This window comes from Salvelinus namaycush, chromosome 26, assembly GCF_016432855.1.
Source record: "Salvelinus namaycush isolate Seneca chromosome 26, SaNama_1.0, whole genome shotgun sequence".
Taxonomy (NCBI): domain Eukaryota; kingdom Metazoa; phylum Chordata; class Actinopteri; order Salmoniformes; family Salmonidae; genus Salvelinus; species Salvelinus namaycush.
This window is the reverse complement of record NC_052332.1, coordinates 10,776,369-10,848,457: the sequence shown is the minus strand read 5'-3', so window position 1 is coordinate 10,848,457 and position 72,089 is coordinate 10,776,369. Positions and strand designations below refer to the sequence as shown.

The window sequence follows — 72,089 nt, the reverse complement described above, 5'->3', positions numbered from 1 at the left end:
CAGGGGAAGGCGTATGCAGTGCATGTCGACCAATAGAATACATGCAAATTAATAAACCGACCCTGGAACAGATTGCCTTATTTCAGATTTCTCACTTGCTGACAGGAAAATTGCTCCAACTCGAGTTCTGTTTTACTCACAGATATAATTCAAACGGTTTTAGAAACTAGAGAGTGTTTTCTATCCAATAGTAATAATAATATGCATATTGTACGAGCAAGAATTGAGTACGAGGCAGTTTAATTTGGGAACGAATTTTTTACAAAGTGAAAACAGCACCCCCTATTGAGAAAAGGTTTTAATGACCATTGCCCAGTTGTTTGTGTTAGAGATGTGAGAATACAAAAATCTAAGCCTTGTGTCATGACAAATAGGAACTTTAAAAACTTCAGTGAACAGGCTTTTTTACACAATCTTTATTTTAGTGAGCTTGATTATATTTCAGCTTTCGTCGGAACCTGATTTAGCTTTGAGCCTTTTTGCAGATGTCTTCAATACTAGTGTGGATAATCGTGCTCCCTTTAAAAAATGAAGGGTTAAAGGTAGATTGAGTTCCTGGTACACTCCGGAATTATCAGAAGTCATTCATAAAAGAGATAAGGCTTGGGTCAAGGCCAGAAACACAGGCTTAGGCTCGGACTGGCAAGCTTTTAAGCAACTGAGGAATTATTGTGTAAATGACTGGCTAACTCTGATTATTAAGTACCGGTAACTGCGCTTTCAGATTGTAATGGGAACCCGGCTAAATTCTGGAAAACTGTAAAATCCCTGAATAGTTCTACTTCCCCCTCTCTGCCACAACAAATTAATTCAGAGAACAACAAAATATGCCATCATTTAATCACCATTTTATTTGGGCTATCTCTTTGAAAATAACTTCTAAGCCTATTCACAATGATATTGGGCTGGATGCTGATAGCCAGTGCTTTTCTTTTTGTTTATTTACAGAAAAAGAACTCCTGGATGCTTTGCTAGCAAATAGACAACAATAAAATCTATAGGAGCTGGAGCTGACCCATTTGGATCCTGGTCTGCTTAAAGTGCGCAGCGACCATCAATGTTGGTTCAATAACCCACCGTTTTTATTTAACATTGTTATCAGGAAATATTCCAAAAGTCTGGAAATCAGCTATTGTGCTGCCACTCCATAAGGACGGGGATAGTAGAGATCTTAATCATTATCGCCCCATTTCAATGCTTCCTTGTCTAGCTAAGATTCTTGAATCCTTGGTAAATGTACAAAGTTGCTATTTTTTTATCGGAGAAAGGAATTTTGAACGTAAACCAATCAGGGTTTAGGCCTGGCGTAGCATTATGACAGCAACCACTTTAACTGTTAATGATCTTGTCAACAGCTTTTGATACTGTTGGTCATGCTCTTTTATTGACTAAGTTGATAGGCCTCGATAAGCCTGAGCTCTGACGCCTGTTCATGGTTTCATGATTATCTTAGTGACAGAACACAGGCCATCGAGATTGACGCGGTTTAGTCTGAATTTCTTGAAGTGCATAAAGGTGTACTACAGGGGTCGGTTTTGGGACCTGTTCTCTATTTATATAAACATCATACGTCAATCTGTTAAAAATGGTATCGATATGCGGATGATAGTATTATGTATGTTATTGCCCTGACTGTTGGTCCGGCTGTGTCTAAACTACAGTCAGGTTTTTATAGCTATGCAGGAATCACTTGCTGATTGAAAACTTGTGCTTAATATGGGCAAGACAATATTCATGTTGTTTTTAAATTCTCGTAAGAACGTTTCAAATGACTTACATGTTCACTCATTAGATGGTTCTCCGATTGAACGTTTTCCCGCGTATAAATACTGAGGCACTTGTATTTATATGGGTTTGACGTTTAAAAAACATATAGATGAGCTGGTTAAGAAGCTAAGATTTAAAGTTGGCTTTTTCTACAGAAACAGATCGTGCCTTTCTCTAAGAGGTAGGAAGCAGATTATTCAGTCAACCTTTTGATCTGTTCTTGATTATGGTGATATTATTTGTCAAAGTGCAGCTGACACTACTGTTAAACCTTTAGATGCCATCTCCCATAGTGCCTTTAGTTTTGTTACAGGTGACAGTTTTGATACCCATCACTGTATCCTGTATCAAAAGGTTGGCTGGACTTCACTAAAGACCTGTAGATCTCTACATTACTCCCAGGTGAAGCTGGTTGAGAGAATGCCAAGAGTGTGCAAAGCTGTCATCAAGGCAAAGGGCGGCTACTTTGAAGAATCTCAAATGTTTTGTTTAACACTTTTTTTGGTTACTACTTATGTGCTATTTCATAGTTTTGATGTCTTCATTATTATTCTACAATGTAGAAAGGGGTAGAAACATAGAAAAACCCTTGAATGAGTAGGTGTGTCCAAACTTTTGACTGGTACTGTATACTGAACAAAAATATAAATGTAACATAAAATCATTTCAAAGATTTTACTGAGTAGCCATTTGATTAACTGTTTAGCAGTCTAATAGCTTGTGTGTAGAAGCTGTTAAGGAGCCTTTTGGACCTAGACTTGGAACTCCGGTAATGCTTGCTGTGTGGTAGCAGAGAGAGCAGTCTGTGACTAGGGTGGCTGGAGTCTTTGAAAATGTTTTGGGCCTTCCTCTGACACCGCCTGGTATAGAGGTCCTGGATGGCAGGAAGCTTGGTCCCAGTGATGTACTGTGCTGTACGCACTACCCTCTGTAGCGCCTTGTGGTTGGATGCTGAGCAGTTGCCATACCAAGCAGTGATGCAACCAGTCAGGATGCTGAAGATGGCGCAGTTGTAGAACTTTTTGAAGATCTGAGGACCCATGCCAAATCTTTTCAGTCTCCTGAAGGGGAATAGGCATTGTCGTGCCCTCTTCATGACTCTTGGTGTGTTTGGACCATGATAGTTTGTTATTGATGTGGACACCAAGGAACTTGAAGCTCTCGATCCGCTCCACTACAGCCCTGTCAATGTGAATGGGTAGTCATTTAGGCAGGTTGCCTTGGCATTCTTAGGCACAGGGACTATGGTGGTCTGCTTGAAACATGTAGGTATTACAGACTCGGTCAGTGAGAGGTTGAAAATGTCAGTGAAGACACTTGCCAGTTGGTCTGCGCAGGCACTGAGTACGTATCCTGGTAACCCTTTGTAATCTGTAATAGTTTGCAAGCCCTGCCACATCCGAAGAGCGTCAGAGCTGGTGTAGTAGGATTCAATCTTAGTCCTTTATTGACGCTTTGCCTGTTTGATGGTTCGTTGGAGGATATAGCGGGATTTCTTATAAGCATCCGGATTAGTGCCCGCTCCTTGAGTGGCAGCTGTAGCTCAGTATGGATGTTGCCTCTAATCCATGGCTTCTGATTGAGATATGTACTGTACGTATGGTCACTGTGGTGACTACGTCGTCGATGCACTTATTGATGAAGCCGGTGACTGATGTCGTATACTCCTCAAAGCCATTGGATGAATCCCGGAACATATTCTAGCAAAACAGTCCTATATTATGTATCATTTGTAGTTCTAGATTGCATTATAGAGGGCACATTTGTAAAAGAGACTTAGGTCTCAATATGTCTTCCCTGTCAAAATAAAGGTTAAATAAATATTGTGGGGGGGGGGGGGGCAGAGGAAAGATACTGTCATTCATTTTTATTTACAGTAAAAACCACTGGAGATGTGAAATATGTAAAGGGTGCAGACAGGATGACACTATGACACACACACATACACAGAGAGAGAGAGACATAATGTCCTAGTGATGCATGGCACAGTCCCGTACACACCTATTTAATAACTACTCTGCAAACACCTGCAGACATGCGCACACTGTTGTGCCCTGCAGACAGAAGGATGACTGATGGGTGAGCTAATTGTTAGTTGAAGCAGACTGTTTTGAGGAATCAAGTGCCACCATCATCACATGCTACAGCAGGAGATATAATTTTCTAGTAGTCTTTTTCTGCTAACCGGCACAGCCAGAGAGCTAGTCTGGTCCTCTCAAGGTTTTATCCTTTTAGGGAGTTTTTACTTGCCACTGTGCTGCTACTTGCTCTTAGTGGGTCTAGGCCAATAAAGCATTTTCTGACCCAAAAATTTATAAATGAATACAATTTGATTAATTGATGTATTGATTGATTGCAGAGAGCGAGCAGCCGGTGAAAGAGTGCTTCCTGGCTGTGCTATCATCTCACGGGGAGGAGGGCTGTGTGTTCGGGGCGGACGGAATGCCGGTTAGACTGTCCCACATCTTCTCCTTCTTCAACAACTCACACATGGAGGGAAAGATCAAACTGTTCTTCATCCAGGTCAGTACCATCATCATCACACCCACAACAATGTGGTCAGTCATTCAATCAGTCAGTGATAATAATCAATAGTAATCATCTTTCTCTCTCTCTCTCTCTAGGCGTGTCGTGGGGGTGAGCTGGATGATGGGGTGACAGTGGAGACGGATTCAGCAGGAAGTGACATCATTGAGGACACCTTGTCTCAATACCTGTCCATCCCCATGGATACGGCAGTTATGTACGCCACCGCACCAGGTTACGGGGCATTCATGCACCCTCTGGGGGCCGTCTTCCTCCAGACATTCTGCATCCTATTGGAGGAGGAAGGGGGTGGTGCCCTGGAACTGACACGCCTTCTGACACGCCTTTCCCATCGTGTGGCCTTCTGCTTCGAGGCCAAAGGTCGTCTGCTGGGGGGGAAAAAGGAAATGCCTTGCTTCGTATCACGACTGACCAGAGAGGTGTTCCCATTTGCCGAGCCCGGAAGGAGGGCGTAGCCAATGGATTTTCTGCCTCAACATTCGTCAACCCAGAGTACAACAGACCTCACAAACATTATATAAGCTAAACCCAAAGCCTTTGTTAGATCTGAAGAGAACCGTCTCTCCCGGATTGTTAGGCTTGACTCTTGCTCTGTCAGCTAGTACGGTTGACTTTGAGTGTTGTTGGTCAGAGGGTTGTGAGTTCGTGCCTAGGTTGGGAGGGAATTTCCACTCTGTTACATTTCTGTGCATGAAATAAAAATAACATTGTGATGTTCAGATATGTGGATGCAGGAACAGATCGGGAGGTATTGATGGTTTCACCATAGAGTAGATTATCATGGCCCCTTTCCTCTACAAACTAATGTGTCTTAAAATTTCCTAGAGAAAGAAAGGTATACTACACATTTGAGTCTTGTTTCTTTCATTAAAATGGCTACCTATCACTTAGCTTCTGCTGCTATGCTCTTATTTGAAACAATTTAATGTAAGTCGTGTGCTAAAAACTACCTTGAGGAAATTGTCTGATATATATTTTAATTCATTGACTGATATGTTCAAGGTATTTTTGTTGTACAGTATTGTAACTAAGACAAATTAGTTTATTTCTGAGTTATGGCTCTGACTGGGCTGATACAGGGTGTAAGTTGAAGATGCAGCCAAATTTGAGTACCTCTGCTGTAGAGGAATGAGGAACAACAGCCCATGTACACTAAGATTAAACCCACTTATGTGTAGGTGGGCAGGTGAGGAAGACATACTGAGCTGTTGGAAGGACTGGGGGCATTTCCCAACACAGACAGGTAAGAATGGGACAGAGGAACACATATGAGTGCCTGTCACGCTACACACAACCTGATATACTGTTACATACTGTACTTACCACAGAAACACAACACACTGATAAACAACCACATAAAAACCTACCACATACCAGGGATGGCGTAAATTCTATTTCAATTCTGAAAGTACATTGTGATGGCAGGAAGCCTAGTGGTTAAGAGCATTGGGCTGTGACCGAAAGGTTGCCGATGAAAAATCTGTCTGTGCCCTTGAGCAAGGTAGTTATCCCTAATTGCTCCTGTAGGTCGATCTGGATAAGTGTCTGCTAAAATTTCCAATGCTTTTCAATTAGGAACATGGTTTGATTTCGGAGTTGACAAATTTAAATGGAATCGACCCCAACCCTGCCACACATTATTGCTTCATTGCTGATAAAACTGTGCTTCTGAGCTATTGCTTTTCTCTAAAGATTAATTTACAGTAAGCGGCGTTCCTTCAGGAAGCAGATCAGACACCGAACTGAAACAGTTTAATAGAGCAAACATGTCACAACACATAACCAGTTTACCCAGGGATGGTACAGGGACACCAAAACTGGTCCGTGCGCACACATACCCAAATTATGCTAAGCCCTGCTTAGATTGTTAGACGATCATATATTATGAAATTAGTCCGATAGTTTCTGCAACATATTGGGTGTTTCTGGAGCACACCCAGTTACTGCACTTTGTAGTTTGTTTATTGTAGCAATAAGGGTTGAGTTAAGGAAACATGTTCTTGGACAAAGACCATATCTAAAACGTGTTACTTCTGCTGGTCAAACATTTAATGTTTGTTAAGAAACAACTAGCTTCAATGATGAGATCCATTGAAGTTGCCTTGAGTTCATGTCAAAGACCATCCTACCAAAGGCAAAGACCACACAGGAACAGAAACACACAGATACGGACAAAGACACGTTTCAGAAATAAGTAGATGTTTATTATCAACAAAGACTCAGTCATACAGGAGAGGGGGGATTTATAAAAGAATAGGGGAGAGAGGGAGAACAGATCTGCACTCATTACTACCAAAGACAGAAATTATTACTTTGATCTATTTTTCTTTTAAAAGATGTGCCTTTACATTTTTTGTATTTCATACAAGTAACAAATTGGACAAATTCATCAAAAAAAGGTAATATTCTACAATACCATTTGACTAAAAATATGCTTGGTTTCACAAAGACAAGTTAAAAAGAGGTGGTCAAATATTGACCAATAATTGTTTTCTTTTCATACTAATAAAACCAGTTCTACTATCTAGAAAAGGTTAAAAAACTTTATTTACAAACAACAAAAAGAGGCAAAAAAAATAAGAGTAGGAAAAAGTTGATCTAAATCCGAAGGCAACAGGGGCCATTGGTTATTGCAGGCTTTTTCCCAGCCCAGCACATGATTCAACTAACCAACTAATCATGATCTTCATTTAAACCACTATTTGAATTGGGTGTATTGCTGCTCTGGAGCTAAAACCCTCAAGGGGTTGTTCACCCCTGCCCAGAGTAGAGTACTCTGCTATCCACTGATACAGGGTCAGATAGTTTTTCATCCCACCCATGAATATGGGATCAGGGGGTAGTGTAATGCTTACGGTTAGGGGAAATTTGATCCTAGATCAGTGGTTAGGGGTAGTGTTATGCTTAAGGTTAGGACTGGGCATAGCACAATTTTATCCTAGATCTGTGGTTAGCGTCTTTGGGTTTCAATGATTATTTCTGGTGACGAGGGAGAGAGGCTGGGACTGGAGCATGGCATGATGGGAGCTCATCGTTGATTGGTGGATGGAGGTGGTAGGGGCTAAGCCAGAGGCGAAGGGGATTGGTCCAGTAAGGAGCGACGGAGTCTGGTTACTGGATGAGCTCATGTGGGGAGAAAAGGGGTGATGAGAGGAAGAGGATTGAGATGAAGTGGTCTTAGTGGTGAGGGGCAGGTGTGTGTGAGTGAACAAGTGTGGGTGTGTATGAGACTGGATGTGGGTGTAAGTCTGACCGTGTGTCTCCCTGTGCGAGTGTGGGCGGGGGGGTTTGGTGGTGAGGGAGAGGGGCTGGACCTGCTCGGGATGTGTGTGCTCAGAGTGAGAGTGTGTGTGTTCAGTGTGTGTGGGTGCGGGAGCGGCAGGGGAGGCCAGAGCAGTGGTGGGCGTGGCTGGAGAGTCCAGGGAGGAGGCGGGACTAGCCTGGGACAGGTGTGTGTGTGTCAGGTGTGTGTGAGAAACACTGGGCCTCTCCTGAGTTCCATACGACACACATGACTTCTTGGGCTGTGGAGAGAAGTGCTCTGGAGAGACAAAATAAAACACTGATCAGTCATTGCTGTAAGTTTCCAGTAATGTCAAAAAATATAGTTTGGTCACTTCATGCTCTCATAATTTTCTGGTCTTGGAGTCCACTTACCCTCTGGAGCAGCAGACTGGGTGTGTGTTATTTGGCCATCTGGAGCAGTCTCTGGCCTGCCATCTCTCTTCCTCTTCTTTCTCTTCCCCTGCACACAAACAACCAATCACATCACACCCTCCATCTCAAAGCAACCAATCAAATCACTACTAAATGTTTACTATCGTACTTACGTAGTTGTCTCTAGCTGACCATCCAGGGTAGAGTTGGGAGTGTAGCTGTCTCTCTTTGCGGGCCATATCGTAGTATTTTGACTGCTCCTCACGAGATAGAGAGTGCCACTGTAGACACACACACAAAGGGTTAACACATACTCCCTTCTGGAGCATAGGCCATCGACAACAGTTTTCAGTATGAACACACCCATTGTATAATCCTCCAAAGAAAGACAGTGTGCAAGCACACTTACCCTGCGTCCCAGTATCTGGTTGATGGCAGCGCTCTCCTTCAGCGTGCACTCTGCCACCACCTTGGGTCTCTGCTCCTTCATGTACAGCATAAAGGCATTCAGAGGCTTCTTCACATGGGGCTTCTTCTCCTCCTCTTTCTCTCTGTCCCCCATGGATACGCCACACCTACACACACCAGACAGAGACAGTCAGTGAGTTAGCAAGAGGTGTTAACGTGTGTGATAGAAAGATGTGTGTGTATGCGTACCCGTGACGGTTGCCGTCTCTTGGTTCCTGTTTGATCGCCGTGGAAACGATGGCAGGGTGAGGGACAGACGTCTGCAGGGACGGGACCATGTGGGGCGAGAAACGACTGGCCACCAAGCTGTCAATCACACACACAGGTCCATAAAGCATAAATACCATTTGAAATGACATGATTGTATTTATTACAGCAGAGGTTCTCAAAGTGGGTCCACGCAGGTACTGCAAAGTGGGTCCGGGGCAAGAGCTCAAAATATAATAAATATTTTTTTATGCATATTACTAATATCCGATGAAACAAATTTTGACCAAGGGATTCGTGTAATAAGTTGAGGGATCAATACAATATTTTAGTCTTCAGTTGATGTTAACAACCCTGGGCAACATGAACCAGGGAGGCTCACCGGAGGATATTGGTATCCACAGTACTCCACCAATTACCCATTATCCAACTCAATACTTCTTGTATTTAACTTAAGCTTTAATAAAAAAGGCTACGTTGTCTCTCTGCGTTATGGCAAATTGTGTAGAATTCTAGGATATTAGCTTTAATGCAGCAACAACATAAATCTCTGCCACATGACAAATTGTGTAGAATTGCAGAAAATTAGCTTGAACACTGCAACATTTTCTCACCGATGCCAAAAGGCAGGCCTTTAAAAATGTTCTTTCCCAGGGCCCGACACTTGGTTCGTCCGGCCACGCACTGCCAAAGTCATCGTAAAAATTATTCTATGCTATTTTTATCTCACTCAAGTCGTTATAAATTATGAGGGGGTCCCTGACAAATGTTCCACTTCAAAAGGGGTCCAGGCCACAAACAGTTTGAGAGCCCTTGCTTTACAGATATAAGTCCAGTCTCTATAGTACTAAGACTCCAGAGCAGTTATACATGGATGTGTGTGAGTGATTAGGTGAGCTGTACCTGGACATAGAAGAGTTCATGGCGAGAGCTGCAGGGTAGGATGGTCTAAACCCCCCCGCTGGAATACCGTACATAGACTGGCCCGGCCTGGAGACAAAGAGAGAGAGGGGAAACAGTGTCACTTGTGTTGCAATATCATTCGTTCGGCTAGAAATTGTTAGCAAAATAAACTAAACCATCATTGTATCCATCACAAGATGGTGAATGTGAGTGTGTGACTCACAGCCAGCCCAAGGGATGTGTCATGTGTCCCATGCCTCCAGGAGAGAGAGGATAGTAGGGGGAGAGCTCTGCTGGGTGGGGTGTGCGGGGAAGACCTGGAGGGTGGAGAAGGACAGTGGAGAAAGAGCAACACACATATACATACACACACAGTTAAAGTCGGAAGTTTACATACCTCAGCCAAATACATTTAAACTCAGTTCTCACAATTCCTGACATTTAATTCTAGTAAAAATGCCCTGTCGTAGGTTAGTTAGGATCACCACTTTATTTTAAGAATGTGAAATGTCAGAATAATAGTAGAGAGAATGATACATTTCAGCTTTTATTTCTTTCATCACATTCCAGTGGGTCAGAAGTTTACATACACTCAATTAGTATTTGGTATCATTGCCTTTAAATTGTTTAACCTGTTTTGGAGACTGGTTTTTGTTCGGAATTTCAGATGACTGACGTGCCCAAAGTAAACTGCCTGTTCATCAGGCCCGGAAGCTAGGATATGCATATAGTTGGTAGCATTAGATAGAAAACCATCTGAAGTTTCTAAAACTGTTCAAATGTCTGAGTATAACAGAACTGGTATGGCATGCGAAAACCCCAGGAAAATCCATCCGGAAATAAAAACTGTTGAGGTCACAGTGCATTTCAGTGCTTGCCTATGGGAAATACAAATAGATAACACCCATATTGCAGTCCCTATGGCTTCCACTAGATGTCAGTCTTTAGAAGGGGTTTCAGGTTTGTTTTTTGAAAAATGAACAAGTAGTTGGAAGAACTACAAGGTGTCTCATAAGAAAAGTGGTCTTGTTGGAGCGTGAAAGAGGTGAGCGCTCTTCGTTATTTATCTTCCCTATTCAACATACTATTCTCCATCTCAAATATTATCGTTTATTTTAGATAGAGTACCAGAGGATTCATTAGAAACATCATTTGGACAAACTTTACTGGTAATTTTTTGGATTAGTTTGTATGCATGTTGAACGAGTGGATTACTGAGATCATTGGCGCCAAATAAAGACTTTTTTGGATATAAAGGACTTTATCGAACAAAACGACCATTCATTGTGTAGCTGGGACCCTTGGGAATGCAAACAGAGGAAGATCTTCAAAAGGTAAGTGATTTATTTAACCACTATTTGTGATTTTGTGACGCCTGTGCTGGTTGAAAAAGTATTTGTGTGGGGCGCTGTCCTCAGATAATCGATGGTAAGCTTTCACAGTAAAGCCTTTTTGAAATCTGACAATGCAGTTGGATTAACAAGAAGTTAAGCTTTTAAATGATGTATGACACCTTGTATTTTCATGAATGTTTAATATTACGATTTTTGTATTTTGAATTTCGCGCTCTGCAATTTCACCGGATGTTGTCGTAGGTGTCCCGCTAGCGGTTCATGCGGCAAAAAAGGTTAACTTGGGTCAAACATTTCAGGTAGCCTTCCACAAGCTCCCCACAGGAGGACTCCTTGCTCGCACACGCTTTTTCAGTTCTGCCCACAAATTTTCTAATGGGATTGAGGTCAGGGCTTTCTGATGGCCACTCCAATACCTTGACTTTGTTGTCCTTAACACATTTTGCCACAACTTTGGAAGTATGCTTGGGGTCATTGTCCACTTGGCAGACCCATTTGCGACCAAGCTTTAACTTCCTGACTGATGTCTTGAGATGTTGCTTCAATATATCCACATCATTTTCCTACCTCATGAAGCCATCTATTTTGTGAAGTGCACCAGTCCCTCCTGCAGCAAAGCACCCCACAACATGATGCTGCCACCCCCGTGCTTCACGGTTGGTGTTCTTCGGCTTGCAAGACTCCCACCCCCTTTTTCCTCAAAACATAACGATGGTCATTATGGCCAAACAGTTCTATTTTTGTTTCATCAGACCAGAGGACATTTCTCCAAAAAGGACATTGTCCCCATGTTCAGTTGCAAACAGTAGTCTGGCTTTTTATGGCGGTTTTGGAGCAGTGGCTTCTTCCTTGCTGAGCGGTATGTCGATATAGGACTCGTTGTACTGTGGATATAGATACTTTTGTACACGTTTCCTCCAGCATCTTCACAAAGTCCTTTGCTGTTGTTCTGGGATTGATTTGCACTTCTCGCACCAAAGTACGTTCATCTCTAGGAGACAGAACGCGTCTCCTTCCTGAGCGGTATGACAGCTGCGTGGTCCCATGGTGTTTATACTTGCGTACTATTGTTTGTACAGATGAACGTGGTACCTTCAGGCATTTGGAAATTGCTCCTAAGGATGAACCAGACTTGTGGAGGTCTACAACTTTTTTCCTGGGGTCTTGGCTGATTTATTTTGATTTTCCCATGATGTCAAGCAAAGAGGCACTGAGTTTGAAGGTAGGCCTTAAAATACATCCCAGGTACACCTCCAATTGACTCAAATTATGTCAATTAGCCTATCAGAAACTTCTAAAGCCATGACATCATTTTGTGGAATGTTCCAAGCTGTTTAAAGGCACAGTCAACTTAGTGTATGTAAACTTCTGACACACTGGGATTGTGATACATTGAATTATAAGTGAAATAATCTGTCTGTAAACAAATGGAAAAATTACTTGTTCTGCACAAAGTAGATGTTCTAACCGACTTGCCAAAACTATAGTTTGTCAACAAGAAATTTGTGGAGTGGTTGAAAAACGAGTTAATGAATCCAACCGAAGTGTATTGAAACTTCCGACTTCAACTGTGTGTGTTTGTGTGTACACACACACACACACACACACATATTTATATATATAAATACACATCCATTGTTACAGAGAAACTAGCGAGAGGGATGAGGAGGTTCCATACCTGTGTCAGGTGAGAGGTGAGGGGGTGTCCGCGGGGGGAAGGGGTCTGGACTGTAGGACAGGAGGGGAGAGAAGGGGGGCAGGTGACCGTGCTGCACCACTGGTACCTTATTGGACTAGAGAGGAGATAGCGAGAGGGATGAGAGCAAGAGATTAGGAACAGTGGAAAGTTCATACTGTGTCTCGTCACAAGGCGTAACAGTTTCTCCCCTAGGTGGAATTTTCACTACATTGCACATGCATATCGGGATATTATTTTATTTATTTATAGTTTTGACAATATCAAAATATTATTTGCCTTATTTGCTTGTTCTCCATCTTTTTAAATAGGGATCCACATTTTTTTACAGCACTTATTTACATGACTGACCAAAACTTGTTTTCTCATGACTCTCGTCCCTCTGCAGCAGACATACAGTGAGCAATATGTTTGGAACATCGAATCACAATAAATCAGTATCGTGAGAATCGCAATAGATTTTGTATTGACACCTAAGTACTGTGATAATATCGTAGCATCCGGTCCCTGGCAATTCCCAGCCCTACTGTACAATGCCTTAAAATCTACACATGAGCCTAAGGCCTAGGGTTGTTTCTGGGTAGGGCCTCTCCCAGTCTGACTATCAATGACATGGGATCAGTTCTCCATGGCAGAGCAGGTCTATGCTCAGATACACAACACACAGGCTCATACTCACTGGAATACAATCCCACTCATCTCATACACACTCACTCCACCGGTCTTAAAGACACCACCCCCCCCACCCCCCACCCCAAGGTGTGAAAGTCCTGTGTCTCCGGGCGGATTAACACTATTCAGCTTGAACATTCCAGTGTCTGTCTGCAGCGAGTTTGAGGGAGGTCAGGAGGGTGTGTGTAAGCCTGGAGAGGGTGAAGGAGGTCAGGAGTCAGGTCACCTGAGTGCTTTGTGTGTATGTGTGTGTGTGGGGGGGAGCACTCTAGGAGACAATCTAAATGGCTTATACTAGCAGAGCAGGGTTACATACCCGGGTAAGTTTTGTAAGAAAGACCAGGTACTTAGCAAGAAGCTAGCTTGAGCAACAGTTGGCCTTTTAGATGTCAGTCAGGATGTTTTAATTTATTAAACTTAACTAGGCAAGTCCATTAAGAACAATTCTTATTTACAATGAGGGCATACCTTGGCCAAACCGTCCCCTAACAACGCTGGGCCAATTGTGCTCCGACCATCGTCACTGCATGGTGGCTAGATTGTGAAGCACACACACACAACGGCTGTGCAAGTGGGCAAAAATTATCACAATATTTTTTCGGTGTGATGGTATTTGGACGGTAATTTTATGTTTTTGAACAATAAACGGTCCACATTTGCTTTATGGGTAAGTAGTGCATGACGATAAGGTGGAAACAAATACATTACTCTAAGTGATTTCAATGGCTCTCTTCTGAATGTTTTATACTTTTAAAATTTCAGCATTTTCATCCATTTCCTACACTCATGAGACAATTTCCACACTGCCACATAGGGCTGCACGATATGGGCAAAAATCGAGGCCTTATTTTTTACCAAATATTGCAATTGCGATTTGACTTGATTTAGATCAAAACACTTGGGGGAAATGTTCAAATCATGGAAATATGAAGGTAAGTAAGTATTTTACTGTTAGTCCACACCAGTTGGACACCACAAATACATTTTGATTTGATTATTCTAATTCTAATTCTATAAAGATAGAATATAATAGTGGGCACTTCGAATACAGTGTTTGACATGACAAATAAAAAAAGACAGGGAGTAGTTGTGACAGGGTAGGAACCAAAGTGTTGGTCAGTGTTTCCTAGGGGACCCTATAACCTTTGGTTACATTAAAATGTTCTCTTAGCTACGTCATGTAGCTAACATTCACGCTTCGCCTATTCCTTTGATTTTGTAGAAACATGTTGATTTAGGCCTACACCATCACTAGTACAAGGCTGTATTAGCTAGCTACGTTTGCTCTGACTCAGTCGATTAGCTAGCTAGTTAGCCAGACATCTAACTAATGATTAGCGTTCGTGTCAAAAACAATACATTTTTGCAACAACATGCTAAGACAAACTAACTGTTTGCAGACAGCTAGATACACAAACAAAGTGTAATTATAGAACGCTTGTAGATTTATATTTAGTAAAGTGGAAATCAGCATCATGGTCATCAACATCTTGTTGCATGTGCTGCATTGACCATGCAAACTGATCGCAACAATTGCGCACTCCTTGAGTGACAGGGGTGGGGGCTTGGTCTGTGTGGGAAGTGGCATGGAGAGAGAAAGGGAGAGGAGAGAGACGTCTCAGGTTGCGGAGTAAACTATATTAAATGGACGCTACACACGGCGGAGTAGCGTATCACATTTAACAAACCAAACATAGATTTTTTTTAATAAAAGGTGAAGTAAAAACCCAAACTGGTTTGTGCATCAATACCGGTATATAGTAAAATACAGTATACCGCCCAGCCCTAAGACACACACACCCACCATGTGAGCGGGGGAGGTGGAGCGAGGGTCTTTTAAAGCAGAGGTTCCAGGAACATCCAGCATGGGCCACTTCATCTGTAGATACTGGAGAGAAAAAGACAGCGGAATGGGGAGAGAATTAAAAGATTTAAAGACTGCGTGCAAACAATTAAGCACCACACAAAAAATGTAATTTTATGGACAAACAACATATCATGAAATGGGTACAGCTGGTAGGATGTGTGAGAGGCGAGAGCGAGAAGTGAATTCCGATGACTCTCCACATGGGTCCTGGTCGGATTACTTTCTGCAGACATCTGGTGAGTGTATCAGTCAGACTCCAGCTGTACGTCTCTCTGCATGTAGGTTTATGTGTGGGAGCGCATTCGTTTAGAAAAGCAGCGGGCGCACACACACACGGGCTTTTAACGTAGGGCACAACCGCTCAGCGGTCAGTCACCACTCCAAGGTGGTGAGACAGGAAGGAAGAAGGGATAAGATATAGGGCTAAAAATGGACATGGCAATATAGAGGAGTAGAAAAGGGGAGAGGATCGGGGAATGTGTGTCAGGGTTGTGGTACAATGTTCACAGCAGACCAACATGCTACGCCGAGTCGTTGAGGAAAAAAACCATGAGCACACACACACGTCATGAATAAGGGTCCCATTGTGTGGCAGGTCAAATAAAACTCAAATAATGAGGACCACAAGAACATAATAAGTGTTTGCCTGTGCAGGGAGTGTGTTCACTGCACAAGGAGAAAGTGTAGGCCCTGTGTGTGAGAGAGAGAGAGGGAGAGTGGGGCTGAGCACACACACCAGCCTCCAGTACACACACACACATATACCCCCATTCCAAGGCCCCAGGAAGTTCTGGCTGTGAGTTCTAAATGAAACCAGCTGTTAGAAATACCATACTGATGAAGCCTACACAACTCTGCCTCTCCCTCCCTCTCTTTATCCCTAAACAAAATCGGTAGTTTGCTGTACAATCATGATGTTGCTGCATGGCTGGAGGCTAGTTACTGCTTCTTACAAAACACCAAGATAGAAACCACACACACCAACACCCCCTTCCCTCCACTTAGGTTTGTGAATGCTATTCACCATAAATGAAAAAGGTGCGTAAACAGCACACGGCTTGACATACAGGAGTGCCCGCCAGCCCGGGGAGGTTTTGGAAACCTTCCGGGCCAGTCAATCATCCATGTCAGCAGGGCTCTAGACAAACTTTTCCCCACTGGTGCAACAAATGTTTTCAGTTGATGGCACCAGCAACTGATTTGGTCGCACCAATTTGACCGCTCTCATAATGTACTGCATTCCATACAGAACAGGACTAATAATGACTAGCTATCTTTTAAATTAGCATACCGTTCTGTGCTTACACTAAACCAAAATATAAAACGCAACATGTAAAGTGTTGGTCCCGTGTTTCATGAGCTGAAATAAAAGATTGCAGAAATTGTCCATACACACAAAGAGCTTACTTCTCTCTAATGCTGTGCACAAATTTGTTTACATCCCTGTTAGTGAGTTTCTCCTTTGCCAAGATAATCCATCCACCTCAAAGGTGTGGCATATTAAGAAGCTGATTAACCACCATGATCAGTACACAGGTGCACCTTGTGCTGGGGACAATAAAAGGCAACTAAAATGTGCAGTTGTGTCCCACAACCCAATGCCAAAGATGCCTCAAGTTGAGGGAGGGTGCAATGGGCATGCTGACTGCAGAAATGTCCACCAAAGCTGTTACAAGATAATTTAATGTTCATTTATCTACCATAAGCCGCCTCTAACATCGTTTTAGAGAATTTGGCAAAACGGAAACTATGGGATTACACAACAGAAGAATTTCTGCACAAACGGTCAGAAACCGTCTCAGTGAAGCTCATCTGCGTGCTCTTCATCCTCACCAGGGTCTTGACCTGACTGCAGTTCCGCGTCATGTCCGACCTCAGTGGGGAAATGCTCACTTCAACAGCCACTGGCATGCAGGAGATGTGTGAATCCCGGTTTCAACTATACCGGGCAGAGGGCATGCAGCATGTACAGCACCGTGTGGGCGAGCAGTTGCTGATGTCAACGTTGTGAACAGTGCGCCGTATGGTGACGCTGAGGTTATAGGTAGGCATAAGCTACAGAAAACAAACAAATTGCATTTTATCTATGGAAATTAGAATGCTCAGAAATACCGTGACGATATCCTGAGGCCCATTGTCGTGTCATTCATCCACAGCCATCGCCTCATGTTTCAGCATGATAATGCACGGCCCCACGTCACAAGAATCAGTACACAATTCCTGGAAGCTGAAAATGTCCCAGTTCTTCCATGGCCATACTCACCAGACATGTCACTCATTGAGCATGTTTGGGATACTCTGTGTCGACATGTACGACAGCACGTTCCAGTTCCCGTCAATATCTAGCAAATTCGCACAGGCATTGAAGAGGAGTGGGTCTACATTCAACAGCCTGATCAACTCTATGCAAAGGAGATGTCGCACTACGAGACAAATGGTGTTTTTCTGATACCTTAAGTAGGGGCGTGTATCTGTGACCAACAGATGCATATCTGTATTCCCAGTCATGGAAAATCCATAGATTAGGGCGTAATAAATGTATTTAACCTCTCTAGGGTACGTGAGACGGTAGCGTCCCACCTCTTCAACAGCCAGTGAAACTGCAGGGCGCCAAATACAAAACAGAAATCACATAATTAAAATTCCTCAAACATACATGTATTTTACACCATTTTAAAGATACACTTGTTGTAAATCCAGCCACAGTGTCCGATTTCAAAAAGGCTTTACGACGAAACCAAACGATTATGTTAGGTGAGTGCCTATTCACAGAATAACACACGCATTTTTCCAGCCAAAGAGCAGAAATAGAGATAAAATGAATCACTAACCTTTGATGATCTTCATCAGATGACACTCATAGGACTTCATGCTACACAACGCATGTATATTTTGTTCGGTAAAGTTCATATTTATATCCAAAAATCTGAGTTTACATTGGCGCCTTACGTTCAGAAGTCACAAAACATCCATTGAATTTGCAGAGAGCCACATCAATTTACAGGAATACTCATAATAAACATTGCTAAAAGATACAACTGTTATGCATGGAATTTTAGATGCACTTCTCCTTAATGCAACCGCTGTGTCAGATTTCAAAAAAGCTTTACGAAAAAAGCAAACCATGCAATAATCTGAGTCGGTGCTCAGAGCCCAATCAAGACACAAATATAGTCGCCATATTATGCAGTCAACAGAAGTCAGAAGTAGCAATATAAACATTCACTTACCTTTGATGATCTTCATCAGAATGCACTCCCAGGAATCCCAGTTCCACAATAAATGTTAGTTTTGTTCGATAGTGGCCATCATTTATGTCCAAATTCCTCCTTGTTCTAGCTTTCAGGACACTTTCCAAACTCACGACGCGCGGGAAGGTCCAGCGGAAAGTACGGACGAAAAGTTAAAAAAGTTATATTACAGTCCGTAAAAACATGACAAACGAAGTATTGAATCAATCTTTAGGATTTTTAACATAATTTTTCAATAATGTTCCAACGGGAGTATTCCTGTGTCTTCAGAATTGCGATGGAACAGAGCTCGCTCTCACGTGAACGCGCATGGTCAGAGAATGTACAGGTCATGGGAGACCTGACTCATACCTCTCTCCTTCGGCCCCACTAAACAGTAAAGGCATCAGACAAGGTTATAACGACTGTTGACATCTAGTGAAAGCCTTAGGAAGTGCAACATTACCAATATCCCACTGCATCTTCAATAGGAGCTGAGTTGAAAATTGACCAACCTCAGATTTCTCACTTCCTGGTTGGATTTTTCTCAGGTTTTTGCCTGCCTGATGAGTTCTGTTATACTCACAGACATCATTCAAACAGTTTTAGAAACTTCAGAGTGTTTTCTATCCAAATCCACTAATAATATGCATATTCTAGCTTTTATGGCTTTGTAGCAGGCCTTTTACTCTGGGCATGCTTTTCATCCGGACGTGAAAATACTGCCCCCTACCCCAAAGAAGATAAATCGACTGATTACCTTATATGAACTCTAAATCAGTAAAATCTTTGAAATTGTTCCATGTTCCATTTATATTTTTGTTCGGTGTACATAGGGCAGCAGCCTCTAAGGTGCATGGTAGAATAACCGGGTGGTAGCCGGCTAGTGACAGTGACCAAAGTTCAGGGCAGGTTACCGGCTAGTGGTGACTAGACTATTTAACAGTCTACTTGACAGTTCTTCAGTCTCTCTCCCAGGTTTGATGCACCTGTACTGACCTCACCTTCTGGATGGTTGCGGGGTGAACAGGCCGTGGCTCGCTTGGCTGATGTCCTTGATGATTTTCTTGGGCTTCCTCTGACACCGGATGTTATTTATGTCCTGGAGGGCAGGCAGTGTGCCCCAAGTGATGCGTTGGGCAGATCGCACCACCTTCTGGAGCTCTGACACAGCTCGACAGGATGTGAAGGTAGTGAGGGTCTTTTGCCTCCTTAGGTTGAAGAGGAGCTATTGCGCCTTCTTCACCACACTGTGTGGGTGGACCATTTCAGATTGTAGCTTTTCAACCTGAAGTTTTTCCTGTCGATGTGGATGGGGGCAGTTTCCCTCTGCTGTCTCCTGAAGTCTTCAATCAGCTTCTTCATTTTGTTGATGTTGAAGCAAAGAACCTTTTCCCAGTTCTTTGATGAAGCACCTTTGGCAGTGACTACAGCCTCCGGTCTTCTTGGGTATGACTAGGGTTGCACATTTTGAAGATATTCAGAGGTGGAAACTTTCCATTGAAATACCTGGGAATTAATATTAATACCATTTAAATGTAGATGTTATTTTTGCATTGGATATATTTACCATATCATATGGAGACAGAAACAAACCTTTTACCTTATCATAAGTAGCCAATAGCAAATTATTAAATCCCTCAAAAATAAATAAAACAATTTAGTTACGAATTGACCTTTAATTAAATTAGTTGGCTCTTCACATGGGATGATTTCACAGAAAAACAAAAGGGAATATTGAATGACGCCCAATGACCTATCACATCTCCCAAAAATGTTTTTCAACATACATCTTTAAAATGATAGTTTCTAGACTAAAGCTTTGGTTGTCTTCCTCTCAGGCTGCCATGTCTTCTCCCTGGACCTCCTCAATGTCCACCAGACTCTGGGGCCTCCTCTTCACTGTCACTTTCCAACCTTGAGGATGGCTCGTTGTCAGGCTCAAAAAACCTCAAATTTGCCCAGATGGCCACCAATTTTCCAAAGCTTGTTTTGGTCAGCCTGTTGCGTGCTTTGGTGTGTGTGTTCCTAAACAAGGACCAGTTGCGCTCTGAGGCGGCTGATGTTGGGATTTGGAGGATGGAGGCAAGAGGGGATAGAGCCTCAGATCCACAAAGTCCCTTCCACCAGGTGGCTGATGAGATATGTTGGCACAACTGCAATATTGCATCTCCATCCCAAAGCCCTTGCTTGGAATTGTACTTCGTCAGACCGCCAAGAACCTTGCCCTCATCCAGGCGGCGAGACACGGTAGTGATGACACCATAGGCCTTGTTGATCTCTGCACCAGACAAGATGCTCTTGCCAGCATACTTGGGGTCCAACATATACGCTGCGGTGTGTATGGGCTTCAGGCAGAAGTCTTCACACATTTTGATGTATTTCAGAACTGCAGTTTCCTCTGCTTGGAGCAACAGTGAAGTGGGCAGGGCTGTATGGATTTCTTCCCTTACATCTGCAAGCAGAGTGAACATCAGACAGGATGGCATTGTCTCCCTCAATCCATGCAAAGGCTACCGCAATAAGTTTCAGGCTGCTTACCACTCAACCAAAATACATCATCCAGGAGGAACCACTTGATGGAGCTTTCCATATCGGCAGTGATATGGCCATTTCTTGGAGACTCCTTCCCCCCAAGGAGACTGTCAAACATGATGACAACACCACCCCTATGGGTGTTGCTTTCATGTGCTCTTATTCTTCTCACCTTGCTCGGTGAGGTAGATTGCTGCTATGACCCCAAGTACCTAACCATTTCCTTGGCTCTCTTGTAGAGTGTATCCATTGTTTTCAGTGCCATGATGTCCTTGAGGAGCAGATACAATGCATGAGCAGCACAGCCAATGGGTGTGATGTGAGGGTAGGACTCCTCCACTTTAGACCAAGAAGCCTTCATGTTTGCAGCATTGTCTGTCACCAGTGCAAATACCTTCTGGGGTCCAAGGTCATTGATAACTGCCTTCAGCTCATCTGCAATGTAGAGACCGGTGTGTCTGTGCTCTTGTAGAATACTGGTTGAGGGATGGAGATGTAGTTAATTATTCCTTGCCAATGAACATTCGACCACCCATCAGAGATGACTGCAATAAAGTCTTCTTTCTCTATGATTTGCTTGACCTTCACTTGAACTCTGTTGAAATCTGCATCCAGCAAATTAGTAGATAAAGCATGTCTGGTTGGAGGGGTGTATGCTGGACGAAGAACATTCAGAAATCTCTTCCAATAGACATGGCCTGTGAGCAGAGGTGAACCAGTTGCATACACAGCTCGAGCAAGACATTCATCAGCATTTCTCTGACTACGTTCCTCCCTTGAGTCAAAAAAAACTTCTGATTCCAGGAGGACCATGAGCTTTTGCTATCGATAAGGTGTCTAATTCATAAATTTCACTTCAAATAGAAGTAGAGGGACTTTTGTCAGAGGTTGCTTGTTGTTAGCGCTGAGGGAACTTTATGCACTTGCCCAGATGATTCTGCATCTTTGTTGCATTCTTCACATATGATTTGGCACAGTATTTGCAAATGTACACAGCTTTTCCTTCTACATTAGCTGCAGTGAAATGTTTCCACACATCAGATAGTGCCCGCAGCATTTTCCTGTAAAGATTAGAACAAAATGAGTTTAAAGAAAAAAAACAATTCCATGTACAGATAAATAGTTAGGCAGTTAGATTAAACAACGCCTTTGAAAAATAAATGTTTTAAAATGAAACATATGGAAACAGGTGAATTAACACTCAGATAGCAGGCTCAAGCAAGATAAAACCCAAATGGTAGCAAAAACTAACTAGCAGAAACTGTTAAGTTATAAATTATTTAAACACTTTGCTGTAGGCTACTATTAACTAGTTAACAAAAAAATCATGTAATATAAAATATTCACCCTACCCAGTATTGTAAACAAAACTTACCAGAAAGCATGTAGTCCTTGGCTCAGACAGTGTAGTAGTGTGGGCTCAATAGCATCTCATTAGTGTGCAAGATATTGATAAATCAGCTATACATTTGATGGAAGAGTGCACAGCACATGTGATGGAAGAATGCACTGTGCATACAGAGGGTTGCAATACCATTGCACAGCTATTTTCAAGTCCCTCCAGAGATTTTTGAACAAGTTCAAATCCGGGCTCTGGCTGGGCCACACAAGGACATTTGGGGCGACCGGTAGCCTCGAGCGTTGGGCCAGTAACCGAAAGGTTGCTAGCTCGAATCACCGAGCTGACAAGGTAAGAAAATCTGTCATTATGTCCCTGAACAAGGCAGTTAAACCCACTGTTCCTAGGCCGTCATTGTAAATACAAATTTGTTCTTAACTGACTTGCCTAGTTAATTGAAGGTTAAATAAATTCAATTAAAAAAAAATCTAAAATTGGGATAGTTTAACCAAAATATGCAACAAGACCTTGTATCTTATGTGTATCCCACAAAAAAAGGTTCACTGTTACAAGCAATTACAGCCTCAAGTCTTCTTGGGTATGACGCTACAAGCTTGGCACACCTATATATATATATTTGGGGAGTTTCTCCCATTCTTCTCTTCAGATCCTGGATGGGGAGCAAAGCTGCACAGCTATTTTCAGGTCTCTCCAGAGATGTTCAAACGGGTTCAGGTCTGGGCTCTGGCTGGACTAGACAAGGACATTAAAAGACTTGTCCCGATGGAAGGTGAACCTTTGCCCCAGACTGAGGCCCTAAGCAGGTTTTCATCAAGGATCTCTGTATTTTGCACCGTTCATCTATCCCTCAATCCTGACTAGACTCCCAGTCCCTGCCACTGAAAAATATCCCCACAGCATGATGCTACCGGCACGCATCACCAAAGGGATGGTATTGGCCAGGTGAAGAGCGGTGGCTGGTTTCCTCCAGACATGAAGCTTGGCATTCAGGCCAAACAGTCCAATCTTGGTTTAATCAGACCAGAGAATCTTGTTTCTCATAGACAGAGTCCTTTAGGTGCCTTTTGGCAAACTCCAAGCAGGATGTCATGTGCCTTTTACTGAAGAGTGGCTTCCGTCTGGCCACTACCATAAAATGCCTGATTAGTGGAGTGCTGCAGAAATACGTGTCCTTCTGGAAGGTTCTTCCATCTCCACAGAGGAACTCTGGAGCTCTGTCAGAGTGATCTTCGGGTTCTTGGTCACCTCCCTGACCAAGGCCCTTCTCCACCGATTGCTCAGTTTGCCCAGGCAGCCAGCTCTAGCAAGAGTGTTGGTGGTTGCAAACTTCTTCAATTTAAGAATGATGGGGACCTTCAACGCTGCTGACATTTTTTGGTACCCTTCCCCATATCTTTGCCTAGACGCAATCCTGTCTCGGAGCTCTACGGACAATTCCTTTGACCTCATGGCTTGGTTTTTACTCTGACTTGCACTGTCAAATGTGGGACCTTTTATAGACAGTTCTGTGCTTTTCCAAATAATGTCCAATCAATTGAATTTACCACAGGTGGAATCCAATCAAGTTGTAGAAACATCAAGGATGAAACAGAATGCACCTGAGCTCAATTGAGTCTCATAGCAAAGGGTCTGAACACTTAAAGTAAATACAGTATTTTTTATACATTTGCAAGCATTTCTTAAAACCTGTTTTCGCTTTGTTATTATGGGGTATTGTTTGTAGATTGATATGGGGGGGGGGAAATGATTTTATCAATTTTAGAATAAGGCGGTAAGTTAACAAAATGTGGTGAAAGTGTCTGAATACTTTCCGAAGGCACTGTATTGTAAATAAGATATGTCTGTATTTCATTTAATAGATTTGCAAACATTTCAGAAAATATATGCATTTCATTATGGAATATTGTGTGTAGATTGGCGAGAATTTTTTTTATTGAGCCTATAACAACAATTTTGAACAAGGGGCATGTATACTTTGAAGACATTCTATAAAACAGGAAAATCCTTATTTTTCATTGTAGGCTTTATTAAGAAGGATATCCAGGTGCCCTCCAAACCATGTGCTTATGATCATATAGTTAGACTAATACAACTGTTGTGTTTTTTGGATCTTCGACAAATATTTGCCAGTCAGAAATACATTTTTCAAAGAACTTGCATATGTTCCAATACCTTCAAATATTATTTGGTTTTCTGAGACCTGTATTTGAATATCAAATTGTTGCCTTTTAGTTGAAACACTATACAACCCATCTTTGACTACCTTGAGTATTTGATAAGTTGGCATTTTCAAATAAACAACTATAATAAAAACTATTTTCTGCCCAGGTCTGTGGAGAACACAAAAGTCAACTCCATGTCAGCCTTGCAGACTTTGTGCAACTGACCTCATTGTCCCATGTGAGTTCACTCTTCAGATGGTTGGTCTCTCTCGCTCTGTGTGTGTGTGTGTGTGTGTGTGTGTAAAGGTTGTAGTGTGTGTTTATGTAAAGTGTGAGGCCCTCTGGCTTGTGTTTACTCCACATTGTCTCACTGGACTTAAAATACCAGGAGAGAAGGCTGTCGACAGCACACACACCATTCACAAAGAGAGAGTGAGGTAGCGAGACGTGTTAGAACAGTGTCAGTAATCTCTCCCCACATCCCCTCCACAAATTCACTAATGCTTAGGGGTGACTGACAACCAAGTGTGTGTGTGTTGAAAGCTCACCAAGTGAGTCAAATCAGCAACCTAAGGCTGAATCCATCCCCAACACTCCTGTCTAACTCCAACTCAAAAGTGTGTGTTAAAAGAGGAAAGGGGCCAGAGCAACTCTCCCTGGGGTTACAGTATCCGTGGGGGGGTCCACCTATAATCAATCCCCGATCACGGAACGCTACACGCTTCACTTCCAGTCCTGATCTAGAGTGCACCTGATTTCACCCTTACTGTTTTGTATGCCCCTAGAGTTTTTGTTCCATATTTTGGTGAGGGTAGATGCTGGACAGCACACATGGTGGTGTGCTACGATTCAGCTATTGTACAGTTTACATTAGCATGTAGATCTTCACTCAGACAGAGAGGCGTGCATCTCTTACACACATGCCATCTAATGAGGAGGAGGGAGCATTAACCACGGTGCTGACTAAAGTCAACACAACCTCCACTGTGTGTGCGTGTGGTAATGATCTCCTGTGGAGAGCAACATTAGGTCAATTGAGCTTCTCCACCGCCTCCTCCTCATGACAACAATAGCTCATTAATACCTGGGGAGGGGAATGTAGAGGCAGGCAGGGTATGCGAGTGGGGGGGGGGGGGGGGGGTAAACGTACATGGAGAAAGAGCAACTACTGCCAGTTGTGTCGTAGGGAATATTTTTCACATCTGAGTTAAAAAGCTAACATTATGATCTAAGATTTTATGTCTTATTAGACAAACAGAAAGGACTTGGTGGATAAACACAAATAGGTCCTCGGCCCCAATATACAGAAAGCAAACAAAAAACAATGTTAACTACAACTAACATAGGTACGCATGGATGGTGATGACAGAAATACTGTAGCATCTATACATGTGTCTCTCTCTCACACGTGCACACATTCCTGCATCAGCGTTTTAGCAGGACGGTGTTGAGGCATGCCTGCTGCCGGAACGCTAGTGTGTTATCATAACACACCATGAATCACTACGAGACACATTACACTGCTCAGAGTCAGAGCACACAGAACTCACCGTTCACTGTCCCTTATGACACACACCAGACATCACACACTGGATACACCGCCACACCACACAGAAAGCTATGTTAGTCTAGCAGCCTTACTTGCAAAAATATTAACTCAAGATTGAGAGTGTTTAAGGCATGTTCGTGCATGTGTGACTGACTCACCGTCCTGGCGCCGGGTGAGAGGGCTCCGGGAGAGAGGTAGGGGTTGCCAAGGTTCCCCAGGTGACTCAGGTTGGCTAGGTTACCCAGGTCAGGGATCATCAGTAAGGGATAGCCAGCATATGGAGATGCCTTGAACAACCCACTGTCGTGTTGCTGTCTCAGAGCTGGAAAAGACACACACACACAGTTAACTTCAGCAATTGCTGATCCACTCCCTCTGAGCTGGGGGATAGACTGGGGTCAACAGTGCTCATTGAATTGAGAGAGAGGGGGGCGGGGGGGATAGGAAGAGGGAGAAAGGAGGGTTTTGGTTGTTTCTTATAAGGGGTGTAAAATGACCTCATTTCAACAAAGCTCATTTCAATGAATGGGGAGATAGAGGGAGACTGGGAGGTAGAAAGAGATAGGAAAGATAATGCATAGGAGAACGAGAGAACGGGGGTGCACTCATAAAGGATCAGTGAGAGTTACAGTTTTACTGTGAGTTTGTAAAGTTTTAGTTACCTTCTGCAAAGAACTCTCTCTGCCTGACATAGCTCTCCCAATCTGGTCTGTGCTGCTGGGGACGTCTGTGACTGCCTGCCTGCTGACAAACACACAAACATTGTTTGTAAAACATAAATTAGATTGGTAGCTAGAAGACAACGGTTAGTACTGTACTGCAGTGGTTTGTAGAGTGATTCAATCTTCCGTCACATTAACATTAGCTAAGTAGACAAACTAGTTACCTCGGAGTCAGACGAACTGCTGTTGTTCTCCGTCTCGTTGACCAGCGAGGACTTGACATCGTCCAGGTCCCGCTCAGAGGACACATTCTCGGCTGTTTTTTCCTCCTGTTCCCCCTCGTCTTTAAACGAAATTAACTCGTCGTTTGCCCCCAAATCATCCCCCCCTCCTCCGTCCAGCTGCGGCATCTTGGATTTCGAAACAGTGTGGTCTTGCTGTGGAAGTACTGTTTTAGCTAGCTAGCTAACAGTTAACTTACTCCGTTCAGAAAATATCCAGAGTTCCAAAAACCCTCTCTCAAAACACTTAGCTACCTAGCTAGCACACGGTATTATTTGTATTTCCACGCTTTCCAATGGTAGTAACGATATAACCCATAAACAAGAGAATAGTTATTGAAAAACCCGCAAAAATAAGCATTCAACGACTGTTCATTTTTGTTAGCTACAGTAGCTAAGCTAACTACAGTAGCTATTTAGGTAGCTGATTTCTTGACTTGTCCTCCTCGTTCCTTGTTGCGTCTTCTGGGATAGAAAAACAAGTTACAAAACACACCGACGAAACCAAAAAGTTAAATCCATGAATATGTGTATACGGGTGTAAAAAATATATATAGCTAGGTATCTCCTCCAACTGAAAGGGAAAACGACAACAATGAAAAGTTGTGCGTCGAAGTTTGCTGAAACACGCACGCACAAAAAACTTTATCCTGTTTCCCCCCGAGTAAAATCCATCCGAAGCGAAGTCAGCTCACCAGCCCTACTTTCTTGCTTATTTCGCCGTCCATTATCGTTCAAACTGAGAAAATGTAATTATTGTGAGTTCGAGAAGAAGTTACTCGCTGGCTGTCTATGTTCTGTTTTGGTGTGTCTGTGTTGGCGTGGGAAAGAAGAAAAGTCGCTTGGTGTTTCTGAAGTGGAGTGGAAGGAAGCGCTAGGCCGCCGCCGGGAGACTGGGGGAGGGGGTGATGAGACAAGAGGGAGGGGGGAAGGGAGGAAGAGGGAAAGAGGGGGAGGAAGGTAGACAGGGGGAGGAGGGAAAGAGGAGACAGGGGGAGGAGGGAAGGAGGAAAAAGGGAGGAGGGAAGATGTTTGGGCGGAGAAATGCCAGTCCACCCATCAATCATGTGTAGAACCTGATCTTTCCCAGTTGATTTCTTTCAAATGAAAAAAAATCTTAGTCAGTGTGAAAGTTCTGGCAATACGTGTACATTTTTTGTATATCGTTGCCATGTCTGCATTAGTCTGGATTGCACACTGAATATCGCTGGTTTTTTTCACTACACTGAATTAGATTGGATTTGCAATGGCTATGTACATATTCATGGTGTGAAGTGAAGAATGTACTATGATGATAATGCGCATGCACCCATCCCGATCATAATCCCACCACACACCAATGAGTTAATGAGACAACCCAGGTAGCAAAATTATATTGAAAGACCTCTAAAAGGCACATTTTCCAGTCATTGATGTTAGGTCCATTTTAGGTTCTGAATGAAAGGTGAAAATGTTTTTTCCGACGTCGAAAATACGTATTTTCTGGATGTTGAAAATATGTATTTTCTGGGCGTTGAAATCAGGTTCATTTTCGTTTCTGAATGAAAGTTGAAAATAAATATTTGTCGGAAGTTGAAAAGACCTCTTTTCCAGATGTCGAAATACGTATTTTCCAGACGTTGAACTCAGGTTCATTTTCGGTTATGAATGAAAGTTTTTTTGTCATGGCTAAATCTCTACTGCACATTCAATCTCACTGAAGTAAGAATTATATCACAATAATGATTTTTAAATACATTTCATATTGGAAAAAGGAACCAATTGAAGATTGCAACATATAATATTTATTATTGATCCTATCTGTCACATGTACTTATGTTAGCTTTTTTCAAAATCTTTAAAGGGGGCCAAAACAGTAAACAGTTACAGTAACCTACCCTTCTAGATAACTTGTAACAGTCTAACAAGGTCTTGAAGTCGCCTAGGCTAGATAGGGCTAGTCAACTTCAACTTCTTTTTAGATAGGGCTAGTCAACTTCTCAATTAGCTTCAGCCAGCTGGTGTGCGAACAAAATTGACCGTGGGCATTATGATTCCGTGCAGCTGCGCTCCGAATTGACGATTACTTGGGTGATGCCAACTATGCAGTGGCGTGCCGTGGGCCTGGGGCCTGGGCCTTCAGTGAGGTACTACACAGTCCCACCCGAATTAATCCACCTCATTATGATGCCATGGCTCTAGAAACTATACATTTAGACAGAAACGCAGTATAACCAGGCGTTGCGTCACCTTGAAATTGACAAATTGACATTTTTGGGTAAACAGTGTTTACCCAAAAACATGACACAATCAATGAGTCTTTTCAATATTTCCCTTCACCTTTTCATTGTGCAGCTCCGTTGCCCTGCGCGTTTGTTCTTTGAGCTGTAGATCCACTCCGGTGTCCCCAAAAGTTTTCAAAAGCACCATTGCTTGTTAGTGCCCAGCCGTACTTTGGTGTCTCGTTGCTGCCTTGGTTAGACAACTCAAGTTTGCAAAGCCAGTGTGGCTCCAAACACCAAATCGATCACTTGCAAATAATAGGCATTCCCAGCAGTACAGTTTGCAGTGCTTCTCGGAGCCAAGGAGCCTGTGAGCCATTGACAGCGCTCGTAGTTGAAACTTTGAAAGTGGCGAGCGAACGAAGCACTTTCCCGCCTGTGACAGGCTTTGTGGCGTCGGGCGACCTCTCCTTACAATGTCTAACTTTTTTTGAAAAGTTCGTCTTGAGAATGGCGTTATAATTATATCCTCGACCAAATCGATATCTTCTCCTCCTTCCGCCATTGTGGGTTGAAAAAACAGCTTAGTAGTACGCGAATTAATTCGTTTATCAAATTCAGTTTCCTAGATCTCCATAGGACCTGCCTCTCAATATTGGTAATCCAATCAAAAGACGTGCACGCACTACGCCTGCTAGCTGGCTCCTGTGTAACACTGGAGCCAGCCAGAAGGCGTACAATAGCCAACTCTAAAGCTGATTGGTTGACACTAAATTTTCATTTCCATTCACTATAAGCTACAAGCGCCCGCACTGTTGATTCTGAAGGCCTGAGGGCAGATTTTAGACCCCTGGCAACACATGATGGCTGAATATGATTGGATAAAAGATCTAACATAAAGACCAGCCCTCAAAATCTCAACCTGGGGCTGGAAGCAGTGCAACCAAGAGGAAAGCTATGAAATGAAGAGTATAACTCTTACTCTGGGGAATAATTTAATACATATTTGTGGGAAAATATATTTGAAAAAAAATTATATTCTGATGATGTTTAGGCCAGCAGAGAAGGCCTTGCAGGCCCTGACGGCCCACCACTGCAACTATGGGTACGTAGGCAGGATTGAAATAAACTCAACCCAAAGAAAACTGTTAGAGTACCCTTCATTCCGTGACATAGAATTTTTTCCTATCAGCTCGCAAATCTCAGTTTTGGAGGAGACTGACTTTAATGACAAACATTATCCTATTTACACTGTATAGTTTATTTTGACACTAGAATGAATGTTTTTGATTGATATAAATGCCACATAGGCCATTGTCAAACGGAGACATTACTTTTTAGGTGAAGCCGCTTTTTAAAACTGTCAGTAATGATGTTCAAAGTAGTCAAATCTACATAATAAACCAACAGACGGCTTCAGCTACAATGATATGACTGTTATACAGTGCATTCGGAAAGTGTTTAGACCCCTTGACTTTTTCCACATTTTGTTACGTTACAGCCTTATTCTAAAATTGATTAAATAGATTCCCCCCTCATCAATTTACACACAATACCCCATAATGACAAAGCAAAACAGATTTGTAGAAATGTTGCTAATTTATAATAAAAAAAACTGAAATATCACATTTACGTAAGTATTCAGACCCTTTACTCAGTACTTTGTTGAAGCACATTTGGCAGCGATTACAGCCTCGAGTCTTCTTGGGTATGACGCTTAGCACACCTGTATTTTGGGAGTTTCTCCCATTCTTCTCTTCAGATCCTCTCAAGCTCTGTCAGGTTGGATGGGGAGCGTTACTGCACGACAGAATTCTGCAGGGATACGAAATCCCATCTGGTTTGCACTTAGTGGGATTATCATTTGTTTTTCAACAGGACAATGACCCAACACACCTCCAGGCTGTGTAAGGCTATTTGACCAAGAAAGAGAGTAATGGAGTGCGGCATCAGATGACCTGGCCTCCACAATCACCCGACCTCAACCCAATTGAGATGGTTTGGGATGAGTTGGACCGCAGAGTGAAGAAAAAGCAGCCAACAAGTGCTCAGCACCTGTGGGAACTCCTTCAAGACTGTTGGAAAAGCATTCCAGGTGAAGCTGGTTGAGAGAATGCCAAGAATGTGCAAAGCTGTCATCAAGGTAATGGGTGGCTACTTTGAAGAATCTCAAATATATAATCTATTTTGATTTGTTTCACACTTTTTTGGTTACTACATGATTCCATATGTGTTATTTCATAGTTTTGATGTATTCCCTATTATTCTACAATGTAGAAAATAGTAAAATAATGAAAACCCCTTGAATGAGTAGGTGTGTCCAGCTTTTGACGGGTACTGTATATATAATTTCCTGATCTTATCTCTCAGATACAGGACAGACACTTCGAAACAAACTTCTTATTTATTTATTTTTGACCATCTGTTACTCAATATGTTTCTATGGGCTAATAGCAGTAAGGCCAAATTCAATGTTTAATCAAAACGTTTTTATTTATCTTTATACCTGAAGGGGTCCAAAAATTCAATCAAATATTTAAATGATCCTTGTTATGACCATCTGAAAACAATTCCCTTGGCTTAGACTTGTAATAGCCAGTGTGTAGAATAATACCCAGATATGCAAAGGAGGATATTGCATATTTCTACCTTTATTTGTATGCCTATTTAGGATACATCTGCATGAAGAGATCGACATCCTGTCACACCCTGGCCATAGGGAGGCTTTTATTCTCTATTTTTGGTTAGGCCAGGGTGTGACTAGGGTGGGCATTCTAGTTTCTTTATTTCTATATTTTCTATTTCTTTGTGTTTGGCCGGGTGTGGTTCTCAATCAGAGGCAGCTGTCTATCGTTGTCTCTGATTGAGAACCATACTTATGTAACGGATGTGAAATGGCTAGGTAGTTAGCGGGTACGCGCTACTAGCGTTTCAATCAGTTACGTCACTTGCTCTGAAACCTAGAAGTAGTGTTGCCCCTTGCTCTGCAAGGGCCGCGGCTTTTGTGGAGCGATGGGTAACGACGCTTCGTGGGTGTCAGTTGTTGATGTGTGCAGATGGTCCCTGGTTCGCGCCCGTGTCGGGGCGAGGGGACGGTTTAAAGTTATACTGTTACATTGATGCTGTTGACCCGGATCACTGGTTGCTGTGGAAAAGGAGGAGGTTGAAAGGGGGGTGAGTGTAACGGATGTGAAATGGCTAGGTAGTTAGCGGGTACGCGCTACTAGCGTTTCAATCAGTTACGTCACTTGCTCTGAAACCTAGAAGTAGTGTTGCCCCTTGCTCTGCAAGGGCCGCGGCTTTTGTGGAGCGATGGGTAACGACGCTTCGTGGGTGTCAGTTGTTGATGTGTGCAGAGGGTCCCTGGTTCGCGCCCGTGTCGGGGCGAGGGGACGGTTTAAAGTTATACTGTTACACTTAGGTAGCCCTTTTTTCCACCTTTCTTTGTGGGAAGTTGACTTTTGTTTAGGGCACATAGCCTTTAGCTTCACGGTTTGTTTTTGTAGTGTTTGTTGTTTTGTTCGGCGTCTTTTTCCAAATAAAGAGAAAATGTACGCTCTCCACGCTGCACCTTGGTCCTCTTCTGTTAACGGCCGTGACACATCCATTATGTATTTCTGTGTAGTACAGATTAGGGACTCATAATTCAATTATGTTACTGGGTGTAAATCCACTTCACCTACTGTAGATCAAGAATCTAAATATATTTTTTCAAACTCAAGGTGTCATGTCATGGCTGGCACCCCCTTCTTTCTGCAGACATCATGGAAAACGTGGTCACATAAAAACAAAACTGAGGGAGATTTTACATAAATTATTTTACCACACTTTTTGTATCTGCACAATTCTTACAGTAAATCTGTTTTTAGGTAAAATGTTCAATGTAAATTGTTAAAAGTAGTTGTGCATAGAGTATGGTTTGTTAAGCTTTGAAATCAATGGTCTCTGAGTCTTGGCGCAATTCAGTTATCGTGGAATTGCCCATAGATAAGCAACACCATCAGATTTGCCACCAGTGCTCCTTATAGGACACATCACTGCACTCTATACTCCTCTGTAAACTGGTCATCTCTGTATACCTGTCGCAAGACCCACTGGTTGATGCTTATTTATAAAACCCTCTTAGGCCTCATTCCCGCCGATCTGAGATATATCTACTGCAGCCCTCATCCTCCACATACAACACCCATTCTGCCAGTCACATTCTGTTAAAGGTCCCGAAAGCGCACACATCCCTGGGTCGCTCGTCTTTTCAGTTCGTTGCAGCTAACGACTGGAACAAGCTGCAACAAACACTCAAACTGGACAGTTTTATCTCAATCTCTTCATTCAAAGACTCAATCATGGACACTCTTACTGATATTTGTGGCTGCTTTGCGTGATATATTGTTGTCTCTACCTTCTTGCCCTTTGTGCTGTTGTCTGTGCCCAATAATGTTTGTACCATGTTTTGTGCTGCTACCATGTTGTGTTACTACCATGTTGTTTTCATGTTGCTACCATGCTGTGTTGTCATGTGTTGCTGCCTTGCTATGTTGTTATCTTAGGTTTCTCTTTATGTAGTGTTGTATTGTCTCTCTTGTCATGATGTGTGTTTTGTCCGATATTTATTGATTTTTTTCTTATGTTTAATCCCAGCCCCCATCCCCGCAGGAGGCCTTTTGCCTTTTGGTAGGCCGTCATTGTAAATAATAATTTTTTATTAAATTAACTGACTTGCATAGTTAAATAAAGGTTAAATAAAATACAAAAATTAAAACCAGCTAGATGGGTATCGACTTAGAAAACCAGTCAACATTAAACACTTATTGACTTTAAGGTTCTCAATTAATAATTATGACATATCAATAACACATCCCCCCCCTTTCAGGGAATCTGCAGAGCCCCTTTCTGTCTCAGAAGTCCACTGAGAGAGAGACGCCAATCGAACCACAGTCCCCAAAATCCCCTGCTCCACTTCCCCAAGAAGCCCCTGCTCCTCTGCTCCCAGAAACCCCTGATCCTCTGCTCTCAGGGCCCAAGGCACCGACGGCTCTGCTCTCACTTGTCCAACACACAGGTAATACACGCACCCACACACACACACACACATCTGTATTATAAATAACTCTTTAACCCCTGCTCCACTGCTCCCAGAAACCCCTGTTCCCAGAAACCCCTAAAACTGCTGCCCCACTCTCACCTGTCTAACCCACAGGTCAGACATGCATGCACACACCTTTATTATAAATAACCCTTTAACCCCTGCTCCTTTGCTCTCACAGCCTGAGTCACCAGCTGCCCGCCCTCACCTGTCCAACAAACAGGTCAGACATGCATGCACGCCGCTAACCCTTTCAGAATTTCAGTCAAAATAAAATGTTTGTGTGTGTGTCAGTCTTCTTTTACTGAAAAGGAGTACTGGTCTGATGATTTTGATGATCCAGAGGACACAGCACTAGAGGACAGTAGGCCTCACACACGTGCACTCATTTCCACTCTCACTTTGTTACCGCTTAAAAACTATAGCTGGCCGGAGGTCTTTTTCATCTCTCCGAGCCAACCGTTGCCACCCTGGTTCCGGGTACAGAGGCGCCCATTGGCCCAGACGAGGTGTATGAGCCCCTGCCATTGGCTGAGACAAATGAGAACATTTATGAGGGTATCTACCAGGACACACCAACACTGAGTCTACATGAAGTAGGATGACGTTGCCCTCAGCCGTGTTATGAATACAATGTTTTAATTGCCTTTAGGTTTTCTTTAACTCCTTATCACTTGAAAATCACTTGAACAATCTCTCTCTCAGGTGGTGGAGCAGGGAGAGGAGGCCAGTGGACATAATTTGTGTACTAGGGGCCTGTAGGACTACCAAGCCAGTAAATGTTGTCCAGCTCTGGTTTCAAATCACATCCCTCTTTTTCTCATTCCATATTTTCTCTCATGTTTTCTGTCATCTTTCTATTCCTTCCCTTCACCCATCTATTCTCACCTCTCAATCTTCTCCTCAGCTGACGACTCTAAGATCACCTTTGATTCAGATGACATCATCACAGGGATCGATATGGTGGACGAGGATTGGTGGGGAGGCCACAGACCGGACGGACACTACAGAATGTTCCCGGCCAATTACGTTGAGCTCCTGTAGTTCCAAAGCCCCCACATGCTGATACAACCAAGCAGAGCATCAGTTGGATCATTCTGGGACCCGTGCTAAGATTTATAGGGGCAGAGTGGAGAGACGTCAGGGAAAGAAACTGACTTGATTACTGCATCTTAATTAACCCAGGGATAATGTCAGTTTATTAGTGTTTGTCTGGTTTTAGTCAGGTCTCAGACTAGTAGGCTCTAACTCATCTTCTACGCGATCAGGGGGATGTTTTGTGTTTTACTATCTGTCTTGTCAGACTTTTGATTTTGATTGAACTTTTAAATCAAATAACAATGGTTGCATGTCCAATTGTTTACATTTGCTTAATCTTTTCTAGCATTTGAAGCACAGTCAAGTCTAGATTATTTATGGTCTTCCCTCGACTACGAAATGTGGGTAAGTGTATTTGGGCTCATCTGATTATTAGCAGAGGAACAGTGCCATACCACCTTCTTTGTCATTAGCCATGTCATGTAGAATACTGAATGTACTGCAATGTTTTCTTAGTAGTTTTGCGGAAACAGAAAGCTGGAGCTAATTAGTTGGCATGATGAAGTACTGTATATGTATAGCCTACCTTTTCAGGTACAGTCAACCACCAGAGCCACACATGGAGCAGTTATACAAATCTTTGCCAGAGCCTTGAATCCATGGCATTGTTCGAGAGCATTAAAACGGTGATGCGTCATGGGTAAATTGTGACTGACTAACATCAATGGCACGGCTACGGTGGAGAAGAGGTCCAGAAGGATGGACGTTATTGTGGATGTGGCAGAGCGGTTCCTGGGACTGAAGGATTTTTCGGCAAAGGATTTACATGATGTACTTGCACGAGCAGTACCACCCTCTCAGGCCCCGGAGCTTGGAGAGGGAGTTAGAACTTGTTACGTTAATTTTGTTTTAGTTTGGGTGTATTAAGGAACTAGAACCCTGGCCCTTTGAACGCACCCCATCTATTTTTTAATACAAGAGCACAGACTGTCTTTGACAAGAGCGTCAAAAGCAGACGGGTGGACAAAATGGCGGGTAAGCCTATGCCCTAATGGTTGTCTGTCACGCCCTGACCATAGAGAGCCCTCAGGGTTCTCTATGGTGTTTTAGGTCAGGGCGTGACTGAGGGGGTTTCTAGGTATTGTGTTTCTATGTTGGTGTGTGTGTATGGTTCCCAATTGGAGGCAGCTGATAATCGTTACCTCTAATTGGGGATCATACTTAGTGTGTCCTTTTTCCCACCTGCGATGTGGGATATTGTTTTGTATGAGTGCATATGTGCGCTACATTTTTCACGATCGTTATATCGTTGTTGTTTTGGAAGTTTCACTATTATTAAAATGTGGAACTCTACTCACGCTGCGCCTTGGTCCAATTATTTATACGACGGTCGTGACATTGTCGGATTTGGAGATGGAGTCGAAGGAACCCATAGAGGTTGGTAAGAAGGTGGGCAGGAAAAAAGGAAGAAAGTACAAAATATTAAGAGTATGGAGTGCTGCAGAAGGAAGTTGAACAGGACTAGAGTGATGATGAATCAACTGCGGAGGCATGTGCGGTGAAGACCGCTGAGTTTGAGCATCGTCCAGATGGTGATAAAGATATTTTTTTGCCAAGTGGGAGTGAGATTTTTTGGAGAGAATGGATCCTTGTCTTCTGGCTGATCCATATGTGGTGCCAGGTTGGGTGGAGAAGAGGTTGGGTCGGTGGAATCATGTAGATTTTTTGCGTTTCTGCTGTTCAGAGGGAGCGTGCTCTCCGCACCATGCGACTGGGGACAAGAACTGTGACTTGCTTTCCTCTCCGGAGCAGGGTGCCGTTGAAAGGAGTGATAACTGGAGTGGCATTAAGTGTTGAGGGCCAACAGAAGTTTAAGATGTCTGTACTACTGAGTTTTGATGCAGAGTTTTTACCAAATAGTCAATTTAGGATGTCAGTTATCCCGTGAGAGCTTTTGTCCCGAACCCATTACGATGTTTTAGGTGTCAAGCTTATGGTCATGTGGCAGCAGTGTGTAGGAGGGAAATTCCTAGATGTGAGAAATGTGCAGTTGGACATGAGACAAAGGAATGTGTGGTATCAGTGGAAAAAGTTGTGTGTAAACTGTAGGTGCTGTAGGTGCTAAACCCATGGTGCTGGAGATCAGAGGTGTACTGTGAGAGAAAGGAGAGTAGTAGAGTGTGAGGGGTCTTAAGAGTATCCCAGTGAGTAGGCTGAGATCAATAGAGTGATAGGATTAACATGTGTTTCAGTAGGGTTGTTTTTTTTGGTGTGCATGGTCATGGTTGTCAACAGTATCGTGGGAATAGAACGTAAATCACAGAGGATAGATTTTGTGATGTTATCTGCAGAGAAGTACTTGGGTGTATGACATTTTACTGCAGAAGAGTTACAAGGTGTTTTGAGCGGATCAGGTAGGGCCAAGGTAGTGGAATAGTGATCAATCAATCAAATGTATTTATGAAGCCCTTTTTACATTAGTATCTGTCACAAAGTGCTTATACAGAAGAATTCAGCACGTTGGCTAGGAAAACACCCTAGAAAGGCAGGAACTTTTCTCTCCGGGCGCCGTTGAATGGAGTGATAACAAGGGTGGCATAAAGTGTTGAAGAGGAGCAGTTGAAATGGAAGATTCTCTGTGTTTGTGACGTCCACCGCTTGATGAGACGTAGATCCGGTGAGGAAAAGGAGAAGACATCTGTCATGCTGTGTTTTGATGCAGAGTTGTTACCAGATAAGGTCACGGTGGGAAGTGTCAGTTATCCTGTGAGAGTTAATGTCCCAAAAATATTACAGTGTTGTAGGTGTCAAGGTTATGGGCATATTGCAGCAGTGTGTAGGAGGGAGATGCCTAGATGTGAGAAGTGTGCAGGAGGGCATGAGACGAAGGAAAGTGCGGTATCGGTGGAGAAAGTTGTGTGTGTTAGTTGTGGGGGTGATCATGGGGCGGGAGATTTGAGATGTCCGGTGATAGAAAGGCAGATTGAGGTTGCCAGGGTTAGAGTAGTACAGAAAGTGTTGTATGCCGAAGCAATGAATAGTGTTAGAGGAAGATGGTTACAGGGTGAAAGATCGTGAGAAGATTCCTGTGAGTAGGCAGAGATCAAGAGAGAGTAATGGGAATAATATGTGCTTCAGTAACATGGGCAGTAACATTTAGCATTTACAGCCATGGTTGTTAATTGTACAGCAGAAATTAATTGAAAGTCACAGAAAATAGAGGTTGTAGTGGCAGCGGCAGAGAAGTACTTGAGATTGCGAAGATTTACTGCAGAACAGCTGCAGGAGATGTTGAGTGGTAGTGGTATGTCCCCTCAGACCATTGGTCTGGAGAAGGACTAGATAGGGTTAAATAGTGGAATGGGTGGTGTTTTTTTATAGAGTACTAATAGGTGGTATGGTAATTTTCCTTTTCCCCAATTTTGATTTATTGTATCTAAGAATATAATGTAGGTAGGCCGTGAATGGCATCACACACTAGTACAGTAGGTGGCGGTGTGTGCACCTAAAAGTTGGATGCGATCCGCCAATTAACTTCCAAAGAAGAAGAAGAAGCAGAAGGTAAAAATATATTAAACGTCATCAGCGTGCTGCCAGTTGTATTTTCGACCAGAAGGAGAAATGGCTGCAAGGTTACTGCTCCGATCGTCCATCAGGGCCGCTACAACTTGCCGGGCCGCCCCGGTCCCTATTCTCACCCGCGGCATGGCTGCTGGAGGTGAGTCGGTAATGTTGAGTTTTTGGGCAGAAGCATCATATTAGACATATTTGATGTCATGCCAAGGACATACGATGCCAGGCAATGGCGCAAGGCTAGCTATCCAATTTATCAGAGCTAGTTAACAGTATAGTATTAGATGGCTGTTATAAAATGTTCCTTGTAGCAAAATATATATATTTTTTTATATGTCGTCCGTTTTTTGTTCACATGAAGTAGCTAACTGAGCAGATGTACATTTTTCCATGTTCCATATTGAGCTATTTTGTCTTTATAGCTACCTTAGCCAAAGATGGTGCATTAGCCTTCTAGCTTAGTGTCGACTTTTTTATTGTGTGTTGTTAGCGCGAAAGTAGCCCAGTGCTAATTTTGCTAGCTGGCTAGCTAATTCCAATCACTTCAGCTAGCTGATAAGCTAGTTAGTTAAGCTTGCTAGAAAACACTGATGATTACATGTTTTCAGGCATCCCCACCGACGAGGAGCAGGCCACGGGTCTGGAGAAGATCGTTATGAAGGCTGCCCAACAGGGCGCGGTACGTCAAGATTTTGGAATATTTGTAATAATATTTTAACGTCAGGTGTATTGCACTAACTAACGTTAGAACGCTAGCGTTGATGTAGCTCTCGAGAACCCAAGGCCAGGGTAAGTCTAATCAGTTTATTTATGATTTCTGGTAGATCATCAAAATAAAAAAAATCACATCACGTTTTTGTAATCATTAAGCAGTTTTGTTCATAATTAAGTAGAATACTTTTGGAAGTTAGTTGAACGTTTTAAAGGTACATTCCTATAACAGGTTGAAAATGACTCTGTCGCTACATCCTGTTGACAACAACCTTTGATAAATAGACCAATCTCAAAACAAAGGTCAGTTTAAATCAATGAATATGCTGAACCAGTTCATGATATATTTAAAACCTAAACATCAAATGTGTTACCTACACATGCATATGCTACATTATTCATCATATTATTGTTTATTTTTTAGAGCACCTTATGAACTGCATTTGCACCAATCCCCCTGTTTTGACAAGTGGAGATAAATCACTCATATTAATTAGTATGCGCTGTTGAAATTAACACAACTAAAAAAACACATGGAAACTGGAAATATTGTTTACACCACTCGTTAGAAGACAAGTTACTGAAGACAGCCAGCTACATTTGAGCGATGCATTTTGATATGAGGTGGCCGAAACGCAACACTTATTTGTCAATCACTTGTACCGCTATCGTGTTAATCAATAGAATTGGGGGGGGAGTAAGGTTGCACGTTCTATTCAAACTAACTACTATAAAACACATGGACTCTGGGAATAATATGTATATCACTAGTTAGACATGTTAATCCTGGCTTTTTGCAAACCTTTGGACTTAATTTTCATACCAGTGAGAAATTATATTTTTAAAGTACAAAAGATGCACTTAATGTACGCAGTTTAGCAAAGTTGCACCTGGCTTTAACACAGCCTCCAGCCAAGGTACGACACATCTTCTCACATTGCACTCGCATTTCCATTGGACCATTCCACGTTTCCGGTCGGAAGCAGGTGTTAAGGCGTCTGCGTGCTTCCCAGCCGATACAGTTCGGAAGAGTTTGTGCATATATTTGGATGACATTTTGATGTTTATGTTCATTTTGGGCTTCGCTGAGGGTTTTTGGGGCAAATTGTTTTTTTCTTGAGACATGCCAAGTCTCAGGAAAATCTTCAATTCAACGAAAGACTACTTGTTTTCATGCACATTGACATTTAGAAATACTGCACCAAACATCTTGGATGTAAAATTGCACGACTAAGATCTCTGCAAAAACGTCAAAGTATTGACAGATTTCTTGAGGTTTCTTAGATGAATTCTGACTATTTTGAGGAAGCTAGGGCATCTCAGTGGACAAACCTTACTATTGTTGCTTTTTGTCTCATTTTTGAAGCAAAGGTCTTTTACGGGAGTGTGCGAACACACTTGTTCGCCTAGCTGACTTTGGCTGACGGCAAGCCAAACTGAAGCATGCTGAGTCCTTTACTCAAAACAACTTTGATAAACTGCATACAGTAAGTTTATCTTTTGTATCTGGAACATTTGATCTTGTTCATATGAAAGTTAATGGGCAACTCCACCATGTTTCAACCTCATTTTCATTATCTCATCCAGCACAATACCAGTGTCAACATATATGTGCAAATTAGGCATTTCTATGTTGAAAAAAAATAACATCTGGTAGACCTTTAACTTAAATGAAAAAATTAACTAGGCTAGTTGGTTAAGAACAAATTCTTATTTACAATGACGGACTACACCGGTGTTAGCAATTGATGTTATTCTTCAATAACACTGACCCCAAAACAAATCAGGTGGAGAAAATAGATTTATTTGAGAAGGACAAATCATAGATGCTATGCTGAAAAGTGGACTTCAGTCTTCCCTGTCCTCAGTTTTTCTCCACAGAACAAAGGACAGGATGCCACTTATAACCCCACCCTAGCCTGGGGTTGACCAATCAGAAGTCCTTGCAGTACAACTGGGCCAATGACCAAATAACAATTATCCTGTCCCAGACTTGATGTACAGAACGTAGCTCTGAGTTCAGGAGTGAAATTCCACAGATTCTAAACAGCTGTTGAACTGAAGACCAACTATTTACATTGACAATTCCCTATTGACCATTAGTACTATATTTAGTTTAGTACTCTTGTCTTTAGTCCTGTCATCCTCTGCGTTGTGTATTTATCTTCAAAATATTCTTGTACCGCCAGTTGTGCGCTGCCCTATGGGACTCCCAATCACGGCCGGATGTGAAACAGCTTGGATTTGAACCAGGGACTGGTTCTTGCACTGAGATGCAGTGCTTTAGACCGCTGCGTCACTCGGGAGCCCAAATCGTCAAGTAAAAAAATGAAAGTGCTATAAGCTTCACGGTGCCGTGAAGAGCAAAAAAAGAGACCCTCCCTTGGCCTAGAAACTAGGGTCATTATACCGTCATACCATACCGGGTATAGGGTATTAACAAATGTGTGAGCAAGGGGAGCTATTTCTAAAAACAAATGTTATTTTAAAAAATTGACGCACAAAACAATTTAGGCAACAGGGATCTTGATTTAGGAGGGGGTTGAATGTCTCTGCTGTAACCAAGAAGATTAATATTGACATCTAGTTGGCAAACTAAATGCATAGTTGGAGCTGGATGTAATTTATTTGACATCTTAGATTTCTTATAGTTATAAGCGGTGGTGTAGCATGCAGCCCCCGCAAGTGCTCCCAAACAGTGGCGGAATTGCTATTTAAAAAAAAAAAAAAATGTTTTTTATAAGTTCCAAATGTTTCAAACTATCGGGTGCAAGGTGTATTTGCGTTTAGACAGAGCATTGGGGGAGCGTTGGGACATTTTTCCATAAAGCATATTAACACGCTAGAACTGATGTGCATCAAAAAATAAAGGCCAACTCTGCAAGGTGACGTCAGAGTGCGCAGCTGAACACTGTATGCTGGAAAACACTCGGTTTGTTAGTTTTGATTAAAATGAAACGGCTATTAATTAAATACGAATACCAAACGTGTTTTTGCATGGGTTCCACGAGTACTAGCTGGCTGTACTACAGATACCTGTTGTGGGAAAGACTCATTGTTATCTTTTCAGAAAACTGGTTGCAGTAAAAGCAAACCTGGAATCTAAGGAGATCCTGGGGGGAATAGACGAGTACCAACAGCTTTACGTCATGGAGGAACAACATACTCCATCATGGAAAGATCCGACTACCTCACAAATTAACTTTAACGCGAACCCCAAAAAAGAAACCGATTCATCTACAGACATGGACGATTTACTTACCGTTGAAGTAGAGGCTAGTGCTCTGGCTGGAATTCATGCAACACTGTAAAAGTTGTGTGAGGAGGTAGCAGGTCTGAGGGGGCGTTTGGCGTTTAGCCAGAGTGAAATTCTCACGCTCCAAGGAGCGAACAAGGCACTCACAGCCAAGGTAAAAATCCACGAATCCAACATGGATTGTCTACTCAGGGAAAACAGGGTGGTGAAGGAGTCGCTACTAGACTCATGCGTGAATCTTTTTTTCTGAGATTCCGGAGGACGCATCCAATAAGAGGGCGAGATCAGAGAATTCATGCAATCCGCCTTGAAACTTCCTATAGAGACTGTAAACAAGGTGACTTTCCACCGAGTACAGACTTGGAGCTCAGAGTGACAAGACCATAAGTCCCCGTCCGATCATCGCAAAATTTGAACACTACCAACAAAAGGAGCTGATCAAAGTCAGGGGAAGGGAGCTTAAAGGGACACATTCGGTCTCAATGACCAATTTCCATAAACAAACGTAGTAAGAGACTGTATCCGGTACAGAGACAAGAGGGAGAAGGGTAAGCGAGCCTTTCTCATTGCGGACAAAAAGCTATTCCCGAGACGGCTCCATAACACCATGGCTGTACTAAATTCTACAGGGACTTCAGGTTATGAAAAAAGTATGGGAACTGTAAAAATATCTGAACACAATGAAGTGGATATGAACACACTTACTCAATTACATTTTCGCTTGTACATACACACCGTATCTCGTTCTCTTCTCACTCCCTTTCTTCTCTTCCTCTCTCACCTCTGTCAAACTGTTTTATAATTTTATGTTTCTTGTTTCTTTATGTACTTGTCTACATGTTTATATATGTTTACAACAAGCAGGGAGAAGTTGTCAGAATAGGGGCGTTGGGGAATAATAACATATTGTACAGAATACATTTGTACTAGAGGTCGACCAAATATGATTTTTCAACGCCGATACCGATTTATTGGAGGATCCAAAAAAGCCGATACAGATTAATCGGCCAATTTAAAAAAAAAATAATAATAATAATAATAAAAAAAAAAAAATAAAATAAAAAAAAAATATATATATATATATATATATATATATATATATATATATATATTTTTTTTTTAGAAATGTATTTTGTAATAATGCCAATTACAACAATACTGAATGAACACTTATTTTAACTTAATATAATACATCAATAAAATCAATTTAGCCTCAAATAAATAATGAAACATGTTCAATTTGGTTTAAATAATGCAAAAACAAAGTGTTGGAGAAGAAAGTAAAAGTGCATTATGTGCCATGTAAGAAAGCTAACGTTTAAGTTCCTTGCTCAGAACATGAGAACATATGAAAGCTGGTGGTTCCTTTTAACATGAGTCTTCAAAATTCCCAGGTAAGAAGTTTTAGGTTGTAGTTATTATAGGAGAGATAGGACTATTTCTCTATACGATTTGTATTTCATATACCTTTGACTATTGGATGTTCTTATAGGCACTTTAGTATTGCCAGTGTAACAGTATAGCTTCTGTCCCTCTCCTCGCTCCTACCTGGGCTCGAACCAGGAACACATCAACAGCCACCCTCAAAGCAGCGTTACCCATGCAGAGCAAGGGGAACAACTACTCCAAGTCTCAGAGCGAGTGATGTTTGAAACGCTATTAGCGCGCACCCCGCTAACTAGCTAGCCATTTCACATCGGTTACACCAGCATAATCTCGGGAGTTGATAGGCTTGAAGTCATAATCAGCGAAATTAAAGACAAAACGCACGAAAGTGCTGTTTGAATGAATGCTTACGAGCCTGCTGGTGCCTACCATCGCTCAGTCAGACTGCTCTATCAAATCATAGACCTAATTATAACATAATAACACACAGAAATGCGAGTCTTAGGTCATTAATATGGTCGAATCCGGAAACTATCATCTCAAACAAAACGTTTATTCTTTCAGTGAAATACGGAACCGTTCTGAATTTTATCTAACGGATGGCATCCATAAGTCTAAATATTCCTGTTACATTGCACAACCTTCAATGTTATGTCATAATTACATTAAATTCTGGTAAATTAGTTCGCAACGAGCCAGGCGGCCCAAACTGTTGCATATACCCTGACTCTGCGTGCAATGAACGCAAGAGAAGTGACACAATTTCATCTGGTTAATATTGCCTGCTAACCTGGAATTCTTTTAGCTAAATATGCAGGTTTAAAAATATATACTTCTGTGTATTGATTTTAAGAAAGGCATTGATGTTTATGGTTAGGTACAGTCGTGCAACAATTGTGCTTTTAAAACAAATATTGCTAGAACCTATTTCTTGAATTCTAAATATCAGAAATTTGAAAGCTTTAATTTTGACCGTCATAATACCTCTGATGGCAGTAACTTTACAAGCAATAATTATGGTCAATTTAGAGTGAGAATAGTATCTAGGTATGGTAAGGGGGTGAAATAAGTATAGCCAGTTAAAATTGTAACGGTTTAGCAGATTATTAAAAAATATCACTTTTTACATGGCGAAAAGGAATATAAAATACTGTTTACAGGAAACTCACTGCATCCTTAGATGAAGTTGTGTGGAAAAAGAAATGGGGTGGTGAAATAATTTTCTGTCATGGACAAAGGATCTCAAAAGGTGTGATAATTAATATCAACAAAAATGTAGATCAATGTGCAAATAGTCAGGGATGATTTGCAAGGAAGGTGGATCTTTTTGAATATGAAAGTAGACGAACAAGAGATTTGGCTCATTAATCTAGATGGTCCAAATCAGGATGATCCATACTACTTCGAAAACATTTAAACCAATTTATTGAACTTACAGGCAACAAATGATCAAATCATTATGGTAGGAGACTATAACAGTGTTAAGTACCTCAATGGACCGTAAAGGTAATCACTCTACAAACTATCATCACCGTGCCCTTAAGGAAATCACAAATATTATGGACCCATTAGAAATAGTGTATATTTGTAGACTAAAAAATGCGCGATAGAGTAGACTTAATCGAGCTAGTTTCTTGTCTCTTTCTATTTTTGCATTAAAGTTTTTTAATAGGAGACAGAATGCGATCGGATCATCATCTAATTGGCCTTCTCATAACTCTTATAGAATTTCCACGTGGACGGGGATATTGGAAATTTAATCAAAGTTTACTGGAGGAAAACTTAGTTAGAAATAAGACAAAATAATTTATAATAGAATTTTTCAGTATAACATAGGTTAAGCAATCCCCGTATTGTTTAGGAAACCTTTTTAAATGTACCCTCAGAGGTCATTCAATTCCATATGTATCAATCATTTAAAAAAGCAGTTTCTGTCTAAAGAGACAAGACTAACAAGGGAAGACGGAGTCAACTATGATTCTCCGAATTATATTTTAAGAGGAAGCTAAATATTTTAGGCAGATGTTCTCTTTTTCGTCTCATTTTCTCCCACTGAATGAAGATTACGGTAAGGAATTCTTTCCAAATGATATAAAAAATGGAAAATTAACAAATGTACAGAAAGATCAGTGCGAAGGCCAAATTAGAGGAATAACTTGTTGAGGCCATTAAATCCTTTGTCTGGAAAAACCCCAGGGCTTGATGGCATGCTGGTAGAGGTATATCAAGCATTTTTTGATATGCTAAATTTTTGTTAGCTTTGTTTTAACTACTCCTATAGAAATGGTAGTCTGTCAGGTACTCAGCAGGAAGGTTTGATTTCTCTATTAAAACAAGACACAGACTGGGTCTTTATTTGCCGTCTATCTAAAAAAAAAAAAAAAAAACTGGAGGCCCCTTACACTTCAATGTTGTGATGCAAAAATACTAGTGAAATGCATAGCACTCCAAAAAATTTTTTAAAGGGTTTTACCAGGTATTGTTCATCCTGATCAGACTTTTTTTTTTTTTTTTTACATGGATGATACATTGGAGATACGACAACTACTAGAAATAATAGAACATCATGAAACATCTAAGACGCCATGCCTGGTATTTATAGCGGATTTTGAAAAGGCATTTGATAAAGACTGGATTTTATTTATAAATGCCTGGATTTTTTTCAATTTAGGTGATTCTCTTAGAAAATGGGTAATAATAATGTATAGCAACCCCAGGTGTAAAATAGTAAATAATGGCTACTTCTCAGAGTTTTGAATTGTCAAGAGGAGTTAAACAAGGGTGTCCGCTGTCATATATCTATTCATTATGGCCATCGAAATGCTAGCTATTAAAATCAGATCCAATAACATTAGAGGATTAGAAATCCAAGGCTTAAAAACAAAGGTGTCCATATGCCGACGACTCACGTTTTTATATTACGTCCGCAAGCTAGATCCCTGCAATGTCTCATTGAAGATCTAGATAACTTTTCTGGACTAAAACCTAATTGAGAAGTGTACAATATTATGTATTGGATCTTTAAAAAAAATACAACTTTTACATTACCATGCAGTTTACCTATAAAATGGGCTGATGCTGAAGTAGACATACTTGGTATTCATATCACAAAATATATAAATATGCTCTCCACAATGAATTTCAATAGAAAATGATGAGATCCTGCAACCATGGAGAGGTAAATACCTGTCTATTTATGGAGAAATTGCCCTGATAACTCCTTAGTCATATCAGTTTACTCGCTTATGGTGCTGCCTACTCCTGATGATTTGTTTTTCAAATCATATGAGCAAAACAAATTTAGCTTTATCTGGGACGCTAAACCAGACAAAATAAAGCGTGCCTATCTATATAATGAATATGTATTGGGTGGTTTGAGAATTTAATATGAAAGCACAAAACCATTCTCTAAAAGCTTCACTTATTCAAAAGTTTTACTTGAACACTAAATGGTTCTCAAGTAGAATACTAAGAAAAGCTCATCCTTTGTTTAAAATTTGCGTTTTTGTCTCATGTTCTATTGATTGAAAATTATATTTTGAAAAAAGTATCTCTTTTTCAAGAGAGCTGGCTACAATTTCAATTTCATCCCCCTTAAAAGAGAGCACAAATATTATGGCTGAACTCAAATGTGCTGGTTGATAAAATACCTGTATTTATGGGAAAGGGTATTTTTGTTCTTAACTCTACCATCCCAATATCATTTATGTCCTTCATGGAGTTACCAGAATTGTACGAGAAGGTCTGCTCAATCCAAGAGTGCAACCAATTGATTACAGCATTACCCCAAAAATGGAGGCAGCAGCGGGAGGAGGTATGGAACTGGTCTGTCTGCCCAAAAAATGTCATTGCTTTAGAATCTTCTGATAGGCTAATTGACATAATTTGAGTCAATTGGAGGTGTACCTGTGGATGTATGTCAAGGCCTACATTCAAAATCAGTGCCTCTTTTCTTGACATTATGGGAAAATCAAAAGAAATCAGCCAAGACCTCAGAAAAAAATTGTAGACCTCCACAATTCTGGTTCATCCTTGTGAGCAATTTCCAAATGCCTGAAGGTACCATGTTCATCTGTACAAACAATAGTACGCAAGTAGTAACACCATGGGAACACGCAGCCATCATACCGCTCAGGAAGGAGACTCGTTCGGTCTCCTAGAGATTAATATACTTTGGTGTGAAAAGTGCAAATCAATCCCAGAACAACAGCAAAGGACCTTGTGAGGATGCTGGAGGAAACGGGTACAAAAGTATCTATATCCACAGTAAAACGAGTCCTACATCAACACAACCTGAAAGGCCGCTCAGCAAGGTGGAAGCCACTGCTCCAAAACAACAAAAAGGCCAAGCAATACTATCAAATACTAATTGAGTGTATGTAAACTTCTGACCCACTGGGAATGTGATGAAAGAAAAAAAGCTCAAATAAATAATTCTCTACTATTATTCTGACATTTCACATTCTTAAAGTAAAGTGGTGATCCTAACTGACTGAAGACAGGGGATTTTTACTAGGATTAAATGTCAGAAATTGTGACACTGCATTTAAATGTATTTGTCTAAGGTGTATGTAAACTTGCGACTTCCTTAGAAATCTGAAGAGGGTGGCCAGCAGTGATGGATGGGAGTTGAGTTGCTGTGCGAGAGAGAATGATGGTCAAAGTAAAAAATAAAACATAATAAAAAAGTATGTTTAAATGACATTGAGGGGCAGTGTTTTTACAGCTAATGCAGGTTTGCCTGAGGCTGATGCCGTGCAGGTGTTTGTACACACACTCCAATTCAAATACACGGACACACACGTAATAGTGCCAGACATGCACTCAAACATATTTAGTTGGCATTGCTGTTCTGATTTTAGTTGTCCTTGATGTCCTTGATGTTTTTAATTTCTTTGCATTTTGTTGTTTTTCTTCTCTTTTTCCTCTTTAGTTCATTTTGTTGGTGCATTGGGGGGGTTCTTAGAAATGGGGAATGGAATTAATTGTATTTTTATTTTTTCTTCTTGGGGTGGGGACTGTGGGAGTGGTCTCGGATGGTTGAGGGACAGCTATTGGGAAACTGTAGGGGGGGAATCTTGGTGAGTTCGGGTTCATGTTTTTTGGGCTGGTGGGAGATCTGTCAATGTGCCCCTGAGCAGGGCATTGACCCTGGATGCTTCTGTGTCGCTCTAAATGGGAGTCTGTTGGATGACTGGTGTGTAGTTGTTGAGCGGCTTCACTGCAAGTATATTGTATGTTTCGGATATTCAATCAAATAAATTAAAAAAGGCTAAAGGGGATGTCCAATGACCCAATGTAATGCAATGGAATTTGAGTTAAGGGCTTGTGTTGAGGTAAAACGGCTGGTATTTTGTCAAGTGTCAGTTTGGCAGCTAGGTCACACTCTATCAGTTTGACAGTGATCTTCGACTCTTTCTCCTTCTCCCATCTGGCTCTCTGTCTGTCAGCATTTGCCCTGGTCTGATATTTGCCTCCCTTTGGAAAATCTAACCATAACTCTGTCCTCCTGGTGTCCGGTGATTTTAATTGAAGAAAAACTGAAATCAGTTTATTTTTACCTCATTTCTACCAGCATGTAACCTGTACAACTAGCGGCGAAACAACTCTAGATCACCTTTACTCCACACACAGAGACGTGTACAAAGCTCTCGCACGCCATTTGTAAAATCTGACCATAACTCGATCCTCCTGCTTACAAGCAAAAACTCAAACAGGAATTACCAGTGAAACACTCAATACAAAAGTGGTCACATGAAGCGGCTGTTAAGCTACAGGACTTTCGCTAACAGACGAATATGTTCTGTGATTCATCTGAAAACATTGAAGAGTTTACAAGATAAGTCACTGGCTTCATTAACCCTCAAGTCTAAGCTGGGGGGGGGGGGGGGGGGGGTTGTTGTAAGCTAAAATATGGATTTGTTTTGGTCTTACCAAGGATCGGTTTTAATTAAGACCCCTTAAGGTATAAAGATATAAATTATTGGATGAAACATTGAATTTGGCATTACTGCTATTAGCCAATAGAAACGCATTGAATAAGTCCCCCAAAAAATCCAAAGGAAGTTTGTTCTGAAGTGTCCTATATATGAGAGATGTATAAGAAAGATCAGGATTATTATTATTTACATGTATTTATCCCCTTAGTTTAGTGCCTAAAATATCTCATTATATACTTTCTTTTTTTTAACCATCATGAGGTTTGTGGGCATCCTAGAGCTAAAGTGGTTCAGTAGTGGTCATTACACTTTGTAGGCCAAACCGTTTGGACACTACAGACATTTTTGTGAGAAGATCGCTCAAGCTCTGCCATCTTTCACCGGAAAGGGCGATATCAGTGGATGTTTTGGATTGAGACGCAGCCCATGCAAAAACAACATATCTCTAGCTTAACAGACACATTTTGATGGGGATTTTATGTTACTTAGATTTCCATGGGGCTGTGTAAATGTATTGGCTAAGGGTTTTAAGTGCATCAACGGCGTCGTCCCCGGTGACCGTACGTACATATCCCAACCAGAAGCCATGGATTACAGGCCACATCTGCCTTGAGCTTAAGTCAAGAGCTGCCGCTTTCAAGTAGAGGGACACTAATCCGACCGCTTATAAGAAATCCTGCTACGACCTCAGAGCCATCAAACAGACAGTGTCTACACAGGACTAAGATTGAATCTTACTACGCCGGCTCTGATGCTCGTCAGATGTGGCAGGGCTAGGGCTGTGGCGGTCACACACTTTTGTCAGCCGGTGATTGTCTCACGGTAATTGACCGTTAATTAGCATAAACATGTTTAGTATCTCCTGGCTTCCATGCATAGCCTACAAGCTACTGACACAGACCTTTTTGGAACATCTACATTTAAAACTAATAAATCGATGTCAAATATTCTACACTATCACTATAAATCCATTATTTTACACAGGTCTAAAGAAACATAATTTGAAGAAAATGTAGTATATTTCAGAAGAAAATATAGTACATTTCAGAAGAACAGAATAGCATGCGGAGTTGTCCTTATGTTAGGCCCTGATATGGCTATGCCACAAGGCTGTCGGCTACGGTAGTTAATTTAGCAGACAAGATTTGCTTAGAATTCCATGGCATACATTTTTAAGTTTATAGTACGAGGGATACAATTGAACATAGCTGAATAAAATAGAAAGGATATTTTCTCCAAACGATTTCAAAGGAAGTGCGCACATGCAGCTGTTCTGTGTTGAGCTGCACACCATCACGCTCATTCACAATTTGACAAGCACTTGATAATATTTTCACCGACCCTTGAATTTCCCGGCAGCATCCCCCTTGTGTGACCGTAATGCCCTCTAAAAAATTCCATGCCTTTTGTGGCCTTGGGCTGAATATAATAATTGTAGCTGCCGTGCTCCGAAGCCCCTCATTCACTTGGCTCCTTCAGATTGGAACCAATGCATTTCAACTCATAAGTCGGCTACAATTCAATTAAATTCCGACGCCCATATTGAAAATGTTAGAGGTTTCCATATTTAGCCTAATTTTCATCAGCCAACAAGATGAGTAGGCCTAACGAAAAGCAAAGCCTATGTCAATCTACTATCCCTAATAGTACAAAAGTTGACCTATGCTTTTAGTCAACTGTTCTTCTGTGCAAGAAGTAAATATTCCAAACCTACTCTGGGACAGTTGTGGGATGCGATAGATCCCAAATTAATACAACTACTCGCATCAATCTTTAAAAAGCAATGAAATTTTCAAATCATAGTCGCACACCTTATGTAGGTAGGTCTATATGTTTTGATAAGGTTTATATCACAACTAAAGTGGCCAAATAGCTCCTTTAAAATTAAGCACATTAGTCTGCTTTATAACCGGTGGAGCCTAACAGGCATACATAGGCTGGGCATGAGTTAAGTTTGGGGAAGATATTGGTCACCAAAAATTCGCACCATTTGAATAAAGCATTACATGCATAAATCGCATTTGCCTTCACTTTCCAGAAGTGTTTTCCCGCTAATTGATAGGATTTTGGAACATTCGCGCTTATAGCCTACTGCCATGTGCGCATTGCTGCGCTTAAAATGTGAAGAAATCACATAATAGCTTTTCAACATTTTAAGCTAAATGTTCAAATAAACCTACTATTAAAATTATAGGCTGATCATTTCTTTGTTAGTGGGAAAATGTGCAAAATCAGCAGGGGATCAAATACTTTTTCCCCCTCACTGTACATCTCCCTTAATGTCAGCAAGACAAAGGAGCTGATCATGGACTACAGGAAACGGATGGCCGAGCACGCCCCCCTCCACATCGACGAGGCTGTAGTGGAGCAGGTTGAGAGCTTCAACTTCCTCGGTGTCCACATCACTGCCAGCTGATGAAGCGTGATTCCTCACTCCAGAGAACAAGCTAGTGTGGGCTACCACTTTGCGGCTGAGCCATTTTTGCTCCTAGACGTTTCCACTTCACAATAACAGCACTTACAGTTGACCGGGACATCTCTAGCAGGGCAGATATTTGTCAAACTGACTTGTTGAAAAGGTGGCATACTATGACGGTGCCGCGTTGAAAGTCAGTTCTTCAGTAAGGCCATTCTACGGTCTAAGTTTGTCCTATGGAGATTGGGTGGCTGTGTGCTTGATTGTATACACCTGTCAGCAACGGGTGTGGCTGAAATAGCCGAATCCACTAGTTTGAAGGATACTTTTGTATCTACCTTGATTACCTCGGACCCCTGCACATTGACTCTGTACTGGTACCCTGTGTGTGTATAGCTAAGTTATCGTTACTTATTGTGTATTCCTCTTATTTTTTCTGCATTGAGAAGGCGACGGTAATTTAAGCATTTCACTGTTAGTCTACACCTGTTGTTTTACGAAGCATGTGACAAAATATGATTTGATGTTACTTGGCTAACTTAGCTAGGATCATTACAAGGTTTCTTAGTGGGCTTTGCCCTTATTGTAGTTCACTCTCCATACTGTATAAGTCTATTACTGAACCTGCCTTGTTTGAATTCCTTCCAGGACCCCTACAGCATGCTGAAACCCAAGGAGTATGCTGGCTCCAAGGCTGACCCTCATCTGGTGCCCTCCATCACCACAAAGAGGATTGTGGGCTGTGTCTGTACGTGACTGGCTTCATATTAGTCTTGCAACAGCTGTCTGGTAGCTTTCTGTTGCCAGAAGCCATTCCACTCTCATTTGTCTTGGCTGTCTGATTGTTGTAGTCTCTGCTCATATCTAATCTCTCCTTCAAACACTCTCTCTGCCTCTCCTCTCCCTCTCTCCCCTTCCCCTCTCTCCATCTCTAGGTGAGGAGGATAACACAGCAGTGGTGTGGTTCTGGCTTCATCAGGGCGAGGCTCAGCGCTGTCCCTCCTGTGGCTCCCACTACAAACTGATGCCCCACGAGCTGCCACACTAAAATATATCCACCCTCTATTATATACATACACACCTATTCCCTTACATTCACTCTGAAAGATTCCAGCTTCTTTAGAATGGGGTAGAGTGGGGTTAGACAGTGATGTCAGAAATCACAATGCTCTTTCAGGAAGTGTATTTGCACTGGGAGTAGGGGTTTCTAAATTAGAATGTTGTGCTCTGTGCACTTTCTGGTTTCCTTTTATGATTTCTTTGCTGTCAAATTCTTCTTTATCTCATCCTAGCGTCTACTTGATGATCTGACCTCAATGTCGTTCTGTGCTTACAGCACCAGTTATTGTTATAAACGTACCAAAGGCCTAGGCTTTACAGTGTGGGACACAATGTTATTTTTCAAGCAATTCTATTCAAACAGCAGTTTACGTTGACGTATGTACTGTACAATGTTACACTTGGTCCAGTTACCCCTCTTATCAAACCAATAAACTCTTAACTCTTGCTTGTTCAGTAGTGTAGATTGTGCTGGCGGGACCCTTTTTTGGACAGTCTCCCTTGTGGTGGGTTGTGTTATGTTCTGTATATGTACCACAGTTTTGTAAGTCTCTCGATATGACTTGCTTCTGCTACATGTGGCCAGTTACCAACAGCGAGTGACGTTTACCATCAGATTATCCCAGTTCTGTGCTTCCCTGCAGATGTTCCATATTCTTTCTATATAATAAGTACGGTTACATGCACACAATACGATTTATTGTGGGTAGTCAGATGACTATAATGGTTTGATTTTAAAATGTTCACATATTTTGCAAGAAGAACAATTTCCCTAATAATCGTGTTTACATGGACACATGAAGTCAGGCTACCTGATGGGACTTTGATGAATGCAGAAAATCGCCACTCAAAATGACGGTTCTACTTGACCGACCATGTTATTTTTGGGAGTTCGATCTAGAAGCGAAAGAAACGCACACCTATTTAGGCGAGGTGCTGGTTAGCGGAGTAGGACACTTGAAAAATTAAAGGAGAGCGGCACACTCTAGGGGTTCAGACGTATTAACCTAATATCCAACGTTTAAATAGACAAGCTGTCTTCGTCAGGGTATAATGACAAACACTGCGGGGTGACTAGTTTATATGGTGTCAAAGGACACATACAGGGGTCAAATCATGGCTGGGTGTGGCCTGAGATCAAGAAAACATACAAAAACACAAATGGATAGCATACGATCATCGACACAATTTGGCTACATAGGCCTGCACAATTACAAGAATGGCTTCAGAACAAAATCTACGTTGAGACCGAAGGGAAATTAAAGATCCAGGCAGCCTCTCGCTTTAACAATAAATTGCCGAGGTCATCCTCTCTCCTAGGGAGGGTGACATGTTCGATGCCGATAGAACGTAGGGACATGTCACTCGCGTTAGAGGGAGGCTCACTCGAGTCGGCTGGTGCTATTACATGCACAGACAGAATACACTGCTGAAACGGCGATTTAAGGTGTTTGTATGTTGTAATCATTCAAAATTGCCCTGAAAACCAAGTTTTAATCAGCGTATGCTTACTTCGATTATGACCCATGTGGCGATTTTAAGATGAGCAAAGTAAGGCGTTTACATGACTAATGCCATGCTCTGCCTACTGCCATAAGCAGTTTATTATGAACTAGTGAACCGTACTGACTCCTTCAGGGACTGGCAGATTGATATAATTGAAAAAAAACTACTTCTGCCTAGTTATTCCTGAGGTTCTTGAGTGAGTCGTTCAGCTGGTTAGTTTGGAAACTGCTGTTTTGAAGCACGTCTACATCTCAGTCTGACTCTACAACTTCTGTATCGGACAGAACATCAGAATGTCTGAGTTCCTTCGTTTTAAGTTAGTCACACTAGTGTTATTCCATTCTCACAGTAGGCCTACAATATGTTGATACGGATGTCTTCCACAAGATGGCGGGAAATATGAGGATTCTTTGACCCACTGCTTGTCTTCAAATGACACCTTATTCACTATAGTGAACAACTTCTAAATGACACCATATCCCCCTCAGAGTGCACTATATTAAATGACCCCATTCCCCATATAGTGCACTACTAAGTGGAGGGGGAATAGTCTAGGTTTAGGTTGTCAATGATTTGCCCGGGGCTATAATCCTCTGTAGCCTAATGAAGTTGCGTTTCCATGGCTACTGGAAGAAAAGGATGGTGTGATGCCCAATTACCCATCGTGTTTTTATATATATTTTTTCCTGTGTATTTGGGACTCATTACTTGTCCTTCTATATTGTCATCTCCTCTACCCATTACCACTCTTTCAGGAGAGGTTGAGGGAGGGGGAGGAAGAGAGGACAGTCACATCCTACAGGCCTGAGAAATGCCTGACTTGAGCATGGTGAGCTGGGAAATTATTTATACTGCAGGAAAGGAGGTAGGAAGGGTGGAGAGGAAAAAGGGGGATATGATGAGTGAGAAGGGAGAGGGTGAATGCCATAGAGAGGAGAAGAGGTAGATGGAAAGGGGGAGAGGCAGAAAGGCTAAGTGTTTTGGGAGGAGAACTCAGGAGGATTACATCAACTGTGCTGACTTTATTAAGCTGCAGTTGTTACTTTTTGTCTACTGCTGCTGAGCCACTGCTCTCCTGTCTTTCACTGAGACACAGAGGTCTGATTTGGAGGGAACTGTCCTACCTTCAGTCTGCTGCTGGCATGGTCTCCTCTCCTAGAGGTCCAGGGTGTCTTACCCTGTCTTCATCATGGGCATGTCTGCTGTGAGAGCCCCCTGTCAGCTCCAGCATCGGGCTACTAGGGTCAGATCAGCCAGATGGGTCTGAGACCATAAGACCTTCCTGACCCTGCTGTATGTTTGTGTTAGTTAGAAAAATGAGTTTAAGTATCACTGCAGATTTGATTTTAAAACCACATTGTGGACAACTCCAATTGCGTTTTGAGATACTAAAAACATTCATGATCAAAAATGGTACAAGCATCATCTATAATACATGACATCTATGCATAAACAAAGTACAGTGGATAAAAGGATGATAGGATGTCAGGCTTTGGCACAGGCATTTACACTAAGGCATGAGCTTCAGTTTCAATGGAACCATCGTTACATAAAGTACAAACGCGTTAATCTAGGGGAGTGTTTGTGCATCAACCAGACTCGAGCGAGAGGGGCCACTCCACATCTACATTTTGCAAAAGAGCTTCGATTTTGCTGGGATAAAACGGTAAGTACATAAGGTTATATCCCCAAAGTGCATTTAAAAAGGCTTGTTACTTTCAGGTTCATTTATCAGTTACCACTTTAGTTCATTGTGTTCTAAAAGTGCTCATTCAAAAGCATTACTGTCACTTCTAGGATATACTCTATCAGTGAGCTGAGTCATATGGTTGGAGTTAAAAAAGGCTTTGACGTGGTGTATAAATACACCTCTACATAGATGTTCATTTGGAATGCTGCAAAATCTCTACCAATTAAAAGAAAATGCATAGCCACTGGTGATGCAATATAGTTTTCAAGCCCATATCGCCTTGAATAGTAGCATATGGCATGTACAGTGCATTCGGAAAGTATTCAGACAAATGTGCATGTGTCAGCATATGGTCTCACAAGGGCTCTGAGGATCTCATGTCGGTACCGAATGGCAGTCAGGCTACCTCTGGCGAGCACATGGAGGGCTGTGCGGCCCCACAAAGAAATGCCACCCCACACCATGACTGACCCACCGCCAAACCGGTCATGCTGGAGGATGTTGCAGGCAGCAGAACGTTCTCCACGGCGTCTCCAGACTCTGTCACGTCTGTCACATGTGCTCATGTGCTCAGTGTGAACCTGCTTTCATCTGTGAAGAGCACAGGGCGCCAGTGGCGAATTTGCCAATATTGGTGTTCTCTGGCAAATGCCAAACGTCCTGCACGGTGTTGGGCTGTAAGCACAACCCCCACCTGTGGACGTCGGGCCCTCATACCACCCTCATGGAGTCTGTTTCTGACCTTTTGAGCAGACACATGCACATTTGTGGCCTGCTGGAGGTCATTTTGCAGGGCTCTGGCAGTGCACCTCCTTGCACAAAGGCGGAGGTAGCGGTCCTGCTGCTGGGTTGTTGCCCTCCTACGGCCTCCTCCACGTCTCCTGATGTACTGACCTGTCTCCTGGTAGCGCCTCCATGCTCTGGACACTACGCTGACAGACACAGCAAACCTTTTTGCCACAGCTCGCATTGATGTGCCATCCTGGATGAACTGCACTACCTGAGCCACTTGTGTGGGTTGTAGACTCCGTCTCATGCTACCACTAGAGTGAGAGCACCGCCAGCATTCAAAAGTGACCAAAACATCAGCCAGGAAGCATAGGAACTGAGAAGTGGTCTGTGGTCACCACCTGCAGAACCATTCCTTTTTTGGGGGTGTCTTACTAATTGCCTATAATTTCCACCTTTTGTCTATTCCATTTGCACAACAGCATGTGAAATTTATTGTCAATCAGTGTTGCTTCCTAAGTGGACAGTTTGATTTCACAGAAGTGTGATTGACTTGGAGTTACATTGTGTTGTTTAAGTGTTCCCTTTATTTTTTTGAGCAGTGTATAATAATGCGAATGTATGCTTGTCCCAACCAAGCACCTGAGCTAACTGGCTAAAGTTGGCTAGCTAGCTACTTCCAGACACAAATGAGAGAACACCTCACTCTGACCATTTTACTCACCGTAGCAGAGCTGGTTAGACTGTTTACATGTTATCTAGAGCTTTCTTGACTAACTAAACTCAGCAAAAAAGAAACGTCCTCTCACCGTCAACTGTGTTTCTTTTCGTCAAACTTAACGTGTAAATATTTGTATGAACATAAGATTCAACAACTGAGACATAAACTGAACAAGTTCCACAGAGCTGTGTGTAGCCACCAAAAAAACGATATGAAGGTAAAAAGTCAGTCACTCATCCACTCCTCCAATGGCATGACATCCTCCTAGCAGCTAGCTAGCTATCTAGCTAATGTTAGGCTCTGTGTTTTTAACTTGCTAAATAAATACAGTAGCAAATTAGCCACGTTATGACTGACTTGTGATCATTGCCCTTGCTGTTTTAATTGTATTGACATTCCCAGCCTTAGTTACATTCGTCCATTTTTGTCCAGAATATTCAGTCATTGAAACTAAAACAGTGCATCCTGAATGGAGGCAGCAAACAATATACCAGGCCAGCTGTGATTTACAACCTGATAGCAATATTTGTTGGACTACCAAGAAATGTATAGGTGAATTATATTAATCATGCATTGATCTGCATCCATCTATTCTGCCAAAAATGCCTTAGTGTACGTCATGGAACGTTGAGTCAAATATAACCTATTTTTTAAACTTATATTAAGTTGGTTTTGTTGTATATTTTTGACTGATATTAGATTGCCTGTTTCATATCTGCAAAGTAGTTAAAACGCTGTCAGTTCCACTTTAAACGTTAGGTCACCGGTTACTTTGTGGGCTAAACATTAATTTATTTTTTGCAATGGGAAGTAATAGTTGTACATTTCAATTGGGAAATGCTTAATGGTTGTGTTTTTGTATTCTTATGATTGGGACGTACTGGTTTACTAGGTCAGAGTTTATGGACTGCTTATCCTAAAGCATCATGCTGTGTGTGACTGCTGTCTTTCCATCGGCCCTATCCAGTGGTGTAGTGGTGCTTTAACATCATACTGTGTGTGACTGCTGTCTTTCCATCGGCCCTATACAGTGGTGTATTGGTGCTTTAACATCATGCTGTGTGTGACTGCTGTCTTTCCATCGGCCCTATGTAGTGGTGCTTTAACATCATGCTGTGTGTGACTGCTGTCTTTCCATCAGCCCTATGCAGTGGTGTAGTGGTGCTTTAACATCATACTGTGTGTGACTGCTGTCTTTCCATCGGCCCTATGCAGTGGTGTTTTAACATCATGCTGTGTGTGACTGCTGTCTTTCCATCAGCCCTATGCAGTGGTGTAGTGGTGCTTTAACATCATACTGTGTGTGACTGCTGTCTTTCCATCGGCCCTATGCAGTGGTGGAGTGGTGCTTTAACATCATGCTGTGTGTGACTGCTGTCTTTCCATCAGCCCTATGCAGTGGTGTAGTGGTGCTTTAACATCATGCTGTGTGTGACTGCTGTCTTTCCATCAGCCCTATGCAGTGGTGCTTAACATCATGCTGTGTGTGACTGCTGTCTCTCCATCAGCCCTATGCAGTGGTGTAGTGGTGCTTACCATCATGCTGTGTGTGACTGCTGTCTTCCCATCAGCCCTATGCAGTGGTGCTTTAACATCATACTGTGTGTGACTGCTGTCTTTCCATCGGCCCTATGCAGTGGTGTAGTGGTGCTTTAACATCATGCTATGTGTGACTGCTGTTTTTCCATCGGCCCTATACAGTAGTGTAGTGGTGCCTGGAGAAGTGGGTATACTCTAATTCTGCCAAAATGTTCCCAAACGGTCCACCAGTTTAGGAAAGGCACGTGTGAAAAATCCTATGTTTTCCTATAGATTATTCAGATTTTCACTCTCAAAATTGCACTTTTTTTCTAAGTCCACAACAATGCTTAAACCACATCAAATCTGTTTGGGTGGGCCTGTGAAGGCCTGGCTTCCCAGTGGGCGGGCCTGTGTCCACCCAGGCTCATCCATGTCTACACCCCTGACGCAAACAGCTGATGATAATTGCCACCCATGACCTTCATGATAGTGTGTGCCAGGTGGGCAATTTGGCATACTTTGATGCCATATCTCCGGATAATCTCTATGGCTGCACTGTAGAAGAAGAGCATTATTTTCTGGTCAACTCCAAAACCCCTGAGTCTAAGTAGGAAATAGAGGCATTGTTGGACTCTGCAGCAGACCCTCTCTATTTGGACCTTCCAGCACAGCACGTTGTCCATGTGTACACCCAGGTACTTGGGGTCAAACACCATTAAGATTGAGATGGTTCTCATCACACCACTTGACTAACTTTTTTGAATCGCTGACCTGTACACAGTAGTTTCAGCATCTTTATACAGCAGACCAAAAATGGCGGTATCATCAAAAAAGTTGACAATATAATTATAAGGATTACTCTAGTGCATTCGTTTGTGTACAGTGTGAATAACATTTGGTGAACTCACACAACCCTGTGGGGCTCCTGTGCTAATGTCTCTAGCCTCAGAGGGTACTGTTAACTCTAACCTGCTGAGTACAGCTAGTCAGAAATTAGTGGTACCACCTTATGCATAGGGGTTGACGCCCATCCGCTTTAACTGGCTGAGTAGGACATGTGGCTGTATTGAACGCTGAAATCAATAAATAACAGTCTAGCATAAGCCTTGGAGTTTTCCAGATGCTTAACAATGAGATGCACTATGGTGTTGATTGCATCATGAATCCCATGACTTTACTTATAGATCCTTTATCAATTTGCCAAACACGGTTCACATCTGAACGGAGCTCGCACACCATTATCTTTTCAAAACACTGGGCGTCAGGGCAACAGGTCTAGTCATTATTTTCTTTTGGACAAAGCTTTTTGGGGACTGGAGTGATAATGGCCTTTTTCCACAGAGATGGGACAGTATGGGAGTCTACAGACCTCTGAAAGATAGGGCACCAAGCCAGAGTCAGTTCCTCTGCATATGTTTTTAGAAGAAAAGCAGAGATGCCATCAGGACCTGTTGCCTTATTCGTACAGGTGTGCTTGAAGACTCCAGTGACAACTATAGGGTTGATTTCCAACCTACGAACACAACCATCAATAACAATGGAGTCAATCACATTATCACACTCAACAGAGAAGTAATATGCATCAAATCTTGCATGCAAAAACATGTAATTAATTGGCTTTGGTCAGCTCATCTGGTGTGTGCAAGGATTTTTTTTTGCAGGTTCACGTTGGTGATTGTTCTCCTTGACTCCCACAGTTTTTTGGAGTTCATTGTAAGGAAATGTTTTTCGTTGATTCCTTGTTTTGTTTCCTTATCTGACTGAGATTTTGGTTGAGCTCCTTTTGCACACATTTCAGTTGTTGTTGGTCCTTGTTTTTGAATGTTTGCCTCTTGCAGTTGATACAGTCCTTTACCTCCATTGTGATGTGCGGTTTGTTGTTTGGGTGTGCCTTGGTTTCTGGGTATCACAGAGTCAACACAGAAATGTATGTTGTCTGTGACAATCAGTATTGACCTGTGCATGTCTAATTCATGAAAAATGCCCCAATCTGTACATAAAATACATCCCTTAAGTGATTCGATGCTGTCCTCAGTCCACACATTCACAGATTTCACAAGGGGTTTACTGCTATAAGGTAAGTTTCGAAGGATCTGGACAGTGCTGTGATAAGAGTTCATCACAATTTTCCATGAAGAAAAATTGTTGGAAAAAGTATTTATCATTTTGTTGCAATGTTTTCATAAACCATGTACAATATTTGATTGGCAATAAAAAAAAGCCTCATGTTGATGTTGGTCACATTACTGCTGAGATAGTAGTGCTGTGCACACTGTGCAGTTCCAAAATAATCCAAATGGTGGCAGCCTAAACCACAAATTAATGTTTTACATGAAAAGATATTGTAGTTACGTGCAATATGTCAGGATTGGGATTTTAGGCTGTCATCCTTCGGATTATGTTGGAACTCCAAAAACTCATTAGTAGTAGGCTTGTATTATAACTGTAGATTAGTTGGGAGGGCACAAAACACACTTGAAAATCATGATTTTATAATAATTGTGGTAATAAATCATAGATTCCAAGGTCAATTAGCTACAGGACAATATTTCTACCTAATTAATTACACAAAAACAAGTACACCCCCTCCAACACCCCTGAAGTAACAACCCTTCACAATTTTACACACATGTACATACCAGCATACAATACTTTCTCCAAATAAATATTCACAATGTTTGCGAGGTATATTACACAGTACTAGGATGTTAGTCCATCCATAAAGATTAGAAATTAAACAAAATTAAACTGTATGTGCAAACCTGTCTATGACTTCACTCTTTCCCAAGCGTGTTAGTATGTATATCTTTGTCAATTGTCATGATGCATTCTATCTTGAGTCATTGGTCTCCTAAGCCAAGTATGCAGTGGTGTAAAAATACTTTAAAGTACTACTTAAGTCGTTTCTTGGGGTATCTGTACTTTACTTACTATTTCTTGGGGTATCTGTACTTTCCTTACTATTTCTACTTTTGACAACTTTTACTTCACTACATTCCTAAAGAAAATTCTGTACTTTTTACTCCATACATTTTCCATGACACCCAAAAGTACTCTTTACATTTTGAATGCTTAGCAGGACAGAAAAGGCTCCAATTCGCACACTTATCAAGAGAACATCCCTGGTCATCCCTACTGCCTCTGATCTGGCGGACTCACTAAACACAAATGCTTTGTTTTTAAATGATGTTGGAGTGTGACCCTGGCTATCCGTAGATAAATAAAAAACAAGAAAATTGTGCCGTCTGGTTTGCTTAATATAAGGAATTTTAAATTATTCATACTTTTACTTTTGATACTTAAGTATATTTTAGCAACTACATATACTTTTGATACTGAAGTATATTTAAAACCAAATACTTTTAGACTTTTACTCAAGTAGTATTTTACTGGGTGACTTTTACTTGAGTAATTTTCTATTAAGCTATCTTTACTTTTATTCAAGTATGAGATTTGAGTACCTTTTCCACCAGTGGAGGTATGTAGATGTCTTAATGCACTGAAAGATCTCTCACAAATGCTAACTGGGATGGTCAGCGCGGCCTGTATGATTACCTGCAGTGATGGGAACATATCAGGGTCTAACAATTTATACACACAGGACATGTCGGAAGTGGCATCTTTCTTTTTTTGAGAGATAATGTTTAGCAGGGACTTCTTCGTCTGGCTTGAGAGGAATATGCCATGCTTGTATTGTATGGGGCCTCCCCTCTCTCTATGTTCTCCTGTGTTCTCACTCTGTCCTGTCTGCTCCCCTCTCTTCCTTGCTGTCTGAAGTTCTGCTTCCCTGGATCTCCTATATTATTACAGAGACGGCATAGTATCAGTGCCGTAGCAATATGGAGAATTCTAAACACCTAATAAATATACACACGCACACATACACACACAATATGAACAGGCAAATAATGTTTACGTGAATTGAGCTGAAGGTCAAATCTGGGATAATTTCTGTTCCTTAATGATATTAGCAGTTCACTCAATCTTAAACCTGGTTAACATTCAAATGTTTTACCCTTCACTAACCACAATACCTGTGTTCATGATGAAACATGCTGAAATAAGCCGCTTATGATTCCCACACATGCCAGCGTCACTCTTGCTAGCAATCTGGCCATCCAGAATCAGGCTGACTTATGCCCCATGGAAGCACGCACATTGTTTTCGTGACTTTGTCAGCCACTTTGCCATCTATGTAGCTACTGTTAGAATGTAAACACACAATCTATTCACTTACTCCTACAAGTACAACAACCGTCTCTGTGTTTGCTGAGCTGCATTTTCAATTCCGTATGTCCATCTTCTAGAAATTGGAAAAACTATCCAGCTGTTTTTTCAACAGATAACGTAGGGTTAGCTAGCTAATTGAGCTGACGTTAACAAAAGTGGCTAATGCCATGTTAGACACGTTAGCCTCAAGTAAGCTAGCTATCTTTATTACTATTTGTTTTTGTGCATATTTGGACAGTACTTGATTAGAGAGTAATTGGTTAGTTAGTGATACTTTGTCGGGTGGTAACAGAGCTCCAGCAGTTGGATTCAATGTCCAGATAGCTAATCAATAACTGTACAGTCAAAACCCTGCTCAAAAAATCTCCTAGGTTGCTAATGAAGCAGCACTGCTAGCTAGACTGGGTAGTCCCTCACTTTAGTTAGTTAGCTTAACGTTATATGTCATTGCAGCTTTTGAGTCAACATGTTGAAATGTAAGTTACTCAAATCTGGCTTACTGTGAGGTCAATAACTTTGAATAACATAATCATGGGCTAACAGAATGTGCTGTAGTAAAAACAAGCTAACAAAGTTTACCTCCGGTTCTCCTTCTCATCTTTGCACTCTCCCCCTCAGAGAATGAACAGTTGCCAGCGAGCGTCGTAAAAAATGTTTTTGGGATGAATCAAAAATGACTTTGGAAAACCACTTTGACCCCGCAGAAATGCTGGTTTTAGGCAGCACTAAAAAGGCAGGGCAGGCCAGGGCTCATGTTTAGAGTATTCATTGCAGTGTGTAATGCAGTGTAGCCTAGCTTGTTTTACAACCTCCCAGCAGGGCAAAAGACTTGGGGCTGAGACAAAGACCGGGTCTGGTGACCTTGGAGTTTGGAGTTGATGAAACCAAGATTGAACTCTTTGGCATGAATGCCAAGCGTCAAGTCTGGAGGAAACCTGGCACCATCCCTATGGTGAAGCATGGTGGTGGCAGCATCATGCTGTGGGGATGTTTTTCAGGGGTGGGGAGACTTGTCAGGATCGAGGAAAAGATGAACGGAGCAAAGTACAGAGAGATCCTTGATGAAAACCTGCTCTAGAGCGCTCAGGACCTCAGACTGGGGGCGAAGGTTCACCTTCCAACAGGACAACGACCCTAAGCACACAGCCAAGACAACGCAGGATTGGCTTCTGGATAAGTCTCTGAATGTCCTTGAGTGGCCCAGCCAGAGCCCGGACTTGGAAACCAATCGAACATCTCTGGAGAGACCTGAAAATAGCTGTGCTGCGACGCTCCCAATCCAACCTGACAGAGCTTGAGAGTATCTGCAGAAATGAATGGCAGAAACTCCAAATACAGGCGTGCCAGGCTTGTAGCGTCATACCCAAGAAGACTCAAGGCGTAAATCGCTGCCAAAGGTGCTTCAACAAAGTTGAGTTAAAGGTCTGAGTACTTTTGAAAATTTGATATTTTATAGTTTTTTATTTTTAACAAATGTGCAAAAATGTCTAAAAACATGTTTTTGCTTTGTCATTATGGGGTATTGTGTGTAGATTAATGAGAAAAAAACAATGTTTTAATCTATTTTATAATAAGTCTGCAACATAACAAAATGTGGAAAAAGTCTAGCTGTTTGAATACTTTACGAATGCAATGTGCATACTGTATTAGCACACTCACACACAAAGGGGTAGTCTCTAGCCTGTCTGAATCTTACAGCAAAATAAGGCACAAACACAGACACACACAAATATGTAGCAATGGGATGTGTGAAACACATTGGTGAATAGCTGGCTTTTTGCATGGCACGACTGGTAAAATGCTTTCAGGAGGGTGGTCATGTGTGCTAGCAAGGCAGAGGTCCTGTGTTCGAGCCTCCCTGTGAGCCTAATCAGGAGGAAGCGGTACTTGCTAAGCAAATAAAATAAAATGTATTCATAATGCCCTTCTTACCTCAGCTGATATATCAAAGTGCTGTACAGAAACCTAGCCTAAAACCCCAAACAGCAAGCAATGCAGGTGTAGAAGGAAGCAGCTTGATGTCTGTTACACAAACACACACACACCCTGTGATCAGGAGCTGGATGCCACCATTTACTTCATTAAGCACCTTCACTGTGAGGCCGCCCCCTGATTGGAGCATGAAAGTGACAGAGTGGTTGTCATGGAAAACGAGCCCCTGCGGTTCCCTAATTGCAGTGGAGAGGGTGTGTCTGCTAATGAGCAAATGTTGTGACACGTGTGTGTTATGTTTAAGAGCGTGTTTGTCACGTCTACTCCCGCTCCCCCTCTCCGGAGCTCGACGTCGCCGGTTTACTGATCACTGGTTCTCACTATCATCATTACGCACACCTGGCACCATCGTTACGCGCACTTGCACCTCATTATGTGCCTCACCTGGACTCACTTCACTGATTACCTCCCCTACATCTGTCACTACCTTTGGTTCATTCCCCAGGGATTATTAGTTATGTGTTTCATGTCCAGACGCTACTCTTGTTTTGTATCGTTCCATGTTTATTGTATTATTAAACTCACCAGCTGCATCTGCTTCTCGACTCCCAGCGTCTCCGTTACAGTGTTATTACGCCTTTCTCCTTTTTGAGTTTGGATATCTGTAGATGCTCATGTTCAAGCTAAAACAAACCATTTATCCTCAGGCCTGGAAAAAGTGGTAGCCCCATGTCCCATGATTGCTAACTTCATACTCAATCTACCTTCACTATTAGTTAAGTCGACGTTCTTAACACTGTGCACTTTCACTAACTCTCCACCCTAATTCTCCAACCTACTAACTCTCCATCTAACTCTGTCTTCACACTGACTCTGCAACTCTCTTACTCTACATCTAAACTCTACATCCAAACTCTGTACCCTATTTCCCCATCCTAGCTGGTCCTCCCCTGCTGTGAGCTGTGACTGTGCAGGAGTTTTATCGGGCTTCAGTCGGTCCAGGAGGGATTGGGAAGTTTTACAGCTTCCTTGAAGCCAGTAAAAAAATCCTGAATCTTGGTTTTCATCTCTCTCCTCTATGCACTTTCTGCCATGGTTGGTGAATCCACCCAAATCAAACTGACTGGGAGATGAAAGCCTGCACTATGCAGAGCTCTGGGATTCCTCCATGTGGATCAGTATGGTCAGGGGTGAGTTCAGAAGGGGTGTGCAACTGCAACTCAATATTAGGAAGGTGTTCTTAATGTTTTGTACACTCAGTGTATATACCCATATCACTTTTATATATATATGCATATCACTGCTATACTGTAGAGATTTGCTGGTACACCCATTTTAGGTAAGCAGGTTTCTGTCAAATTTAATAGTGTGAGTTGGCAAACAGTGCATTTCCGAAAGTATTCAGACAAATTGAATTTTTCCACATTTTGTTACGTTATTAAAGCCTTATTCTGAATTGATTTTTAAAAAAATATTTACTTATCAATCTTCACACGATACCCTGTAATTTTCACAAATGTATTACAAATAAATACAGAAATATCACATTTACATATGTCTTCAGACCCTTTCCTTAGTACATTGTTGAGGAACCTTTGGCAGTGACTACAGCCTCGAGTCTGCTTGGGTATGACGCTACAAGCTTGGCATGCCTGTATTTGGGGAGTTTCTCCCATTCTTCTTTGCAGATCCTCTCGAACTCAGTCAGGTTAGATGGGGAGTGTTGCTGCACAGCTATTTTCAGGTCTCTCCAGAGATATTCGATCAGGTTCAAGTCTGGGCTCTGGCTGGGCCACTCAAGGACATTGAGACTTGTCCCAAAGCCACTCCTGCATTGTCTTGGCTGTGTGCTTAGAGTCGTTGTCCTGTTGGAAGGTGAACCTTCACCCCCAGTCTGTGGTACTGAGTGCTCTGGAGCAGGTTTTCATCAAGGATCTCTCTGTACTTTGTTCCGTTCATCTTTTCCTCGATCCTGACTAGTCTCCCAGTACCTGCCACTGAAAAACATCCCCACAGCATGATGCTGCCACCACCATGCTTCACCGTAGGGATGGTGACAGGTTTCCTCCAGAATTGACTCTTGGCATTCAGGCCAAACAGTTGAATCTTGGTTTCATCAGACCAGAGAATATTGTTTCTCATGGTCTGAGAGTCCTTTACGTGCCATTTGGCAAACTCCAAGCGGGCTGTCATGTGTCTTTTACTGAGGAGTGGTTTCGGTCTGGCCATTCTACCACAAAGGCCTGATGGGTGGAGTACTGCAGAGATGGGAGAACCTTCCAAAAAGGACAACCATCTCCACAGAGGAAGTCTGGAGCTCTGTAAGAGTGACCATCAGGTTCTTGGTCACCTCCCAGACCAAGGCCCTTCTCCCCCGATTGCTCAGTTTGGCCAGGTGGCCAGCTCTAGGAAGAGTCTTGGTGGTTCCAAAATTCTTCCATTTAAGAATGATGGAGGCCACTGTGTTCTTGGGGACCTTTAATGCTGCAGAATTTTTTTGGTACCCTTCCTGAGATGTGTGCCTTGACACAATTCTTTCTCGGAGCTCCAAGGACAATTCCTTCAAACCCCATGGTTTGGTTTTTACTCTGATATGCACTGTCAACTGTGGGACCATTATATAGACAGGTGTGTGCCTTACCAAATCATGTCCAATCAATTGAATTTACCGCAGGTAGACTCCAATCAAGTCGTAGAAACATCTCAAGGATGATCAATGGAAACAGGAATCACCTAAGCTCAATTTCAAGTCTCATAGCAAAGGGCCTGAATACTTATATAAAAAAGGTCCTTCTGTTTTTCATTTTTAATAAATTAGCAAAAATGTCTAAATACCTGTTTTTGCTTTGTCATCATGTGTCACGTTCCTGCCCTTATTTCCTTTGTTTAGTCTTTGTTTAGTTGGTCAGGACGTGAGCTGGGTGGGCATTCTATGTTTTGTGTTTCTATGTTGGGTTTGTTGTTTGGCCTAATATGGTTCTCAATCAGAGGCAGGTGTTTGTCATTGTCTCTGATTGGGAACCATATTAAGGTAGCCTGTTTTCACTGTTTGTTTGTGGGTGATTGTTCCTGTTCGTGTGTTCATCTGTTCTGTGTTCCCATGTACAGGACTGTAGCGTTTTCGGTTCCTTCTGTCAGTTTGTTGTTTTTGTTCGTCGTTTTATATATCCTAATTAAAATATGGATTATCATCAAGCTGCAGTTTGGTCCTCCTCTCTTTCACCCGAAGACAGCCGTTACATCATGGGGTATTGTGTGTAGATTGATGAGGAAAACAATTAATTTAATACATTTTAGAATAAGGCTGTAACGTAACAAAATGTGTAAAAAGGGAAGGGCTCTGAATACTTTCCGAATGCACTGTATGTTTGACATTTGAATGTGTGAAAAGCTTTCATCACAGATACCTTTATGAACTGCTTTGAGCTTGGATAAAGAATCATCAAATATAGCATACTGTATATCTTAGATGTTCTCTATTCAAGTTTCAAGTTTTAATGTCACATGCACAAGTACAGTGAAATGCCTTTCCTGTAAGCTCTAAACCCAACAATGCAGTAATCAATAACAATGTAATACTAAAAATAACATAAGGTAGAACAAAAACACACCAGAAATAGAAATAAGAACACGAAAAAGTAAGTAAGCTATGTACAGGGTCAGTCAATTCCAGTACCAAATGTATAGTGTGCAGGGATACTGCAGTGACAGAGGTAGATACTACAGTTGAAGTCGGAAGTTTACATACACTTAGGTTGAGTCATTAAAACTCATTTTTCAACCACTCCACAAATTTCTTGTTAACAAACTATAGTTTTGGCAAGTTGGTGAGGACATCTACTTTGTGCATGACACAAGTCATTTTTTCAACAATTGTTTACAGACAGATTATTTCACTGTATCACAATTCCAGTGGGTCAGACATTTACATACACTAAGTTGACTGTGCCTTTAACCAGCTTGGAAAATTCCTGAAAATTATGTCATGGCTTTAGAAGCTTCTGATAGGCTAATTGACATCATTTGAGTCAATTGGAGGTGTACCTGTGGATGTATTTCAAGGCCTACCTTCAAACTCAGTGCCTCTTTGCTTGACATCATGGGAAATGAAAAGAAATCAGCCAAGACCACAGAAAAAAAACTGTAGACCTCCACAAGTCTGGTTCGTCCTTGGGAGCAATTTCCAAATGCCTGAATGTACCACATTCATCTGTACAAACAATAGTATGCAAGTATAAACACCATGGGACCACGCAGCCGTCATACCGCTCAGGAAGGAGACACGTTCTGTCTCCTAGAGATTAACGTATTTTGGTGTGAAAAGTGCAAATCAATCCCAGAACAACAGAAAATGACCTTGGTAAGATGCTGGAGGAAACAGGTACAAAAGTATCTATATCCACAGTAAAACGAGTCCTATATCGACACAACCTGAAAGGCCGCTCAGCAAGGAAGAAGCCACTGCTCCAAAACTGCCATAAAAAAAGCCAGACTATGGTTTGCAACTGCACATGGGGACAAAGATCGTACTTTTTGGAGAAATGTTGTCACGACTCCTGCCGAAGTCGGCTCCCCCGCCTGTTCGGGTGGTGCTCGGCGGTCGTCGTCACCGGCCTACTAGCCGCCACCGATCCCTTTTTCTTTTTGGTTAGTATTGTCTCATTAGTTACACCTGTTCCTTGTTTGTGTGCGTTTGATTTACTTCCCTATTTAGGTTGTGGAACCCGCCCCTTTGTTGTGCTGGATTATTTTGATGTTCACGGTTGTGTCGTTTGGTGTTGTTTTGTGCTCTGGACCGTGTTACCCGTTGTATTTGGGTTGGTGAGTGTTTTGCGCCCTGCGTGGTTGGGCATTTACTTTTGGTGCTGCATTAAAGTGCATCTTTCCACTGGACCTCTCTGCTCTCTGCGTTTGAGTCCTTCTACACACCTACTCAGCCGTGACAAATGTCCTCCGGTCTGATGAAACAAAAATAGAACTGTTTGGCAATAATGACCATTGTTATGTTTGGAGGAAAAAGGGGGAGGCTTACAAGCCAAAGAACACCATCCCAACCGTGAAGCACGGGGGGTAGCAGCATCATGTTGTGGGGTGCTTTGCTGCAGGAGGGACTGGTGCACTTCACAAAATAGATGGCATCATGAGGCAGGAAAATGATGTGGATATATTGAAGCAACATCTCAAGACATCCGTCAGGAAGTATAAGCTTGGTCGCAAATGGGTCTGCCAAATGGACAATTACCCCAAGCCGACTTCCAAAGTTGTGGCAAAATGGCTTAAGGACAACAAAGTCAAGGTATTGGAGTGGCCATCACAAAGCCCTGACTTCAATCCCAAAGAAAATTTGTGGGCAGAACTGAAAAAGCGTGTGCGAGCAAGGAGGCCTACAAACCTAACTCTGTCAGGAGGAATGGGCCAAAATTCACCCAACTTTTTGTGGGAAGCTTGTGGAAGGCTACCCGAAACATTTTACCTAAGTTAAACATTTTAAAGGCAATTCTACCAAATACTAATTGAGTGTACGTAAACTTCTGACCCACTGGGAATGTAATGAAAGACATGAAATCTGAAATAAATGATTCTCTCTACTATTATTCTGACATTTCACATTCTTAAAATAAAGTGGTGATCCTAACTGACCTAAAACAGGGGATTTCAACTAGGATTAAATGTCAGGAATTGTGAAAAACTGAATTTAAATGTATTTGTCTAAGGTGTATGTAAACTTCCGACTTCAACTGTATATGTATAGGAGTAAGGTGACTAGACATCAGGATATATGATAAACAGAGTAGCAGCAGCGTATATTATGATTGTGTGTCTCTCTCTCGCTCTTTGTCTTTCTCTCTCTCTCTCTCTGAGAATCTCTTGCAGACTTTATAATGTTCCTCTGTATGATTCGAAATCTGCCTAAATCTCACTCTGACTAACTCTATAAAAGTACACTTCCAGAAACGGGTGGCAATCGACCACAACAGAATCTCAATGTGAAAATCAAACCAAAGAAGCAATACAAAATAATGTTTGAAGTGTGTTCAGTTAAATGTTTCTTTTTTTCCGGCTTCATTTCACTTACCCACATGCACACAGCAGTGGTGGTTGGTAACGTTTAGAGGGTGTTTTGTTTATGAGCATGGATGTCATATCAAATAGTCTGTGTAGACATTTTGTTAACTATTTAGT

General features: G+C 42.0%; 3 protein-coding genes across 5 annotated transcripts in view; 2 read left to right on the top strand and 1 right to left on the bottom strand.

The window, feature by feature from the left end:
- The window catches only part of LOC120021869 (caspase-7-like), a 7,094-nt gene extending 2,325 nt beyond the window's left edge, over positions 1-4,769 (top strand). Inside the window, exons 2-3 of the mRNA XM_038965714.1 lie at positions 4,127-4,290; positions 4,392-4,769. Coding sequence (XP_038821642.1) covers positions 4,127-4,290; positions 4,392-4,769 — 542 coding nt within the window. The remainder of the gene's footprint in view (positions 1-4,126; positions 4,291-4,391) is intronic.
- Positions 4,770-6,496: 1,727 nt separating this feature from the next.
- On the bottom strand, positions 6,497-27,824 carry LOC120020954 (transcription factor 7-like 1-B). Of its 3 annotated transcripts, none has more exons than XM_038964603.1 (12): positions 26,859-27,824; positions 26,635-26,716; positions 26,131-26,294; positions 15,074-15,157; positions 12,580-12,694; positions 9,773-9,866; positions 9,550-9,636; positions 8,629-8,745; positions 8,381-8,546; positions 8,145-8,252; positions 7,972-8,059; positions 6,497-7,855 (listed from the first exon to the last, which is right to left on the bottom strand). In XM_038964603.1, the coding sequence occupies exons 1-12, from the start codon at positions 27,042-27,044 to the stop codon at positions 7,281-7,283; spliced, it is 1,866 nt and encodes a 621-aa protein (XP_038820531.1). In that variant the 5' UTR covers positions 27,045-27,824; the 3' UTR covers positions 6,497-7,280. The 3 variants fall into 3 exon arrangements, with proteins under 3 accessions (XP_038820531.1, XP_038820532.1, XP_038820533.1); XM_038964604.1 differs by having other exon boundaries at positions 26,635-26,713; XM_038964605.1 differs by lacking the exon at positions 15,074-15,157.
- Positions 27,825-38,814: 10,990 nt separating this feature from the next.
- On the top strand, positions 38,815-54,024 carry LOC120021546 (cytochrome c oxidase subunit 5B, mitochondrial). The gene is made up of 4 exons (XM_038965338.1): positions 38,815-38,955; positions 39,419-39,489; positions 53,167-53,266; positions 53,454-54,024. The coding sequence occupies exons 1-4, from the start codon at positions 38,859-38,861 to the stop codon at positions 53,564-53,566; spliced, it is 381 nt and encodes a 126-aa protein (XP_038821266.1). The 5' UTR covers positions 38,815-38,858; the 3' UTR covers positions 53,567-54,024.
- The last annotated feature ends 18,065 nt before the right edge of the window (positions 54,025-72,089 follow it).

Bases quoted from the DNA above. Each gene is read 5' to 3' on its own strand.
- LOC120020954 (XM_038964603.1), bottom strand. From the start codon at position 27,044: ATGCCGCAGCTGGACGGAGGAGGGGGGGATGATTTGGGGGCAAACGAC. The intron at 9,867-12,579 runs GTATGGAACCTC...TCCACCCTCCAG, and splicing joins TCACCTCTCACCTGACACAG to GTCTTCCCCGCACACCCCAC. The intron at 8,060-8,144 runs GTAAGTACGATA...GTTTGTGTGCAG, and splicing joins GGTCAGCTAGAGACAACTAC to GGGAAGAGAAAGAAGAGGAA.
- LOC120021546 (XM_038965338.1), top strand. From the start codon at position 38,859: ATGGCTGCAAGGTTACTGCTCCGATCGTCCATCAGGGCCGCTACAACT. The intron at 39,490-53,166 runs GTACGTCAAGAT...AATTCCTTCCAG, and splicing joins AGGCTGCCCAACAGGGCGCG to GACCCCTACAGCATGCTGAA. The intron at 53,267-53,453 runs GTACGTGACTGG...CTCCATCTCTAG, and splicing joins GAGGATTGTGGGCTGTGTCT to GTGAGGAGGATAACACAGCA.